The 72,089-nt window shown below is 40.3% G+C and overlaps 2 long non-coding RNA genes across 3 annotated transcripts; one reads left to right on the top strand and one right to left on the bottom strand.

The window, feature by feature from the left end:
* Window positions 1-30,639: 30,639 nt before the first annotated feature.
* On the top strand, window positions 30,640-35,309 carry LOC133823220 (uncharacterized). Of its 2 annotated transcripts, XR_009888191.1 has the most exons (3): window positions 30,640-31,222; window positions 32,658-32,728; window positions 34,820-35,309. It is a non-coding gene; the product is annotated as an uncharacterized LOC133823220 (long non-coding RNA). The 2 variants fall into 2 exon arrangements; XR_009888190.1 differs by lacking the exon at window positions 32,658-32,728.
* A 10,068-nt stretch (window positions 35,310-45,377) lies between these two features.
* LOC133821404 (uncharacterized) lies at window positions 45,378-64,162 on the bottom strand. The gene is made up of 3 exons (XR_009887547.1): window positions 63,773-64,162; window positions 63,603-63,655; window positions 45,378-45,638 (listed from the first exon to the last, which is right to left on the bottom strand). It is a non-coding gene; the product is annotated as an uncharacterized LOC133821404 (long non-coding RNA).
* Between the last annotated feature and the right edge of the window lie 7,927 nt (window positions 64,163-72,089).

Here is a 72,089-nt window from a genome sequence, read left to right as displayed (position 1 = left end):
GTAGGAATATTGAAGCTTACCTGATAAGTCAAAAGTCATAAAAGCACAGATAGGAGTTCATTACTCACTTCAGGATTGAGGTCAAGTCTCAAATGACCATCGATTTATGAAAGTTAAACTTCTATATTTTAACACACATTATCAAAAGTTCTTTCTATCATCGTGTCCCAGTCCAATAATTTCTATATTGTATATTGTACCTCTATCTCTTTGTGTCCCTAGACTTAACAGTCTGGATAACCTACTCTGTCTTAAACAGAAGATAGACCGTACTCATAATCTTTATTTAGCGATTACAGAATATTTTTATATCATTGTCTTGAATTAAATCCTTTTGTATACATATTATTATACATATACTTAATTCAAGACCGCATCAATAATATTGGATCTTCATGATAAATGACATGTATAATATAATACAAATATGAGTGCAAAATATTAACTTTATTTAATTAACAGTAATCGTTCATTCATAATTACACTTTATGGGTACAAATCCCAACAATATCCCCCTTGTCCTAAATTAGATGAGACATGTCGCGTAATCCTAAATCTAAGAAATAACTATCAAAACTCGTAGCACGCAACGTCTTCATAAAGGGATCAGCATGGTTGTTTGCTGATCAATCTTCTGAACGATTACATCCCCTCTGTGAACTATCTCTCTTATGAGGTGGAACTTACGCTCTATATGCTTGGCTCTCTTATGAATTCTTTGTTCTCTTGAGTTGGAAACTGCTCCATTATTATCACAGTAGAATACAATTGGTTTATCCATGTCTGGAACGATTTTCAAATCACCCAAAAACATCCTAAGCCATACAACCTCCTTAGTTGCTTCACTTCCAGCAACGTATTCTGCCTCCATGGTGGACTCACCAATGCAAGCTTGCTTTATACTCCTCCATATAATTGCTCCACCCCAAGTGTGCAAATAGATCCAGATGTAGATTTCCTAGAATCTTTGTCAGATTGGAAGTCAGAATCTGTATATCCGATTGGAATCAAATTCTCTCTGGAACATACTAGCATATAGTCTCTCAATCTCCTAAGATACTTGAGAATGTGTTTGACTGTCGTCTCATTTCCTCTTCCTCTTGGGGTGTCTTAGGAAATTGGTTCTTGGAGAGGTCAATACCATAACGAGATGGGAGGTTTCCCTTCTTGAAGTTCTGCATCGCATCCTTCACAAGTATTTTATCTATATAAGATGCTTGAGATAGTGCCAACAGCTTCTTCTTGCGGTCACGAATTAATCATATCCCAAGAACGTAGCTTGCCTCTCCCAAATCTTTCATTAGGAATTGGTTGGCTAGCTAGACTTTTACGTCAAATAATTTATTCACATCATTCCCAGTGAGTAATATATCATCTACGTATGAAATTGAAAAGACCACTTTGTCCTAGTCAATTTTCTTGTACAGATAAGGCTTATCAACACTTTGATCAAAACTATAAGATTTAACATCTTGGTCAAATCTTATGTTCCATGATCTGGACACTTACTTAAGTCCATAAATGGACCTTTGTAGTTTGCAAACCTTTTGATCTTTGCCTTGTTCTATGAAACCCTCTGGTTGTATCATAAAGATACTTTCATCAAGGTGCCCATTTAGAAAATTCGTTTTAACGTCCATTTGCCAACTCTCATAGTCAAAATGATTGGAAATGGATTAGAGAATTCAGATGGATTTTAGCATGGCCATGGGAGAAAATGTTTCTTCATAATCCACACATTTTTTCTAGGTGTAGCCCTTGGCTACTAGCCTCGCTCTGAAAGTCTCTACTTTCCCATCAACTTCTCTCTTTCTCTTGTATATCCATTTGCACCCCATGGGTTTTACATCTTGAGGCAAATGTACAAGTTCTCAGATTGAGTTGGAGTACATCGACTGCATCTCAAGTTTCATAGCTGCAAGCCATTGTTCCTTATTAGGATCATTCATTGCTTAATAGAAATTCAACGAGTCATCAACATTTTCTTCACATATTGAAACTTGTGCTTCTCCGAATCTAGTGTAACGAATGGGTTGTCTTACAACCCTCTCACTACAACGAACTACTGTAGTATCCTGGTTTGGAAATGTGGTATGTTCTATTCCAACTTCTAAAGTCAGTTGTGGTATGATTTTATCACCAAGTAACTCCTCGAGTACAACCTTACTTCTAGGTTTGAAGTCCCTCATATAGTCTTCTTCCATAAAAGTAGCATATGTCGATACACATATTTTCTTTTCTGCCGAACTATAGAAGTAACCTCCTTTAGTGCCTCAAGGGTATCCAACAAATAAACATACTTCATATCTAGGTTCCAACTTCCCAGTCTTAACTTTTAACACATGTGTTGCACATCTCCATATACGCACATGCCTCAAACTAGGTTTGCGATTTGTCCACAATTCTGAGGGTTTCTTAACTACAGACTTAGATAGAACTAGGTTAAAGATGTATGCATCTATTTGTAAAGAATATCCCCAAAATGATAGGGTCAATGATGAGTAACTGAACATTTATCTCAGCATGTCCAGCAAAGTCTTATTCCTCCTTTCTGCAACACCATTTTGTTGTAGAGTACCTGGTCCGGTGACTTGAGAAACAATTCCATGCTCTATCAAGAAATCTTTGAATTCCTTGTCAAGGTATTCTCTGCCTCGATCTGATCATAGCATTTTATAGGTTTTACCTAACTGATTTTCAACTTCGACTCGAAATTCTTTGAACTTTTCAAAGGTTTCCTATTTCCTTTGCATCAGGTATACGTAACCGTATCTTAAGTAGTCATCAATGAAGGTTACATAATACTCATAACTACCTCGAGCTTGTACATTCATTAGACTGCAAACATCTACGTGAATTAACTTGAGAGATTATTTGGCTCTAACACCTGTAGAGGAAAATTGTATTTTGGTCATTTTTTCTTCTAAACAAGATTTGGAAACCGGTAGAGTTCCAACCTTTAACTTACTTAGAGGCCCATTCTTAACCAGTCTTTGAATCCTATCCATGTTAATATGACCTGGTCTTAGGTGTCAAAGATACGTATCGTCTTGATATAATTTTTGTCGTTTTGGCTTTGGTTGTTCAAATTTGATCATTTCAATATTAAGTGGTGACGACATTTAAGATCTTATCACATATAGACCTTCCTTTAGATTTCTGTTATAAACATGTGAACCATTTCTTGAAATAATAACATAATTATTATTAAAAGAAAGAGAATACCATTGTTCTAAATATTTTGAAATAGAAAGTAAATTCCTTTTAAAATCAAGAATAAAATAGATATCTTTTAGAGATACAAATTTATTTTCAGTAAAATAAATTTTTGCTTCTCCCACTGCTTTGGCTGAAACAAAACCCCTTGTAATGCCCCGAATTCTCCGATGTGGTTTAATGGCGGGATTAGTAGGCCGGGAGGGCCATACTTGCTTAATTATGCCATTAAATGATATTATGCATGTATACGTGAATTATATTATAATATGATGTTAAATGTATGCATGTGGGTCCACGTTTTGAATTACAGGGGTGTGATGGTAATTTGGCCCGTTGAGGGCATAATTGTATATTTGTATGCATGTCGGTGATATATGCTGAGACCACATTATAATGTGGGTTTGTTCGAGCTATTCAGCATGAGACGATCTTGGAATATTGACTAGCTGTCTAGTCACAACAAGTTTAAGTTCGGGGCTCGGGTTGAGTCTCGGGGTGATTTTAATGATTAGAGCGTTACTAAGAATTAATGGATAACGAGATATGAATTATTGGTGTTTGAGATTATCGAGAATAGCGGGAATTGGAGAGCGTTAATTATGATTAAAGAGATAGGTGGAAAATACCATTTTTTCCCTTGGGAGCCTTTAGAAACTTTAAATTGACCTAGGGGTAAAATGGTCATTTCACCCCTAGGATAGATATAACCATTGTTGGCTGAGAAAGAGGTAGAAAAACAAAGTATGTTCAAGAGCCTTCCCGTATCTATTTCTCCTTCAGTTTTCTTTGAGATTTTTGAACCATTCTTGAGGATTCAAGCTTGGGAAGCAAGCCTTGGGAGTTTGGGAGTGTGTTCCACCCTTGAAGATCATCATAAGCTGAGCTTTGGGTAAGTTTTGAACCATAGAATTCCCTGGTTTGCCCTGTTTTAGTTCTATTTTACAGTTGTGATTTCTAGGTTGAGCTCTTGGTTTTGTTGGGAGTTTTGGCTAGGGTTCCTATGGTTGGGATGTTTGGGGTATGTTGAGATGGTTTTTGGGTTCATTTGGCATCAAAAAATAGGTTTTGGAAGCTTTGGAATCAGGTTGGAATCGAAGGAGATGAAAAAGGTCGATTCAGGGGATTCCTGGTCTAGAGGTAGCGCTATAGCACCCACCCTAGGGCACTACAGCGCTACTCAGGGGGCATTTGGGTGTGTTGGAGGTTCTGAGTATAGCGCTGGGGTGCTAGGGGGTCAGCGCTGTAGCGCTACCCTATTCCTTCAAAGTCCTGTTTTGGGTGTTTTTAAGGGTTTTTGACTTGGGGTTTCAATCCTTAAGGCCCGGGATCGAATCTACTCATCGTGTGGGCATGTTTCGAGGTCCTGAGAGTGGTGCTTAGGTCAAGATCCTATCCATGTTGATTCTCATTAATGGGGATTATAATTGGTTGTGATTAGGTAACCGCTAAGGAACCAAAAGATCGATCATTCTCAGGAGTCGTCCTTATAATATTCCTCGCTCGAACTTGAGGTAAGCAAACAGCACCCTGTGTATATATGACATGCGTGATTGTTATTGAGGCATGTTGGTTGATGAATGTGGACATGGATTGCATATTAAATGCTAGTGAATGTTGATTACTTGTATATGGCACTGACTAGTCAGGGACACTGACCTAAGTGTCAGAAACGGCATAAACGTCCTGAACGCAGGGCCGAATGAAGATTAGATCTAATTGATATCAGTGTTGAATGGCTCTATGGCATTAACACTGGACCGACCCTAAGGTCGATGAACTTATAAGCACTTGGCTAGTCTAAGACTAGTTACTGAGAGCCAGGGCATAAGGCCCAGGTGACTGTTTGTCACATGGCTAGGGAACGATGTTCCAGGGTTATGACTCTATGGTCATGAGGAAGGTTACGTTGGTGACCAGTCACCATGCACCTATCCTGTTTAAGCTAATGAAAAGTTTATTTACTTGATAGGCCCCGGTGACCCTATCGTCGCATGGCTGAAGGGAGTTATTCCCTATTTAGTGACTATTGTGACTGTCACCTATTTTGTTTGGACTGATGGTCCTGAATGATTATTATGATCATTGTTGATATTATATCATACTATATTGTGTTTTCTTGCTGGGCCTGGGCTCATGGGTGCTATGTGGTGCAGGTAAAGGGAAAGAAAAGCTCACCCAGCCTTGAGTGGAGAGCTTAGGTGGTGATGTGTACATATGTGGCCGCTTGACCACCACGGCCAAGGAGATCTCAGAGGAACTAAGGAGTTTACCCTATTTTTGCCGCTTAGGTCGGCGGGGTAGTAAATTTTGAAATAGTAGTGGCCATTTTGTATAATGAACAACTTGTAAATGTTTTGAATAGCTCATGAGCAGTTTATATACTTAATAAAATATATCCTTTCCTCTTTATCGTTTTTCACCCTAACCTGTTAATACCACTTAGAACACATTTTTAACCAAAGGACTCGAGTAGCGGGTCAAATTTCTGGTTCACCGATCACCGTAACTGTTTTGGGGTAACCAGGGCGTTACAACTTGGTATCAGAGCATGCCAAGGTTAAGGTTCCTGTAGACTGGCTGGGCATGTACACACATCACTGAAGTCAAGCTCGACTCATGGTTTGGTAACTATTTATGTAGTTATATGTATAACTGCTTAAATATAGTATATATGCTTTACCTGTGTGAATGAGACACCATGTTAAACTTGTGCCCTGAAATATTATATCCTCAGCAACTGTGTGCTTATTAGTACTGGGATTTCTGGAACATACTTATAAGTATGATTGATGGTGAGCTATTATGTGATACATGCTGAGTGCTACATGCCATAAACATGTATCTGTTTGTATAATTGTATGACTGTGGAATGTGATAATTGTCTGTTTGTTCTTGGACCATAAGGCGGCAAGAGGTTTAGTTATTACTACCTGACTGGCCGTATTGATCATTATTTCAGCAAGGTATCAGTGATAGAATTATGAATCCAAGGCAAACAGACACCTCAGCTGGCCAGAGTGATCAGGGCCAGAATAATAATAATAGCCAGGATCAAGAAAATGACCAGTCATAGATTCCACAGCCAGCTCCTGTAAACTGGCAGCAGATAGTCAGTGATCTGCAGGCTGCAATATTAATACAGGGAGAAGAGCTTCGTCTCCTGAAACAACAGCAAATTCCTGCAGTGGATAGTGTGTCAGAGGCACCTCCTGTGTCGGTGCCAGCAGCTGGGCAGCTGCCTGAGGTTAGAAATAAATGGGAGACTCTTTATGAAAGGTTCAGGATGCAACAACCTCTAGTAATTGAGGGCAGTGCAGATCCTGCCAAGGCTGAACAATGGATGAGCATGATTACCACCATCCTTGACTTTATGAGGGTAACTGGTAATGAGAGGGTGGCCTGTGCCACATATATGTTTTGGGAGGATGCCCAGATTTGGTGGGAAGTGATTACCCAGACCAAGAATGTGAATGCCTTGAGTTGGGAAGAGTTTCAGACTCTATTCAATGAGAAACATTATAATGATGCTATTAGAGTGGCGAAGGCTGAACTTATAAGCGCTTGGCTAGTCTAAGACTAGTTACTGAGAGCCAGGGCATAAGGCCCAGGTGACTGTTTGTCACATGGCTAGGGAACGATGTTCCAGGGTTATGACTCTATGGTCATGAGTAAGGTTATGTTGGTGACCAGTCACCATGCACCTATCCTGTTTAAGCTAATGAAAGGTTTATTTACTTGATAGGCCCCGGTGACCCTATCGTCACAAGGCTGAAGGGAGCTATTCCCTATTTAGTGACTATTGCGACTGTCACCTATTTTGTTTGGACTGATGGTCCTGAATGATTATTATGATCATTGTTGATATTATATCATACTATATTGTGTTTTCTTGCTGGGCCTTGGCTCATGGGTGCTATGTGGTGCAGGTAAAGGGAAAGAAAAGCTCACCCAACCTTGAGTGGAGAGCTTAGGTGGTGATGTGTACATATGCAGCCGCTTGACCACCACTGCCAAGGAGTTCTCAAAGGAACTAAGCGGTTTACCCTATTTTTGCTGCTTAGGTTGGCGGGTTATAAATTTTGAAATAGTAGTGGCCATTTTGAGTTGTAAATAACTTGTAAATAGCATAGTGCAGAGGATAGTGCAGCCAGAAAGGAATTCAGGAGGCCAGGTCCTCCATTTGTGGGATCATGTAGGGGTGTCAGCCCTAGTGATCAGAAGAGGAAGGTTCCTAACACCTTCCCAGTTCCAGGTCCTGATAGGCGGCCCCGTGGTATTTCAATGGGTTGTCCAGAAGGTAGTGAAGCCTGGAAGTCTTATCCTGAGTGCCCTAGATGTAAGAGGCATCACTTGGGAGAGTGTAAGGCAAGGGCCTGCTTCTCATGTGGAGCAGTGGGTCATCTTAAAAAGGATTTCCCTAAGGCAAGGAAAGAAGAACCCAGAAAGGCGGACAGCTCGGCCCCAGCTCGAGTGTTCGCATTGACACAAGCAGAAGCAGAGGCTTCTCCCTCAATTGTTACAGGTCACCTTCTTAGTGCTGGAACCCCTTATAATGTGTTGATTGATTCTTGTGCTGCACACTCTTTTGTTGCTAGTAGTGTTATTAATAGACTATGTAGACCTTGTGATTTTTATGCTATGGGGTATTGTACTTTGTTACCCACTGGAGAGTTAGTGGTATCCAGGAGGTGGGTCAGATCTTTGCCAGTGACAGTAGAGGATAGAGAGTTATCAGTGGATTTGATAGAGTTGGTTATGACTGACTTTGATATGATACTGGGTATGGATTGGTTGGCAAAGTATGGGGCAACTATTGATTGCAGAAGGAAGATGGTCACCTTTGAGCCTGAAGGCGAGGATCCTTTTGTGTTTGTTGGTGCTGTGCATGGACCTCGCATTCCTATGATTTATGTGTTGAGGGCTAGGGATTTATTGCAAAGAGGTTGCATTGGATTCTTAGCCAGCGTGGTTGATACTACTCAGGTCATGCCAGTGAGACCAGAAGATACTAGACTTGTTTGTGAATTTCTGGATGTGTTTCCAGAAAATTTGCCAGGGTTGCCACTGCATAGAGAAATTGAGTTCATTATAGAACTGGCACTAGGGATGGAGCCAGTGTCTAGAGCGCCTTACAGAATGGCCCCAGCTGAGTTAAAAGAATTAAAAGTGCAGTTGCAAGAACTGTTGGATTTAGGTTTTATCAGACCTAGTTTCTCACCTTGGGGTGCGCCAGTTCTGTTTGTAAAGAAGAAGAATGGTTCTTTGAGAATGTGTATTGATTACAGGGAACTGAATAAGCTGACAATTAAGAATAAGTATCCTTTACCTAGGATAGATGATCTGTTTGATCAGTTGCAAGGTAAGAAGGTATTCTCAAAGATTGACCTTCGTTCTGGTTATCATCTATTGAGGGTCAAGGAAGAAGATATACTTAAGACTGCTTTTCATACCAGGTATGGGCATTATGAGTTTTTAGTTATGTCATTTGGATTGACTAATGTCCTTGCTACGTTTATGGATCTGAGGAACAGAGTGTTCAAAGATTATTTAGACCAGTTTGTGATCGTCTTCATCGATGATATTCTGGTGTATTCTCAGTCTGAGTCAGAACATGAACAACATCTGAGGTTGGTTCTACAGAGACTGAGGGAGCACAAACTGTTTGCTAAGTTCAAGAAATGTGAGTTCTGGTTATCTCAAGTATCCTTTCTTGGGTACATTGTTAGTAAGGAGGGGATTAAGGTAGATTCAGCGAAGATCGAAGCGGTCAGAGATTTGCCAAGGCCAAAGAATGCTTCTGAGGTTATAAGTTTCCTTGGATTGGCAGGTTATTATAGGCAGTTCGTGGAAGGGTTCTCAAAGATAGCTAGTACTTTGACTGAGCTAACATGCAAGAGCCATAAATTTGTGTGGTCAGATAAATGTGAGAACAGCTTCCAGGAACTGAAGCAGAGATTGATTACAGCTCCGATTCTGAGTCTTCCGATAGACCCGGAGAAGTTTTTGATTTATTGTGATTCTTCTCATCATGGTTTGGGCTGTGTTTTGATGCAATCAGAGAAGGTAATTGCTTATGCATCTCGTCAGTTTACAAAGTATGAAAAGAGATATCCTACTCATGATTTAGAGTTGGCGGCTGTGGTTTTTGCATTGAAGATATAAGCGCTTGGCTAGTCTAAGACTAGTTACTCAGAGCCAGGGCCTAAGGCCCAAGTGACCGCTTGTCACATGGCTAGGGAACGAGGTTCCAGGGTTATGACTCTATGGTTATGAGGAAGGTTATGTTGGTGACCAGTCACCGTGCACCTATCCTGTTTAAACTAATGAAAGGTTTACTTACCTGTTATGCCCCGGTGACCCTATCGTCACAAGGTTGAAGGGAGCTACTCCCAATTTAGTGACTTTTGCGACTGTCACCTATCTGTTTTGGATTGATGGTCCTGAATGATTATTATGATCATTGTTGATATTATATCATGCTATATTGTGTTTTCTTGCTGGGCCTCGGCTCATGGGTGCTATGTGGTGCAGGTAAAGGGAAAGAAAAGCTGACCCAGCCTTGAGTGGAGAGCTTAGGTGATGATGTGTACATATGCGGCCGCTTGACCACCACGGCCAAGGAGTTCTCAGAGGAACTAGGGGGTTTACCCTATTTTGCCGCTTAGGTCGGCGGGTTTGTAAATTTGAAACAGTAGTGATCATTTTGAGTTGTAAATAACTTGTAAATGTGTTTGAATAGCTCATGAGCAGTTACATACTTAATAAAATATATCATTTCCTTTTTATTGTTTTTTCACCTTAACCTGTTAATAACACTTAGAGCACGTTTTTAACCAAAGGACTCGGGTAGCGGGTCAAATTTCCGGTTCACCGTAACTGTCTTGGGGTAACCAGGGCATTACAATAACCTTCTCCCACTCACTATATTAGAAACAAAAAGTTTTTAATTAAATATCTCATAAGTTAATTACTAAGCGATTCATTCCAAAATTTAACTATTAAATCTAAATCACTTATGCAATCCAAATTTTTACTCTTAAAATTCTAAAATTATCAAATTTAGAATAATTACTAACAATTACTAATTAATTCTAAACTATGATTTTCTTAGGTATTAAACTCATTAATAATCCTAAAACATATTAAAGTAATCTAGATATGATATTAATGTAATATTACCCAATTTAACTACATAAATCTAATTTACATTATTTGTATCCATTTATGGTAGAAAAAGAACATACTACTTTTATATCCTAGGAGACATGTTAATTATAAAAATAACTTCATCATAGCATGTCATTTTAATGATGCAATGAGTGAGTGTTCCTATTCTATATGGCGTCAACATGTTACCAATCATAAAATATAATTAAACATTAGGGTATTGACCGGGTTTTCTTTGTTAAAAGAAATTACAAAAATACACCAAGGCATTCCTTGGCCTTCAAAGCTTCTTGTAATCTCCATGGGCTTCATCCTTCGTTGTGGGCATTTCCGGGATTGTGAACCCAAACCCTAACCCTAGGTTCTAAATGAGATGACCTAATTTCCAAACTTAGGATTTATCAAAAATTTATTAAACTTTTTGTTATTAAAATAATACTTTCATAAATTATTAATTAATAACTAATGGATATTGATTACCATTTATCAAATAATAATGTCATAAATTATTAATTAATAAGTATTAGTTTTAGAAAATATTATCAAATTTTGGGAAAAAATAATTCATCATTATTTTTATTTATAATAAATAGTTTCTTAAACTATTATTATAAATATAATTATTAAGATTATAATTACAAAAATTATATTTAATTAATAATTAAATAGTTTCTATAAACTAAATTTTGACTCCAATTAAGGTATTCAAAAAATTTCATTTCTCTAAATGAAAATAAACTATTACTCTTATTAGTGATTTCTTAAACAAATATTTGATTTCAATAAATCATATATTTTTCATAAAAAAAATGAAAAACTAATATTCTTGTTTTATAATTGTCGACGCAGTTTTTCGCCAACAGATAATTATACGAATAAATATGATGGATTAGTGCTGATTGATAAACTGTAATATGAAAATGATAATAATCTAGAATGTGGAAACTAATTACAAAGAAAAGATGGTCACTCCTTTTTTAGGTGGTTCGGAGGTTAAAATCCCCCTAGTCCACTAGTCGATATTATTGATATCTCCTTACTATTTCTTACATAGTATTGGCTTTACGCTAAGAAGCCAACCCCCTGCACCATCCAGGGTTTTGGTATTTATAGGGGGTTGATCTCTGGGTAGGTATCGAGGTCATCCCGTGATCTCTTCATCCATCATGTCATTTATGTGACACCGATGATTAATTCCCTAAACCTTACAGTGAAATGTAGTCTAATTAATAGGAAAAGATGGGTAATGGGCCGCATGGCCCAAATCAGGTGTGGGATGTCTGAACACGCACGTTTATACTGTGTATCCGAGAATTCAGGAATAGAACAGACACGTGATGTCTGGTATATGCACGTTTATATTGACTTTATAAGGATTCGGGGATGCCAGACCTCTGATGCACCACGAGCTTAATGTGGTGCTTGCTCGTGGCTTCTATTATGTCATCACAACGGCTCCACGCACGGAGTAGCTAAATGATCCATCAGCTCGGGCTGGTTGTTTAGGGGTCCATAACAAACAGCTCCAGGTGGACGGTTGACACGTGGCAGATCGATTTAGGCCCTTTTCTAGCTCGCCAAAGTGTGTACAGATATTCAGGGCGTACATTTACCCCCCAAGCCCTTGCTCATGACCTATGACGTCATCTTTGATCTTCACAGTGGGGGCTTTTAAACTTCCCTTTCAACTCTATATATCCTGCCCACCACATGGGTACCGAACACGTGGAATGTTGTGATTGGCGACTGTTCGGATTCCAAGAATTGCATTAAATGGTCTAGCCACCTTTTTGTCGTCATTTCGTCTCTTGAGTTATGACCCTCGTATCTCGCATTAATTTGATCGGAGGGTCCTCATTTCCTTATGCCTCTTACGTATATATAAGGTTGGCAATCTTCAGTACTAGTCACTCTTCATTTGAAATTTTTTCCTTATTTTCTCTCTTTTGAGTTTCAAAAGCTCTTCTTCTTCTTCTGGTCATAATCCCATAAATCCCCACATTCTCGCCACAAGAGCCTTTCAGAAGTCCAGCTTTAAGGATTCCACCAGGACTCCTACTCCTGCACTGCCTGCCACTTTCATTCGGAATATACACTGTAAGTTCCCTATCTGTTGCATGTTTCGATTTCCCCGTTTCTTTTTTTTTTATGCAAATCTACTTCTCATAGTCGTAAACAATAGGTTGTTTTTGGCTGGTTTTTGGGGCATAAGCTCTGATTCTAAGCATATTGAGTATACCTAGAAACATGTTTAGGAATGCGATGTTTCACAACTAGGTAATTTCTGGGCAATTTTCTGGGTAAATTAAGGAAATGCCTATTCGAAAAATGGAAGGTGAGAGGTTTTTTGGGCGTAAAACTGGTTAGCTTATGTGTCACGCTTCCTAGGTGGTTTTCCCCTCAAAACTTCTCCTCCAAGGCAAGCAATAACCTGATGCTCCTATCACAAGGATCCCTGGATATCAGGGATCCGTTGGAAACTCGGGCGTGTGGCTATGGCAGCGCGTGGTATCACACCCCGCGGGCTGAGATTACCTTAGCCCGCATATGAAAGACCCCTCTTCTCACGCTGCTTATATTTTCTTAGCTTTTAGGTCGCCCACTAAGTTTTCTTTTTCTTGTTCTTGTTCGCTAGGCGATTAGATGGGGCCCAAGAAGAATGTGCCCAAGAAAAACGCGGCCAGCTCATCATCCCAGCAATCCAGCAGGGGAAAATAGGTCGCGGTTGAATCCCCCATCCCTCCGTTTGGTCCCATGGTGGCGAGGGAGGTCAAGGTGGGACCTGATGCTTACTTCGAGGCGAAACAGATAGTGTCGAAGATCACAACCCAAGGGAGGGTCAATAAGATTATGTTGTCCCACAACATCGAGATTGGGACTGGCGCTCTTATTGCCCGACCTCCCTTTGAGGGGAAGAGGAGCTGCGCACCTCTTGAGGAGGAATTTGCGGCCTGGAGTGACGAGCACTTGAGGGCCGAGGCCTTCCTCCCCCTCGACCAGTACTTCGCCAACTTCCTCAACTACGTGAAGCTGGCACCATTTCCACTCCCTCGAACTCGTACCGTCTGTTGGCGGGGCTGAGGTATCTTTTCCTGCAATAGATGTGGGAGGTCCCCACCCCTGCGGATATCCTCTATTTCTTCTGCCTCAAGGCCAGCCCGGATCAATGGGGACAAGATGATGGGTTCTACTACTTTACCCACTTCCCGAACTCTCCTCCAGTCATTGAACTGCCCAGCCATCCCAACGACTTCAAAGACCTGTTCTTTATGTCGAATGGGTTTCGCAACTGCGAACACCATTACTTTAACCATCATCGTAAGTTCTCTCTATTTTTTGCTCGCAAAATCATCATATTATTTCATTCCTTCTTTTCGCGTGTATATTGACTTGAGCATCACCGTGCAACCATTTTCATGAGGACAACCAAATCAGTGACCTTTGGGGGTCAATACGATACTTTGGCGGGGCTTCCGCCTAGTGAGAAGGACTACCTCCAGCTCGTGTCTGATGAGACGATGCTGGTGTGTAAGTTAATTTCTACGGGCCAGACTCTGGCCTTGAGGAGGACGCGGGCTAACTACCCAGTATCTCGCGAGCTGGTGCCTATCCCCGAGGGGGATACCACAGATGGCGACGGCGACGAGCAAGACGAAGAAACTAAGGTGTCGCTCGTGCGAAGAAGGCGAGCTCCTGAGGCTGCTCGGGGCCTCGATGTGGATCGGGCTCAATCAAGGGCAGCAGCTGGCCCCTCCAGCCAAGGTAACCTATACCCATTTAGGGATCTAGACAGGGCTCCGCAGACCTTAGGCTGGTTAGGTTTAACCCAAAACAGCTCTCACACCATCACCGAGATGACTCGAGCCATAACATAACCCTGCTCTAGTGTGTAGATCAACTAGTATTATGCCATGATATGGGCCGTCCTAGGGGCACCGTAGTAGTAGACAACACCTTGTCTTTTAGGTCGGCCTTTTTCTGAGAAGTATAGGACCAACCTTAGGTCGTTTCCCTCCCTTCTAGAGGGTGTAGTCGCTCAAGGACTTAGACAATACGTAGAAGAGTTCAGCCCTAAGGTAGATCCGGACCCAGAACCCTCTCTAGTTCGTGAAGTAATAAACTTAGACTCCCCTATACAAGTTCTGAGGCCGGAGATCGTGGCAATAGATTCCTCCTCTAGCTCAGAGGGTAGGACTTTTTCAATAGACCTTTAGATTTCTCTTGTAATAAAACAACCTTACATGTATATTAACATCCTTTTCTTTTTGTTTCAGGCGAGGAGATGGAAAAACCCGGAGATAGCGCCCTGCGATCCATCTTCCAGGGGGGGAACCCTTCCTCTGGACCATCCGGGCCATTGGTCAAGAGACCCCGCCTGACCAAGAAGACTCCTGCCTCCAGGACAACCTCCAAGTCCCCCGCCAACGGGAGAAGTCAGATCCTCGCATCCACAAAGAATATGCCTCCACCTCACCCTCGACCTCCATCCCCAACTCAGGAACAGGAGGCACTAGCTGGAACTCCGTCAGTCCCCGCTCCCATCGTGCGCATCCCGGTTAATGCCCAAGACCTGGAGAAAATCCCAGACACCTTCTGAGGGATGGTCTATGAGACCGCGAGCTACACGGTGGAGCATTATTATAAGGCCAATCCGAGGGACTTGAGGGAGATCGAGGCGAGGAGCCCCGAGAATGTCATAGAGTCTGCACTGGGGATGAACCTCGCAGTAAGCTTACTTAGTTAAATTCCTTTGCTTTCTTCCCAGCACGTGCCTTACTCTCTTTATTTCTTTATAGACGGCATTGGCTCTACACCACAGCATAGCTCGGACCAGGTCCAGGACTGACGAGCTCAGGGGTGAGCTCCAGACTGCTCAGGTCACTCTCGCATCTGCTCAACAACAAGAGCAAAGTACCAAGGTTGCCTTGACAGCTGCCAAAGAAGGCGAAAAGGCTGCGCAGGCTGCCTTGGCCGTTGCGAAGGCCAGGGCTAAGCAGCTGGAGGCCGAGACCGCCACTGTGGCAGAGAGGGCATCCTCCAACTCCTCCATGGAGGCCATGCTCTACCGTTGCTGGGCCTTCAACCAGGATGATGACTTCTCATTCTAGCCCCCGAGGTGTGGGAGCCATTCCTCGAGAAGTTCAAGGCCCGTCTTCAACAGGAGCCGCCTTCTGAGACTGGGGAGACCTCTACTGCCGGTGAGCAAGAAACCGAGGGGGTGACCTCTTCGGAGCATCCTGGGGGGTCCTAATTTGTTATTTTTGTTTAAAGAACCTTTTTCTATTTTTTTTTTGTAACCATTCACCACGAGGTTTTTCTCCTCGAAACAATTTATTGATTTAAGTTACCTCGAGTTTTACTTCAATCTATTTTTCTTTTTAATATGATGTGTTTGGTAAAAACTTAGTTCGTGTTAGTTTATTGACCAATTTTCTTTGAGATAGCAAAGTACTGCTAGTCAATTTTACCCAACTTTTAAGTTTTAGGACCTGGTTGTGTCTAGGATATTAATTTTAAAAACTTAGTTCGCGTTAGTTTTATCGACACCTCATGCTTTTTAGAAAAAACACTGGTTAATCAATTTAACCAACTTCTAAGTTTTAGGGCCTGGTTGTGTCTAGGATATTAATTTTAAAAACATAGTTCACATTAGTTTTATCGACACCTTGTGCTTTTTAGAAAAAACACTGGTTAATCAATTTAACCAACTTCTAAGTTTTAGGACCTGGTTGTGTCCAGGATATTAATTTTAAAAGCTTAGTTTGCGTTAGTTTTATCGACACATCGTGCTTTTTAGAAAAAAAATACTGGTTAATGAATTTGACCAACTTCTAAGTTTTAGGACCTGGTTGTATCCAGGATATTAATTTTAAAAACTTAGTTCACATTAGCTTTATCGACACCTCGTGCTTTTTAGAAAAAAACACTTGTTAATCAATTTAACCGACTTCTAAGTTTTAGGACTTGGTTCTCGGGGTATATGCCCCCCAAGTAATCAGAAAGAGATCTTTCTCGGTTACTTTGAACATGCTCTTTCAAGCCTATACGCACAGAAATATACTTTTCATTTTTTAATAAACAAGGTGGCTTTTATAATCAAGCCTTACAAAAGTATGACTATTGATAATATTTCTTCAGGTGTACAACGTTCCACATACGTACGTGGGACTGTTTCTCCATTAAGCCAAGCTAGTTTAAAGGTCCCTTCGTTCACAACCTCTATTATTTGATAGGGTCCTTCCCAGTTTGGTCCCAAAACTCCGTCCTTGGGATCCTTACTAGCTAAAAAGAGTCTTCAGAGAACTAGGTTGCCTAAGTTAAAGAAGCGTCTCTTGACCCTTGAGTTGAAATAACGAGTGATTTTTTGTTGATAATGCGCGAGCTGCAGCTGTGAAGCTTCTCATTTTTCATCAATTAGGTCGAGGGACGTGCTAAGCAATTTATCGTTCTGTTCTTGGCTGAACGCCTAGACTCTGTGCGAGGCTATCTTTATTTCGACAGGAAGGACGGCTTCACTTCCGAAAGTCAAGGAGAAAGGAGTATGCCCCGTCGAAGTTCAGTGTGAGGTCTGGTATGCCCACAGCACCTGAGGGAGCTGTTCAGGCCAAACTCCCTTAGCTTCGTCTAGCCTCTTCTTAAGGCTCACCTTGAGCGTCTTGTTCACAGCCTCGACCTGTCCATTAGCCTGGGGGTAGGCCACGGAGGAAAAACTTTTAATTATGTCGTGTCTTTCACAGAATTTGGTGAAGAGGTTGCTATCGAACTGGGTCCCGTTATCCGACACAATCTTCTTTGGCAGCCTAAACCGGCAGACAATATTCTTAACCACAAAATCGAGGACTCTCTTTGATGTTATTATCGCCAGGGGCTCCGCTTCTGCCCACTTTGTGAAGTAGTCAATAGCTACTACCACATGGCGAACTCCTCCTTTTCCCATGGGTAGGGCATCAACTAAGTCAACCCCCCAGATCGCAAATGGCCATGGGCTCAGCTCGACTCGTGGAGCTCGGGCGATCGTGGCGAACCGCTGGCACTTGTCGCACCTTTGGACGTAAGAAATCGAGTCCCTTGATAGAGTGGGCCAATAATATCCTTGCCTCAATATTTTCAAGGCCAGGCTTTGCCCCCCAGCGTGATCCCCACAAAAGCCTTCATGCACCTCCTGCAGAATAGTCTTGGCCTCATCTTGCAGAACACATCACAGAAGAGGTAAAGAAATACTACATCGATACAACGTCCCGTCTACGATTGTATACCTCGGTGCTTGGTAAAGTATCCTCCTCATGTCGTTTCGCTCTTCAGGTAACTTTCTCGTTGTAAGGTATTCGACTATGGGAGTCATCCAGGTTGGCCTGGCGTTGATCATCTTGACCTCTCTCATGGTATCCTCTACGCTTGGCCTTTCCAAGAATTCCACCGTTATCAAGCTTAAGGTTTTGGCCTCCCTGGAGGTGGCGAGCTTTGCTAAGGCATCATCATTGGCGTTCTGTTCCCAAGGGATCTGTTTGACTAGGCTGTACTCAAATGCGGACAGCTCCTTCTTTACCTTGGCCAGGTAGGCCGCCATCTTGGTTCCCCACGCTTGGTATTCTCCTGATACCTGGTTAACCACGACCTAGGAATCGCTATAGCACTGGATGGCCCTGGCCTTCAGCTCCCGGGCCACCCTTAGCCCAACCTTCAAAGCTTCATATTCAGCCTCGTTGTTGGACGCTTCGAATCCAAACTTTAACGCGGAGTGGAAACGATGTCCCTCTGGGGATATCAAAATGATTCTAGCTCCGGACCCATTCTCATTAGACGAACCATCCACAAAGACTTTCCACAAGGCCTGCACTGGTTCTTCCATCGGTTCCTCTTGGAATCCAGTGCACTCTGCCACGAAATCAGCCAGATTTTGGCTTTTGATCACAGTTCGCGGTATGTATAGTATCTCGAATTGGCTGAGCTCGATAGCCCACTTCAAAAGATGTCCCGATGCCTCAGGTTTCTGCAGTACCTGCCTTAAAGGATGATTGGTGATGACGTGGATTGAATGGGACTGGAAATACGACCTAAGCTTTCTAGAGGCCGTGATAAGGCAGAATGCCATTTTTTCCATCAACGGATACCGAGATTCAGCTCCGAGGAGCCTTTTGCTAATGTAATAGACTGGCTTCTGAGACCGGTCCTTTTCCCAAACCAGCACGGCACTAGCCGCATCTTCCGTGACAGCTAGGTAAAGAAAAAAAGGCTCTCTTGCTGTTGGTTTAGACAACACGGGTGGCTCGGCTAAATGTGCTTTTAGGTCGAGGAAGGCACGCTCGCACTCATCAGTCCACTCGAACTTTTTATTTCCCCGGAGCAGGTTATAGAATGGTAAACACTTATCGGTTGATTTGGAAATGAACCGATTAAGCGCTGCCACCCTTCGTGTCAGACTTTGGACATCTTTTCACGACCGGGGTGATGGTATTTCGAGTAGCGATCTGATTTTATCGGGGTTCGCCTCTATTCCTCTGGTGTTGACTATGAAACCCAAAACTTTTCCTGACGCAACCGTGAAGGTACATTTTTGGGGATTCAGCCTCATACCATACTTCCTCAAGATCTTAAAACATTCCTTCAGATCGGGAACATGGTTATCGGCAGTTTTTGACTTGACCAACATGTCGTCAACATACACTTCCATGTTTTTCTCGATCTGCTTAGAGAACATTCTGTTGACCAATCTTTGATATGTAGCTCCCGCATTCTTCAGCCCGAAAGGCATGACCTTGTAATAATAAACGTTGGTCGGGGTAATGAAGCTAGTATGCTCCTGGTCCACAGGATTCATAGCGATCTGGTTATAACCCGAGTATGCATCCATGAAAGACATGAGCTCGTGCCCCGCAGTGGCATCCACCAATTGGTCAATTCTCGGCAAGGGGAAGCAATCTTTAGGGCATGCATTGTTTAGATCAGAAAAGTCGATGCAGGTCCACCACTTCCTGTTGGGCTTCAGGACCAAAACAGGATTGGCGACCCAAATCGGGTATTTTGCCTCGCGAATAAAGCCGCATTTTAAAAGTCGAGCTACTTCTTCTTCTAGGGCTTTAGCTCGGGTCGTGCCTAGGTGCCTCTATTTCTGGGACTTTGCAGGCATGTTTTTGTCCAAGTTAAGGGTATGCATGATGACGCTTGGGCTGATTCCTATCATGTCTTCATGAGACCAAGCGAATACGTCTAGATTTTCTTAGAAATTTCCTCTCATTACTAAGGTTTTTACCGAGCCTAACCACCCTTGAAGGGTCTTTAGGATCGATATTCACCTCTTCAAGCTCTTCGATGGCCTGGAGCTCGGATCTATCTTCGCCTATTCTCGGGTCGATATCTATCTTGCTTCCTGAGATTCCTCGCTTCCACCCTGAATGGCCATCGTCTGCTACCTAGGTTGTGATTTTCCCTTCATGGAAATGCTATAGCATTCCCTGGCAGTGAGCTAATCACCTCGAATTGTACATACCCCCGTAGAGGAGGGGAATTTGACTGCGAGGTGGCAGATAGAAGTTATGGCTTCAAATGCCATCAACGTAGGTCGGCCTAGAATTGCGTTGTACGCGGTGGGACAGTCGATAACCATGAACTCGAGGAGTTTGGAGACCGTTCGGGGTCCCTCTCCCAAGGTTATTACTAACTTGATCGTCCATATCGCTGCCGACCCTTCGCCGAAAAACCCATACAACATCACGGAGGTGGCCTTCAGCGTGGACCTGAACAGCAGGTTCACTGAACTCCCATTATCAACTAGTATTCTCCTAACTCTCTGATTTGCGAGCTGGGCAATTATGACTAGAGGATCGTTATGTGGGAACTGGACATGACTAGTGTCCTCTTCGATAAAACTGATTGGTTGCCTCTCCAATCGCTGTTGTTTAGGTAGATGCTGCTCCGGGATAAACTCAACTACATTATGAGACCTCAGCTCATTGACGTACCTCTTCTGGGCACCTCTGCTCGTGCCTGCCAGATGAGGGCCTCCGGAGATGGCGGTTATCTCTCCCCTATTATGGGAGGAGGGGTATCCTGATTCACTCGGGCCCCGGGCTGGTTTATGGGAGCCTCCGGAGCTTGTTGACTGCTAGGGACTCTATTTTGCGCATACTGATTCAAAGGTCTGCCTCTGATGAGTGTCTCGATCTCGTCCTTCAAATTCCTATAATCATTTGTGTTGTGGTCGATGTCATTGTGGAATCAACATAATTTGGAAGGGTCTCTCTTGGCCTTTTGATTTTTCAAGGGCTCTAGCTTTTTCCAGGGAAGGCGTGCAGAATTTGCTAGGAAAATGTGCTCCCTAGTGTTTGTGAGTTCGGTATAGACCGCGTAAACCAGCTTGAACTTTTCCACGGTCTTATTCTTCTTTGGACCGTACTGGCCACCCTCGCCGTTCCCCTTTCTCTTGCCTCCATCCCCTTGGTTATTCTGGGCAATGGTTTGAGTCATTTTCACGATGTCCGTTTCCACTCCAACGAGCTGGTTAAGGATTTGGCTGGTTCCCGCGACCGATGCTCGCGTTTCTTCCAAGTTTATCCATTCCTGGGCCTTGTTTAAGAATTCGTCCACAGTGCTGACACCTCTCCTCTGGATTTCTTTCCACAGTCTGCCCCCAACAAGGATTCCAGTTCTCATAGCCATGAGTTTGGAACTATCGTCTGCGTCCTTAGCTCGAGCCACAACGTTTGCGAACCTGCTTAGATAAGCTTTTAGGGGTTCCCCAGGCTCTTGCTTCACATTCGCCAGCGTGTCTGCTTTGATGCGAGTCGCTTGAGAGGCTCAAAATGCCCTCTTGAAATCGGTAGAGAAATTCTTCCACGAGCTGATCGACTATTTCTTACACTGCTTGAACCACTGCCTAGCTGGCCCGACCAGAGTCGAAGGGAAAATCAGGCATCTCAGCTCGGGGGCGATATTATGGGCCATCATCAGAGTATTGAACATCCCCAAGTGATTCGACAGGTCCCCGTCCCCATCGAATTTGGATAGATGGGGCATCCGAAAACCCGGTGGGTATGTCATGGCTGCTATGTTGGGGGCAAAAAGCTCAAGCTCGTCTCCCGAGTCATATTCTTCTTTTCCCTTTTCTAATAAGAGTTTATTCATTAGCTCCTCCATCTGAGCTAACCTTTCGAGGGTCTGGTCCTTGATCCCCTGGTTGTTTTGGGGCTGTTCAACTGCTCCCGTTCCATTGTACACGTTAGGCGGGTTATTGTCCCTCCAAGCTTGAGCTTAATTTGGTGGGATATTCCCATTATCACGTATTTCAGAAGGACCATCCTCTCGGCGAGTATGAATTTCATTTCTGGTCGGCTCCCCCCTCTGCGAGTTGAGGCGATCTCGAAGGTCGGTCCTTGAGGTGGCCCGAGGACTTTGCGCCGAACTTAGATGATTGCGTAGGTCTCCACCAGATCTGCCACTTCAATGGCTCTCGGCCCAATAGCTCCCATTGGAAAAAATTAGAGCCTGCTGCCGAGGGTGAGGATCCGGGTCATTTCCGCGTGCTCACGGGCGATGGGCAGGAACGGCGGGAGGAGGATTCCTTTTGCTACTCCCGTGCGCAGGAATATCTTGAGCAGGATTAGGAGGAGATGGGTATCTTATCAGTGAAGGGGGATGCCTAACTGGTGAAGCGATCCTAGTCCCATCTGGCCGGATCAAACTAGCTCTTGGTCGTTCTACCCTACCGCCTCCAGCTTCCTGCGCCCGACGGTCTGACCGCAGCACGGGAGGGCTGGCTGGAGCAGGTTGTCTACGCAAGCTTTCCCCAAACCTCCTCTGCAAGTTTCCATGAGCCCTTCCGGGTGCGTTCGATGGTGGAGCCGAACTTGGAGTTGAAGTTCTGACTAATCGGCTGACTTGCTGATTGGCCTTGGGAAACTCCTCAAACATAGTTTCCTGGTTATGGTGCGACATGGGCACAGAACTTAGGGTTGAGGTTCTAACTGACTGACTGGGTCTGGGCCGACTATCCCTGCGGGACTTGTGAGTCCTGCTTTGCCTCTTTCCGACATTAACGTCGGTTGCAAGAGGGGGTAGTCGGGCCAAGACCTCCTCGATTTTCTTATTCGCTTTGGACAGATGACTCCTCAACTACATGTTCTCCATTTCTATCGCCGTCAGGTAACCCAGATTCGGATTTGGCGATAGGGGCGCCGAACTTCCGGTGTCGTCATGGCCCATCATCTGCTTTCCCGATCGCTGCTGGACCTCTGGGTTTGGTTTGTTGGATATGGCGGCATGGTGAGCCTCCTGCCCACTATGTTGATACGCCTCGTTACCATGCCTCGAACGAGTAACCACCATGATCAAGTTTTTGTGATAGCACTAATCTAAACCCTCTCAATGAAACCACCAGACTGTCGACGCAGTTTTTTGCCAACAGATAATTATACGAATAAATAGGATTGATTAGTACTAATTGATAAACCGTAATATGAATATGATAATAATCTAGAATGTGGAAACTAATTGCAAAGAAAAGATGGTCACTCCTTTTTTAGGTGGTTCGGAGGTTAAAATCCCCCTAGTCGACCAATTGATATAATTGATATCTCCTTACTATTTCTTACATAGTATTGGCTTTACGCGAAGAAGCCAACCCCCTGCACCATCCAGGGTTTTGGTATTTATAGGGGGTTGATCTCTGGGTAGGTATCAGGGTCATCCCGTGATCTCTTCATCCATCATGTCATTTATGTGACACCGATGATTAATTCCCTAAACCTTACAGTGAAGTGTGGTCTAATCAATATGTAAAGATGGGTAATGGGCCGCATGGCCAAATCAGGTGTGGGATGTCTGAACACGCACATTTATACTGCGTATCCGAGAATTCAGGAATAGAACAGACACGTGATGTCTAGTATATGCACGTTTATATTGCGTGGTTGACTTTATAAGGATTCGGGGGTGTCATACCTCTAATGCACCACAAGCTTAATGTGGTGCTAGCTTGTGGCTTCTATTATGTCGACACAACGGCTCCACGCATGGTGCAGCTAAATGATCCATCAGCTTGGGCTGGTTGTTTAGGGGTCCGTAACAAACAGCTCCGAGTGGACGGTTGACACGTGACAGATCGATTTAGGCCCTTTTCTAGCTTGCCAAAGTGTGTGCGCGGATATTCAGGGCGTACAATAACAATGACTAATTTAATAGTTAAATGTTCTCAGTAATAAATTAATAAAAGTGAACAATTCACTTTTTTAATTTTGAATTAAGACATAAATGTCTTGTTTCCCAAAATTAACAATTAGCAATTCATTTGGCAATAAAACAACTAATTAAATAATTTAATTAATATAGTTAAATTTTCAAAATTTTGAAATTATTAATTAATAAAATAATTAATCAATTTAAATTTTTGGATAATTCTATGGTAGGGCCTTCAAAAAGAGCCCTACCGTAGGACTCTTTTGTGTTCTCAACCTGTGAATAGTTTTCGGCGCGATTTTTTTTATGACCATATATATTGTAATTATTTAGAGCATCCTGCAAATTTTCAGAAAATTCCGAATAATTTACAGTGCCGAAAACAGATTATTGCACGCGTGGAAAATAACATGTTTGAACTTAGTTTTCGGCACTATAAATTATTTAGAATTTTCTGAAAATTTGCAGGATGCTCTAAATAACTACAATATACACGGTCATAAAAAAAAATCGCGCCGAAAACTGTTCAAAGATTGAGAACACAAAAAAGCCCTACAATAGGGATCTTTTTGAAAGCCCTACCAAAGAAATTTCCTAAATTTTTATTTGGTAACATCACCAACTTCTCACATTTTAAGAATGAGAATTTTCTTTATTTTTTCGTAAACCAAAAAAATTGGGTCATTCAACTAACCACCCAAATATTTCTAATAAATATTATAATATCAAATATTAAAATATATTTAAATTACTTAATTAATCTTATTAATTAAATATTGTAGAAATATAATTCCTTTTGCACAGGTTACTCCCGGCTTCACCATATTTTATCAAAAAGATCAATATATGCCTTATGGCATATATGTACATACATGGCTTAATCAAGTCAACTTGATTAGTTGCACAAAGTGTACATTCATGGATGACTTCTCCAATTTCGTGCTCTAAAGGCAGGCTGGTACACCTATGATCATCAATTGATCAATCCACAATTGATCAATCCACAATTGATCAAAGCTTAATCACTCACGGCACCCATGTGATGTTTGATTGCATATTTAACAGTCAGGTCACTTTTATAATAATTTTTAAAATATATATATATTCAAATGATTACAATAACCAGTAACACAATCAATCCCAAATCAGTTTTTGTGGTATTCAATCCTATTAACATCTCATTCAAGAACATAACACAAACTCAAAGAACATATTCCCAACAAAGAACATATTCCCAACAAAACAATATGGGTGTACATTGATCTAATTCAAAAAATTATGAACAAAATCAAAAACAAAGAGAACCATATAGTTAACGATCAATCTCATTCATCACATACATTCAACATATTCAAAATATAATGAAAATAAGAACCCTTAAGCCCACTCATAAAGAATGTGCTCTATGTGTTCATACAATCAAAATAAACACAGATCAGATTCATGACACATGCTTTCAACCATGGCTCTGGTACCAATTGTTGGTATTTGATCAAGTGATTGACAGTGCAGCGGAAGCATGAGATAATATTTAAATGCAATAATAACAATTATTAAAGCATAAGTATGAATCACTATAGGAACCATAACTAGAATAGGATCTTTCTCATGCGCGTGAATCTGATCAATAAAATAGAAAATTACAAATACCTTCTAGATGTAGAACATGCGCAGATCAAATAAGATGCTATTTTTTGGGCCTTTATCATATTATTTTATGTAGTACACAATTATACCACAAAATTAAATATGATTAAATTAATTTTCAATAAAAATTAATTTCACATATGTAACGACTCGCGTTTAGGGCACCGGGTAAACCCTAGTTCAGGTATTTTAATTCCTTATATTATGTATTATTTTAGGGGAACATTTTATGTTATAAGAAGTTTTAATGTTTGAATGCTATCCAGACTAGGGTAAGTGCTGTTTTTTTTTTAGAAATTGAGACCTTTGGTCGTGGATCGGGTCAAAAACCCTAATTGGGTAAAAAATCTCCGATTAATTAAATAGGAAATACTATGGCATAAAATATTAATTTTTTCTGGCACTGGGACTTTATAGTCAAGCCAATAAGTTTAAGAAAAATTTCTTGAAGTTTGAATTTCAATCAACCGGGCTTAAGAATGAGAATTTCTTACTCGAGCCTCTAAGGACATTTTGGTCAATTCGATAAAATGACCAAAATTATGTGTTATGTGACAAATTTTATTTTTGGGTCACAGTTAATTTAATTATTTAAGCTAAGTGATATTTAAAAAATATAGGGTAAAATTTTAGGGGATTTTAGATAAGTTAAATTACCATAGGGTCCTTGAGTGTCTAAGGAGAGTGGTAAAAAGGAGCAAGGGCATAAAGGTCTTTCCAAGGGAGGAGAGAGAGAAGGGGGGCAGCAAGGTTATGCCTAGGGGTCTCAAGAGCCTAGGACACCTGCCCTAGGAAGTGTAAGAGCCTCACCCACTCATTGGTTTAACCCTAATCATTCCATTCTTACACATCTAATCATTTTTTTTAATTTCCTTTCTCTCAAGAAAACAAAAACACCCTCTTCTATTTCCACACCCCCAAAATTGAACCCTAGCTCCTCTACTCTCCATTGCTGCCATTTTCTCTCCATGAGCCAAAAGCACTCATTCCCCATTGAAGGAGGGAGGAGCTCAAGATCACGCTAAGGAAGGGTAAGTTTCGAACCCTACTCCATTTTTCTACTCTCTTTCTCTTCAAACCCAAAACCCTAAGAGTTTATGTTGCATGCATGTGATCTAATAGCCATGCATGGCTTTGATCTTGAGTTCTATGGTTCAAGAGAGGCTTGTACGGATAGTATCTCAAGGAGTTAGCACTTTGGTCATCTAGTGAAAGCAAAGTAAGAAATCTTGGTAGTTTGCATGTTTTCTTCCTCATCTAAGTTTTCTACCCTAATCCTTTTCTTAAAAATCTACATGTGGAACTTGGGCCTTGGTTTGAGAGTGTAGAGCACAAGGGGGAGTTTGAGGAAGCTAAGGAAAATACATCTCCAAGCTAGAACTATCAAAGATAGAAATTTTTAGTTATTCTTGAGTTTTATGATTTAATGTTGGTAGATATGGTTGTATAGGTTATTTTAATGGTCTTTCGAGTTAATTTTATGCTTAAGGTTGAGGTGGTATAATTTTATGATTTGCATGCATGCATGTGGCTAGGGTTATCCAGAATTGATTATTGTTGTTAGGTTGTATAAAAATGAATGTTGCCAAAATTTTGTGGTCTGGCTTCCAATGGGTCAGATCGCAACCTACTACCTCTCATTGTTAAAATTATTTGTGTAGTTGCACATTTTGTTGTGAGTACTTGATGTTAGGCTTTGGAAAATCCTAAAAAATTATTTTTAAACCAAGTTATGCACGTTTTAGCACTTTGATGTAAATTTGGAAAATTTCTGGGTAGCATGCACTGCCCAGATTGTTTAGACTTTTGAATGGGATTTACTAATCCAAAATCTATAAAATTTGGTAAGGTGTTATGCTAAACATATATAAGGATCATGGTAAAATGTTAGAGCAAAATATGTTAAGGTATAAGAGTTATGAGTTTTCAAAATTTGCCCTAGAATCTAGAAACAAAACTTTTGGGCAGCAAGCACTGTCCAGATGGATTTAAACATTTTGTTAAGTTTTGTTATTCCAAAAATTATGATATTTTTTAGGAAGCTAAATTAGACATGTATAAAGATACATGTAAACTTTTAGAAAGAACTTATGGGCAACAGGCATTGCTCAAATTGCTTTAAAAATTCGAATGAGTTTGCCATCCCAAAAATTATAAAATTTTGAAGGGAATTGTTAAGATTTGTACAAGGAATCCTGTAAAATTTTAGAGAAAATGTGTCACGGTTTAAGTTGATTTCGAACCATAACAAAAAGTTGATTTTACCATTTTATAAGTTAAGAGTCCAATTGCAATTATTTTTTTTAAAAATAACATAAAGAGAGATCCTAGTTTATGGGTAAGAATTTGCAAGAATGAAAGTTTGGTTTTTGTTGAACCTTTAAGAGAATGGGATAACATTGTTAGATATTATTTGAAACGGGTCAATAAGCGATATTTTGGTAAATGATAGAAAATGGTAAACTTTCATAAGAGGACATCAAGTTGGTATTTTATAAAGATATGAGTTGAGTAGAACTCATTTTTCCAAAAACTAAAATACGATTTATCTAATAAGAGAGTTCTTCATTTAAAGAATATTATAATGCACAGCACGGTGAGCGTGTCGTGGCGAGACCGATTTTCTTATGATACCGTTAACACTAAAACGAAATCCAGCCTTATACACTGTGAAGTGTATAAGAGACTATAGTATAGAGTCTCTAAGAATTTATTTCATGTAGCTATCATGGAATATTAACTATAAGAATATGTCATAGTTTAATCTGAGTCACTGTGTGGTTTCACTACAGTGTTATCAAAGCATGAAGGGTCGCTTCTGGATAGAAGATTTCTACAAGCAAGCGTTAAGGAATCCAGGTAAGGCAACTTATGATATGTTTGGCTACAACACGTTAATGACTAGTTTAGATAACTAATTTATAAGCTAATAATTTGAACTAGTCTTAGAAGGTTTACTCAAGACCGTGGTCTTAGAGGGTTCGCATACTCATGACTATGGTAAGTAGTCCGGCCAGCTACCGCGACGACTATGAACTCCGGCTAGATACCGGGAACTAAGTAAGAAACCAGCTCATCACCGGTCACTATTAACTAAGGTCGGTGGAAACCGTAATATGTAAGAAGTCTGGTTTAACGACCGTGACATAAGAGTCCGGTTAAACTCTGGGACATATAAGTAAGTTGATTCCGATTCCAGCTAGCTACTGTGGCAACTATGAACTCCGGCTAGCACCAGGGAACTAAGTAAGAAACTGGTTCACCACCGGTGACTATGTAACTAAGGTCGGTTGGCCACCGCAACATATAAGAAGTCCAGTTTAGCACCTGTGACATAAGAGTCCGGTTAAACCCCATGACACGTAAGTAAGTTAATTCCATAATCAAACCTCTATGACTAAGAAAGTAGGTCGAATTCTTCTAAGATTCTGGGAAACTGGTGTAACTAGTTTACGCCCGTCGACGCTATGGTAAGATATGTTAAGATATACTAAGATATGTTAAGCTATGGTAAGATATGTTAAGTTTTGTTGAAGGTTCGTCCAGAACCCTAAGTAAGTATGTATGTTAAGATATGAATTACTAAGTATGTATGTATGTTAAGATATGAATGACTAAGTATGTATGTAAGTTAAGATATGAATGACTAAGTAAGTATGTATGTTAAGATATGAATCACTAAGTATGTATGTACATTAAGATATGAATGACTAAGTAAGTATGTATGTTAAGATATGAACTAATAAGTAAGTATGTATGTTAAGATATGACTGAGTAAGTAAGTATGTATGTTACCAGTCAAGACTGTATGTATGCTCTAGTATTTTCTGCGTGCAGGTGTACTTTCAGGATATGAATTTTGGTTATAAGGCATGACCATAAGTTTGCCAGGACGTTCGCACGCTCTTATGTTGTATGTTAGGGTTCGGTTTCATCATAATCCTATTCTTGGTTGGTTATCCTGCTAGTTACAGTTAGTTTAAGTCATTGCTTCATTTATGTGGTTATGTTTGTTAAGTTGTTCTTACTAAACGTTTCGCTTACCTAGTTGTTTCGTGTTGTAGGTAAGCTCAAATGCAAAGTGGATCAGTGAGCGCTAGAGTTTATCTGCGAGGATGTACATGTGGACCGACATTTTGGGATTTTATGTTTTGGGGATTAGAATCCATATGATAACTAAGAAATTATTTAGGGCTTGTAGAATTTTTTAAAATTATGACATTGTAATTTACTTTTAAGTATGCACATACTTCCAAACTCTTTCATGTATTGAATTTTTTTTTATAAGGATTTTCAGTTACCTTATTTTTATAAAATGGTTATGTTTTCTGCAAATTATGTTAAGATATTTTACGGGACGTTACAACATAATTATCAATATAATTTTCCATTAAATATTATTTATATGTGAGATTAAAAATAATACTTTATTGTTTTAATTATTTCCATTTAATATCAAAATCCACCTCTGTGTTATCGAGCTAGTACAGGGACAGTATGGATCCGTAGTTCTAAGCTCCAATAATTTAATTAATTTCACTAACTCTTAGTTCCATTAATTAATTTATTAACTATGAATTATTCTACTACAAATTCATAGTTGAACTCTCAAAACTACAGTCTTATACTATTAGAAGCTATAACTATAAAGTAGTCCATTGATTTACTCATTCCATGAGTGACCTTCTACTAGTTGTTCATAATTAAAGTTAGGTCTTAATGTCTGGTAACCTCTCTAATTATGTCTTTATCAATTAGTTCCACTGATCATCTGATGAAAATTATTCTATAAATTTAATTGCAGAATGAAATTTTCGTTCTCTAACAGAAATTGAACGCTCTATGTTCAAGTCTCGAATCAACACTAAAATGAACAATTAATCTGCTTTCATTTTAGTAAGGAGCAGATTCCATATCTGTGAAGTATGTGTAACATCCCGCAAATTCTACCCTGAGAATTTTATGAGAAAAATAATATTTATTTAAAAAAGGGATTATAATTGGAAAATTGTGAAAATTAAATTAAGTATTGATTTAATTATATATATTGGCATAATAAACTAAGTTTTGTGTCCCAAATTACATAATACTCTTCGAATAAATAATAATTTATTTTAAAGTTTAGAAATACAAAATAATTGGGTTTTAAATAGCTTTAGTTTTTTTTTATTTGTATTATTATTATTTATTGGAAATAAATAATAAGAAACCTCTAAATTGATGATGGGATTTATCAAGAATTAAAGATTTATGTTTTAAATTATGAGATTAAAAAATTAAAGAAAATTTGATCACCACATTGGTATATTATTATTGGAAATAAATATCAAGATGTTTTTAATTTAAATAATAAAAATTGTGATAATAAAAAATGAATTAATATATCAGATTTTTTTCATTAAATAAATAAGAAAATTTTAAAATAAAAAGAAAAATCTGAAACCTGAAATCCTTTTCCCTTTCTCTTTCTCTCTCTCGTGTCTCGTCTCTGCTAGGCCTGATGGTCGCCACTCCGAACTCCAACGACGACCGCGCCAACCCAGCTACTCCACCGGCCAACAAAACTTCGACCCCCATGAGCCCAGCCCCTCACACGTGGCTTAAGACCCTCAACGGAGCCTTCGAAGCTTCAACTATTCAATGAACTGTTTTCCTGCGAACTCTGGCGTTGTTCGGGATAATGGTTGGTATTGTTGAGTTAAGGGAGTCAAGACTTAAAAGCCATCAGAGTTTAGGGAAAGGTTCGTCAGAATCCATGGTGATTCTGAACCTTTAAGTGTAGATCCAATCTCGTTTGAGTCGTTCCAAGAGAAACCACCACCACCATGATGTTTCTCGGGCTTTGGGCTTCGAAGCCCAGTCACTGTTTTCCCAAACCACCATCATGGGGTGGTGGCGCCGCCGCCGTCGCCGGAGCTCCGATGGGAGTCTCGGACAATCGCCACTTTTGGTAGTTCCGAGGTTCATCTCGAGCTCCAAACATCACCCTCAAGCTCGTTGCACTATCCCAAGCACTATGGTATAAATTCCTAACTCGGATTTTAATTGTTTTGAGTTTTGAAATTATTTGCGAGTTAGGAAAAATAAATGCAATTGTGTATGTCCATAGTACATTAAGAGTTAATTAGTATAATGAGTTGAACTGTGATTTTATTGGATTGCTCTGGAACTGTTATATGCCTTGTGTGCAGATTTTTAAAATTTGGGGAGTCCTATTTGCAGTCATTATACTGCCCGTTTTTCTAGTAATTTAAGGACACGTGTCGAGTTTAATTTTACAAAAGTCGCTCTTTGTTTTAGAATCGATTAGAATAGCGATTTCTAAATATCAGCAAAATATGAATATGAATTTTAAGTTGTATTCTAGTATTGCTCGAGGCTAGAATAGTACTCTATTAAGAACTATTATAAGCGGCATAATATTTTGAGCCATTGGTGTGACTTTCATGATAGTGTCAAATTGATATCCAAGGCAATTTACAATTTTGAAATCCTTGATATAATTTTAAAGAGAAGTCATAATCTTTATAAAGAGGAAATTTGCAAATTGTAAGTTATAAATCAATTAACGATTAATTCCCAATAAATTGTTGGTTAAGAACTTGAGCACTCTAATAGGAAGTCATCTAGCATTTAAGAGGCAAATTATGAAGAACAATTTTATAATTGAAAATAAAATAGCGTCTAGATGAATTTTTGCGTCCTGGAATTGTGAAAGGAAGTTTTCTATTTTAGTATAATTATTGTTATTAATAATTATATTAGTATGAATTTTTTATGCTTAAATAATATTTTATTATGATATTATTTGTGTGATTTTTATAATAATATTTGAATTATTATAAAAAGGAAAAACGGTTGCCCTATGATTTTAGTTGGATTAAAAAGAAAGAAGCAAGTGGTTTTTAAATTGTTTAATTCCAGTCTTTTCACACTTATGGTCTTGGATCATTTTAATGACAGTAATTACTATAATGAAACCAATGAACAATATTATTATCACTATTTGATTATTCTGACTTTTTTATTAAAAGCAAGAGTTTCTTGTTGAAAGAATAAGTTAATGTTTTCCAAACAAAGCAATTCAAGACTTAGAAGCTTGAAAGTACAGCTATTTGTTCTAACCACTTGAATCTAAGTTAATGAGTTATGGACATAGATAATTTATCCATAACTAAGGACCCTGTTTTTTTATCAGCTATACTTATATCGTTTTGATATATTACGTGAGTTATTTTGTTATTGTTTTATCAATATGAATATTAGTATAATTTGGGTCAGTACTTTAATTATAGGGGCTCTGTGATTGTGTTTGTTAAATGGTTACAACTTTGAATTCATGGTCATTATTAGATTTATTATTTCGTTAATTTTGTCACCCTTAGTATGCACTAGATTTTTTAAGTGCATAATTTGATGAGTGAGTGATTAACTCAATTATGATCCTTGGATAGGATAAAAGACTATGGGAAAAATCTTGGTTGATAATTCTTGCTGAGAAATATTATATATCTAAGAACCTGAGGTAAGTAAATCTCACCATACATTATTTACTTGCTCATATGTTTGATTAAATGAATGTATATAAATTGCATGACTTATGTACTCTTAGATATTATTAAGACGCAGACTCTATGAACGTGTACATGTTTCTTTTATGTGATATGAGGTGTTTCAATAATTGAGAAAGATTGATATGTGAATATAAGTGCATTATTTAGGCAATTTAGAATATAATTGAATTTGTACTTGTACTTGCTTTGTCTGTGTAATGAAGAACGACAAACTTTATGGTTATGCTAGCATGGTTTGATTTTATATCTATGGGCACTTTGTTGATGAATGAGTTTCACGTCTCTGCAATGTTGTACAGTTGGTATGACTAGGGAAAACTTTGTAAATTGCTTTTCTGTAAGTTAATCTTGACTTTGTTGGCTACAAAATGAGACATGCTAGTGTATTGTTTGTTATAGTTCTTTACACTAGATCGATTAAGGGCTGAATTAGAAATGGCTAGGGGGTACTAGTAAGTGTAAAGAATGTTCCAATGAAATCCAGTGATTACTAGATAATACTAGTAATTGAGCTGATGACCGGGGTAAGGGGAAGCACGGTCGATTGGCTATGGACTAATGGTTAGGGTAGAGGGAAGCACTACCGATTGACTATGGGCTGATGACCGGGGAAGGGGGAAGCACAGTCAAATATTTGTTGATTTGTGATTGGGGTAGGGGAAGCACGGTTGATTGACTATGGACTGATGACCGGGGTAGGGGGAAGTATGGTCGAATGTCTGTTGATTTGTGACCAGGGTAGGGGGAAGCAAAGTCAATTGACTTTGGACTAATGACCGGGATAGGGGGAAGCACGGTCTAATGTATGTTTATTTTTAATTGTTCTATTATTTTGAAATCCAGTGTGTGTACTGGGACCGCGCTATTATAAATCCAGTGATTAGTTGGTAATACTGACACTTGAGTTGGTGACCATGGTACGAGGAAGTACGGTCGGCCAATGAAATGTTTAAATAGGTAGTAAGCACCCGGTAAATTTTAGTGGTTGTGATCTAAAAGGTTCCTAAACCCCTCATTATTTTTTTGTAGCCCTTAAGTTATTTTGTAGCCATTGTAGAATGGTGTTACGCATTTATATCTTATAACTGCTTGTTCTTGTATTTTCTACGTGCAGGTTGATAATATTATTGGTTATTATCTCCGTGAGTGGAATGGCCGATGTATTATTAGAATTGTTGCAAGTCATGAACAATTTCAATTAAATACTCGAATTATGTTCAATAGAGTTGATCAGTCAAATGGTGTGATTAGTAAACTTGATTTGGGAAATTGTGTCAAGAAGGACTTGTAAGAGTTTGATCATAGTCCATGACCAGTCTTAACATGCTAAAGAGTACACATAGTTTATCGTTGCCCAGTTTCCTTGTGACCTAATTAGGCATCTCTTTCTCTGGCCTCTGGATTTGTATACAAGGCTAACATTTTGTATGTTGGTTAGAGTGTTGATTCCCGAGCATTTATACAGAATATGTTATATAGAATAGCTAAAGGCTCGTTAAGGGAGATTATAGTCATCTGATAGTCACGAAATTATTATTAGTGGGGTAGGAAGGTAAAAGTTCTCAGTTATGGTTTACGTAAATAGGTGTTCCTGAGATTATCATAAACCATATTGTTGGCTCGGAATAACGTGTTGACCATTGCGGTCTTGAGGGTGTTGTTATCACCATAATTACTAAACTTGCCACCACACCTTAGTGAAGGGTTATAGCTGAACCCTAGTTGAGGGATTTTATTTTCTGTAGTACTGTGATATCGGATGAGCATAAGCATATCCCATTTTTATTTTAGCGGTTAATAATTGTGGGCACTACTTTGTCAAATGTATAATTGATTATTGGAGCATGACTTTATAGTGTTTGAATTAATGGTGACGAAATAGTGCATGACTTTATATTTTTGTCCTATGTATGTTACGCTCATGGCTATGTTATCCTACCATGCATCATCAGGTCACGATATGTGTATATAGGCATACATGCATTACATGGGATTTACTTACTGGGTGTTAGCTCATTATGTAGTTGTTTCCTCCTTTTCAGATGTGGCTTAATACTTGGACCTCTTGTGGACTCCGGACTCGGACTTTTATGAATAGTATTTTCAGAAGTCTTGTGTTATTAAAGTTAAAAAATTATAAATTTTCTGCATTTTTTATAGACTTTGAGATATGGTTTTAGTGTTAGATGCCTGACATATTTGTAGGAATTGTCCTATGAGTGTGCGGAAGACGTGCTCGATGTAGCGGGTCGTTACAGTATGTTCCCAAGCACTTGTAGTTCTATGACTCAAATATATTAGGAATTCGGACATAAGAATATTGAACCTTACCCGATAAGTCAAAAGTCATAAAGCACAAATAGGAGTTCATTACTCACTGCAGGATTGAGGTCAAGTCTCAAACGACCATCGATTGATGAATGTTGACTTCTATATTTTAACAGAGATTATCAGAAGTTCTTTCTTCCATTGTGTCCCAGTCCAATACAATCTATATTGTATACGACACCTCTATTTCTTTGTGTCGCTACACTTAATAGTCTGGATAAACTGCTCTGTCTTAGACAGAAGATACACCGTACTCATAATTATTAAATAAAGCTCCAACTTTATTTAGCGATTATAGAATATTTTTATAGTAATATCCCGAATTGAATTCTCTTTTATATATATCATTATACATATACTTAATTCAAGACCACGTCAATAATATTCGATCTTCATGATAAATGACATGTGTAATATAATACAAATATGAGTGAAAAATATTAACTTTATTTAATTAACAGTAATCGTTCATTCAGAAATACACTTTAAGGGCACAAATCCCAACATATTTTTTATCCCTAGGATTTGAATTTCAAATTAATTTCTTTGTTTAATTATATTTAATTATTATTTTTAAATATGATTTAAATTAAATAATTAAAATAATGTAACAGATTAGTTTTATTTTTTTTTAAAATAAAGATTAATTAAATTAGTTCATTATCTATATGAACCTAAAAGAAGCAAAACTTTCAGATTAAGTTTTGTTGACGCAATTTTTCGCCAACAATGTATTTAGAAATAAAAAGATAGATTAATGCTTAGTATAAACCGTAATGAGAAATGAAATGAATTCACAAGAACACAAATCTTTTACGTGGTTCAGTGGTTAAAATCCACCTAGTCTACGAGTCTATATTATTGTTGTTTCACTCTTTATTTTGGAAGAGTTTTAGTATTACAGAATAATCGGTCCCCTTTTCCTGTCCAATATTCTCATTATATATAGAGAAAATTCATGGATAGGTTTGAGTAACTGCATGAGTCAATCACGCAAATACATATTTGTTATCCAATAAATTAGCATTTGTGACGTGGTAAATAATCTCTTGACACGTGGCTGACACCTGCAGCGTCTGCTAGAGTATCGACCAGGACCGGAAGTCCTCTGGTCGTATAGAACAACTCATCGAACAGCCACAGGGCGTACCCCATTTTCCTTAGCCTATGGGTATGAGGCCATGATACCCGTCGAGATAGATCCCTCCTCACATCGGCGTTTAACGTATGATCAAGAGAAAAACAGCCAGCTAATACTGGAGTCCTTAGACTCAATTGATGAGATACGAGAAAAGTCTCAACTCCGAGTTGCTGCTTATCAACAAAAAGTCGCCCGGTACTTTAACTCCAAAGTTAAAGAAAGAAGATTCAACGTCGGAGACTTGGTGTTACGACGAGTCTTCTTGAATACCCGCGACCCCACTGCTGGCGTGCTCGGACCTAACTGGGAAGGACCTTACCAGATTGAAGAAGTCCTTCACCCAGGCACCTACAAACTTGTACGCTTAAACGGAGATCTCGTTCCACGTTACTGGAATGGAGAACACCTGCGCAAGTATTATCAATAAACAACCCTTCTTAAAGGACTGGCTTGTTCAAATTTTACCATTAATTTTTACAAGTTTTGCAAAGAGGGTTAGCCACGGTGTATGGCTAACTGCTCGTATATGTAAGATTCTGTTTCAGAATCATTCGTAAAGACATGATTAGTCCATTTTTAATACGAAATTATAAGGGACTGTGCTCAGCCAGTCGTTCTTGCCAAACTTTGTGAATTTACATTTACAAGTATTTGTTCATTACGTGTGTTGTTTTGCTGTATTACAAGTATCATTTTTCCGCGCGAACAGTAATGTTCGGACAGGCCATGGTCAAGGCAAGTGACCAAGGACCTAAGAGCTCCTCGATCACTTGGGGGGCATATAAGGCACATCGATAGCAAAGCATACTCTCAAGGTATGTAAACACATGAACAAAATGAGTGAAAGCATGCTTCAAGTACTTAAAGTATTTTTTCAAAATATATGATGCCAAAAGTACTATGCTAAGTTCGGTCATACGGACAAACGTTATAATAAGTAAAAATATTATAACACCAAGAGTCAAGCTTTTACACCGCAAGCATTGCTGCTTGGATGTAATTGTTCAAACAAAAAGACTTACTGCCCGTGCAGCAAAGTTTAAAAAGAAATTATTGTCTTTACATTGCGACCCGTGGGTCGCGTGTTTAAAAAGAAAGAAGAACAGCTAAATAAATTAAGAGGCATGGGGGACAGGAGGATCCTGGGCAACAACCTGGTCAGTCTCTTCCTCGATGGTTTCTTCGTCCAAACCAACGACGCTTGGGGTTGCAGGAGTCGCAGCTCTCGCCTCCTCTTCAGCCAGTTGAGCAGCGCACCGAGCCAACTCCGCAACTCTGACCTCCTCTGAAAGGTAGCTAAAGTCAGCACCCTGATTATGTTTCCAAAAGTTATAGAAACATCGGAGTGTCGCCCTCTTATACTTTTCCAGATTCTTGGAGTTGTCAAGCTCCGACTGCTGCACCTTGCCCTCGAGAGTGGCAATAGTCTCGTCCTTAGACTTGACTACCCCCTCCAGATGCTTGATCTCGCGGAGATGAGTTTTATTGTACGACCGATACTCTTCCCTCAGCTTAACCGCTGCATCTTTAGCAGCTTCAGCCGCGGACAGTTTGGTCACCGCTGCATCCCGCTCTCGGACCACCGTCCCCAACTCCTTAGCATGTTTGGCTTCAGCAGCCGAAAGCTCCTCAGCCGCCTTCACCTGATGTTTCTCGAGAACTTTAGCCTCAATCTGCTCAAAGTAGGCCTGGGCTCGGGTACGAGCAGTAATGGCAGAAAGTAAGGCCTGTAAACGAAAGAAAAAGAAGTCAAGACTTATCACGAGAACTGAAAAAACAAAGACTCGAGAAACAAAGAAATTCTTACGCTGGAGATCTCGTTCAGAGTCCTGTTCAGGATCTGATCGACTGGTAGCTCTACAGCTTGGATCATGGCAGCCCCAACACGCTCACCTCTGCCAATCCGTTCAATTCGATCCTTAGCGGATCGAATGGTATGGCTCACGAGCCTGGCCTCATGAGCCTCTTCGCGAGAAAGATGCTCCCTAGCAGGCGCAGGTGGAGGATTGGACCGAGCAGGGGTGTTTTGCTGTTCAGAAGGAGCTGGAGGAGGGGTAGGAGTTCGCCCAGTTGGCGCAGGACTTTGCCCGGTTGGAGTGCCCTGAGGAAGGTCTTCTGGTCGACTCTTCTTGGCTGAAGGGCCTCGAATGGTTTCACCAGTTCGTTTCTTTGACCTCCGTTGAAGTTGAGGGACTTCCTCTTCCTCTTCGGCCTGGTACATGTCAAAGATATTGGGAGTCGACATATCTGCATGAAAATAAACACAAGAGGTTAATAAGGGAAGAAAAAGGTGGAAAAAAGTAATACAACAGAAAGAAGATAATAAAGTGAATACCCGAGCTACAACTACTGGTCGCTATACTACTGACTCTATTAATCATATACTCATTTTCTGGCATGAAGAAGTTTGGCCCTAGATTTGGAGCATATGTAAAGTTACCATCCCCGTCAAACATGTGACAGGGGATTGGCAGACCATTTAAAAGCGAAATAACGTTACCATTGTCATCAGAAGACTCTTCCAAGTCAACAACTGGTTCTTTGGCCTTTTCTTTCCCCTTGCCTTGGGGAGCAGAAGGCCTTTCTGCAGAAGGGCTGCCCGTGGGTTCCCTGATCATAACTCCTGTTGGCCTCCTCCTTGGAGAGGGCACAGGAAGTTGCTGCTCGGGAACCCCCCCGGCAGTGGGTTCGTCCGTTTCGGACCCTCTATTGTCATGGCGAGGAGCCAGAAGGCCAGACGACCTCAAATTCTTTTCTTGTGTCAAGGTCTTGACACATTTGGTAGCGGCAGACATCTTGGCCAGAGTGTCAGACCTCGACACCATATCTGGTGTTGGGGCCGGGCGCAACCAGGGGCCTGAAAAGCAAGTCGAGTTTGAGAAATGACGAAAGGAAATACTCTATGATAAAGTATCGACCAAGGCAAAGACAAAATTGTACCTCCTCTCGCAAAAGCCAAGTTGTTGCTGGATATATCCGGAGTAAAGAAGTACTCCTTGTTGTAATGTCCCACGTTTGATATGTGGGTGGTGCCACTCAAAAACGTCCGGCCAGTTTCCTGATGGCAGAAGTGAAAAAAGCCCGTCCCGTTGTGTTGAGGATTGGACTTAAGGTCAAAGAGGTAATTAACCTCATGAGGTGAAGGTTCTGGCCATTTGTTAAGTTTGTACAGGACATAGAGTGCAGCCAACATCCTATATCCATTAGGGGTTATTTGAAAGGGAGCGACGCCGAAATAATTGGCCACCCCCACAAAGAAAGGATGAAGAGGGAGATAAGCCCCTGCTTCAATGTGATACCGGGACCAGGCGCTGTTTGCCCCTCCTGGACGGTTAGCCCTCTGCTCCGCAGTAGGACGTGTAATGGTTACCCCCGTTAGGGGGTATTTTCGGAAGCAGTTCGCGACCATCCGAGGAGTCATCGAACTGGCTGGAGGAATGTACCACTCGACATCAGGCGGATTGCGATGACGAGGACGAGCCCTAGTTTGGATATTGGGGTCAGGAGTAAGATTCTCTCGACCACTGGTCGAGGGAGCCCCCGCCTGCGAATCAGGCTGGGCAGAAGGAGAAGGGTTACTTTCAGATTCGGGCCTTTTCTTGCCAGAGGATTTTGAACGGGCCATAGAAGGAGAAGGGTGCGGTCTGGAAGAGGCTCGTGAGAAGGGTATCTGGTGGATGCGATCGGCTAGTTGTTCTTCTCCCTCGAGCAGTTGGGCAAGGAGGTCGTCGTCGATGGGTCTCTCACCTCCCCACAAATCTGGCATTAAAATATGCAAACAGAAGAATGGGGAGGCGAGGTCAGAGGGATCTAGGAGATTCTTAAAGTAACGCTGGTCGAAGTATAAAAGCTAAGCCTTTATATAACAGCATTCTAAATAAGTCTCTCTGCGCAAACAGTTTAAAAAACGGACCAAAAGGGTGAAAGTGAAAAGTTTTCCTGAAAAGCTTTTTCGACTCCCCTCACAACGGGAAGAAATTATTTCCAACTGGATTAAAAAATCGAAATGCTACTTCGATCCTACGTCCTAAAAAGTGCTAATCCTGGGTTTTAAACCTACTCATAAGCCTACGTTGCCTACAAAGACATCTTATCTACAGGCGTTCAAAAAACCAGAAACCAATAGATTCAAACAGTACACCATTTAAAAGCATGCACCACGAAAGGCTAGAAGCATGGAGTTTCAAAGTAGCTTACCAAGGAAAGTGGTCGTGAAGATGGAAGTGAGAGTTTCGGAAGTCAATGAGCCCACCGTCTGATCCTACAGCACAAAGGAAGGTTCGCCGGAGAGAGTAAAGCTCTGGTTTTTAGGGTTTTTCGACAAAGAGATGACGTGCGTAAAAAGGAAAGAAATGGCTCAAGTAACCTTATATAAGTTTGTCTTTGGTATTCAAAAGGCGTGATCATTAGTTTTCCATTTTCGAAGTATGGGGAAGCGTAATGGCCGTCAAAATTGTTTCTGGGAAACTGAAAAGCATTGATTAGACAGGAGTGGTTTGCTTTTTTCAAGAACGCACGAAGGGCTCTGACACGTCAGGAGGGGTTACCGAAGGGTCGTTCGTTCAAAGTTTATTTACTGTTCGTGGTAAATAAACTTTGGGGGGCAAATGTTATCCAATAAATTAGCATTTGTGACGTGGTAAATAATCTCTTGACACGTGGCTGACACCTGGAGCGTCTGCTAGAGTATCGACCAGGAGACACGCCAGAAGCAGGACAGACCTGTTTTTACCACGACCAGACTGGTCGGTGGTTCCGCTGGCAAAGCAACATTTATGGAAAGATCTTATGTATCCCGAATTTATTTCATGCAATCTTCTGAATATCCCATGATTCAGGGGATAATATCTGTAACAATATTGGGCAACCCTCCATGAGCCTATAAAAAGCAGGAGATGGCTCATGGGAAGGGACCTTTTTGGAGCCCGGAAATCATAGAAATATAGAAATTATCTACGAAAACTAGTATTGTTTAGGAGGAGTGTTGAAACTCATTGAGCCCAAGCTCTCTGATCACACTTTTGTTCCCATATCAATATCATTCTAAGTGGACGTAGGTCATTACCAGATTCTGGGGCCGAACCACTATAAATTACTGTGTTTTCTTTACTTTTGTCATTACGTTATTATCTATACATATTCGTCTATATCATTCATATTTTGACTCCGTGTCAGTTGGCTAAATCGAGGGTCAACAATATTTATTACATTTAATACGCACATTCCCCCTTTATAATGGGATATGATTTGATCATACAGTAAATGTTCTCTTAATATCTGGGACATTAAATATGACAGCCTAGTCATAAATAACCTTATAATGGGATTCTGAGTCTCCAGGGATCCTTGAGAATGCAATACATTTGAGTCAGCACGAGCTGAACATCTCCTCCAAGCTCATATTTCAAACGTCGTTTGAATAGTATGAGCTCACACTTCACAACCTTCGTGTCTGTAGCTCGGGTTAAATCCAGGACACCTAACACTACACGTGCCCATGTGAAACTAGAGTTGCTGACGTGGATAATAAGCATATATCATTCCCTTGGTTATTTCTTCGTATATTTATTTTCCAGCTGTACCCAAACTAAGTGAATGACTCGAGCTAAAATTAGGGTACAACATTTGCCCCACAAGCTCCTGCTCGTGTATGACGTCATCATTTTCTGACCTACACAGTAGGGGCTTTTAGTCTTCTGTTACACAAAACCATGCCTGCCCAATACTCAAGTCCTGGACACGTGGTGTACTCAATTGGCGTCTGTTCGGGTTTCAAGGACTGCAATAATTGTCTTGTCACTATTTTGTTGTTGTTATGTCTATTTAACCTTGGCCCTTGGATCTTGAACCAACCCAAACAGATGGCCCAGATTAATTTACACAACTTATGTATAAAAGGAATGGCCAAGTTTTAGAATTCACCACCTTTCATTTAAAAAAATTCCTCTTATGCACTTCCGAAACTTCCTTCTTTCCCAGAAATCCCCAAAACTCGTTCATTGTTCCTAGTTGCTCATAATTTTTCCAAGAACTTCCCTTTGCAAAGTCTACGTCTTACTGTCGAAGAACATACTATAAGTATCTCTTTCTTTTGGTTTGAAGAATTTTTTTTTTTATTTTAGACTTTTGTTCTTCACCATGTTCATCCGTAATATTCACTGTAGTCATTGTTAGGCTATTTCTAAACGTTTTTAGAGAATAGGCTCCGACTTAGGTTCAACAGGTGAGTCCAAAAATATCTTTAGAAGTAAGACATTCATAAAACTGGGAAATTTCTGAGTAAATTTGGGTAATTTCTATGGTGAATTAATTTAAAGAATACCCATTCGAGATAAAGAAGATGAAGGGTTTTTAGGGTTCAAACTAGGTAGGTTAGGGGTTACACTTCGTGGATGGTTTTGCACTAAACCGCCTCCCAAGGAAAGTAGTGGTCTGGCAGTCTGACACACGGATCCCTAAATATTAGGGGTCTGTTAGGAAATTGAGGCGCGTAACTTAGGGTATCGCGTGGCATCACGCGGTGGGGATGAGGCTAACCTTAGCTCATATAACAAAAGTAAACCTTCCCCCCTTCGTACTTCTGCGTCAGTCTTTAAACCCTTTTAGGTTGCCTACTAACTAGGTCATTCTGCTCGTTAGGCGATTTGATGGCTCCTCACAAGAAAACCGCCCCAAGAAGAATGCCTCAAGTTTGTCTGCTCAGCAGAAGAACAAAGGGAAGCAGATCGCCCCAGAGTCTCCCATCCCCCACTTTGGTCTAGTGGTGGAGAAGGAGGTGGTGGTCCACCCCAATGCCTACTTTGAGGCTGAATGCATCGTATCAAAGATCATGACCTAAGGGAGGGTGTCTGAGCCACAACATAGAGGTCGGGACCGAAACTCTCCTTGCCTGACATGCGTTCGAAAGGGAATGGAGTTGCTCCCCTCTCCAAGACGAATTTGCAGCTTGGAGTGATTAGCACTTGAAGGAGGGGGCCTTTGTTCCCCTAGACCAATATTTTGCTGACTTCTTGAACTACGTGAAGTTGGCTCCATTTCAGCTCCCCCCAAATTCTTATAGGCTTTTGGTGGGGTTGAAATACTTGTTTTTGAAGCATGAGTGGGAAGTCCCCACTCCGGCAGAACAGAGGGGGTGATGTGACGGGTTCTATTATCTGACAAGATTTCCCAACTCTGCTCCCGTCATCGAGCTTGCTAGTCACCCCAACGACTACAAAGACCTGTTCTTTATGTCGAATGGGTTACAAAAAAGCGAACACAGATACTTCAACCGTCCTCGTAAGTTCCTTACTTTTGAAACCTCAGCTCGTGACATTTTTTAAACCTTTCAAGGTGTTTCTTTTGTACATGTCCTAACTGAATTTGTTTCTCATGCAGCCATATTTGTAAGGACGGAGAGGTCTGTGACCCTCAGGGGTCAATACGAGAAATTGTTTAGGCTTCCACCCAGTGCGAAAGACTACCGAAAGGTCGTGAATGACGTCACGATGCTAGCATGTAAGTTGATTGGCGAAGGTCAAACGTTGGCCTTAAGGACCCGGGCTACCCTTTCGGTGATCCAAGAACTCCCATCCTCTTAAAATGAGGCCTTGCCAGCCACCGAAGGCGAGGAGGAAGAAGAGGATGGGGTGCCTCTTGTGAGGAAAAGGTAGGCTCCCAAGGCTGCCCGGGAACCTGACTTAGAACGAGTTGCGTCAGGGGCAGCAGCCGCCGGCCCCTCCGGCCAAGGTAACCCATACCTCTATAGGGAATTAGATAGGGCTGTTGCCGATTTTAGGTTAGTTCGATTTAACCCATATCAACTTGTCCATCATCATCCTTATAACCCAGATCGTAATGTAACCCTGCTCCAATGCGTAGACCACCTAGTGGTACGCCATTACAGTAGTTACCCTAAGGGCACAGTAGTTGTTGATAACACTTTAAACTTTAGATCTGCCATGTTTTGAGGAGTATGGAACCAACCGTAGGACTTTGTCCCCTCTGCTCCAGGGTGCCTTTGCCCTTGGATTTAGACAATATGTAGATGAATCCAGCCCTGAGGAAGAGCCTGAGCCTGAGCCCCTTAGGATCCCAGAAATATTAACCATGGATTCTCCCTCTCCTCCATTAGTTCCAAGGCCGGAGGTCGTGATAATATACTCCTCCCCTATCGCAGAGGGTAGGATCTTTGTTTATTTTCTTTCTTTATGTGTATCTCTGACAACCTTATTTGCGAATTAATTCCTTTTTATTCTTTTCAGGCGAAGAGATTGAACAACCCGGAGCTCCTGACCTCCGAACTGCCTTTCAAACAAACAAAATTGGCTTGGGCCCCACCATAAAGAGGCTCAGGATCTCAAAGAAAACCCCCTGTTGCGGGTAACACTTCCAGGTCCCCTGCCAAGGGGAAAGACGCAAGCTCAACCCGGGAATTAGTTCCGGTGAGTACTATTACCGCTAGGGTTCCTACCTCTCCTCCTCCACCTCGATTAGTGCCTCCTCAGGACCAAGTAATACAAGCTGATCCTCCTCCAGTAGATCCCTAGGATCTGGAAAAAATCCTTGAAGCTTTTTGAGGCATCACTTATGAGACAGCAAGCCATATTGTGGGGCACGCCTATAAGGCCAGCTTGAGGGATTTAAGGACCATCGAGGAGCGCAGCTCGAAGAATGTCTTGGAGTCAGCTATGGGGATAAACCTCACTGTAAGTTATCTTTCCTTGGTGAAAAATTCCTTATTATTGTGATCAAGGATATATCTCGGACTTGTTTTGTTATTTTGCAGTCTGTCCTAGCCCAATATTGCAGCATAGCCCGGGCTAGGGCTAGAAATGATGAGCTCCAGGCTGAATTAAACGCCGCCAACACTGCCCAGACAGCTGCTCAAGAAGGCGAGCAGGCCGCGAAAGCTACTTTGGTGGCCGCTCAAAAGAGTGAGCATGATGCTAAGGCTGCTCTCACCTCGTCCCAGGAAAGCGAGCAGGCTGTGAAGACTGTATTGTCTGCCCTCCAGGCTCAAACTGCACAACTTCAGTCTGAGGTTGATGAAGCCGAAACTATAATGACCCAACTATTCTAGCCCTTGGACCATTAATAACTACTATACTAATCTTAAAGAAAACTCACAAGTGAAATAATCATAACTTCATTAAAACTTGTAAAACAAATGTTAAACTACATAAAATTTAAAGTAGGATATGAGATCCCATTGTTTTCAAAATGAAAACATAACATAACTTTAAATAAATGGGTTACAAAAATTAAGTGTGGAAAATACATATAAAGCATAATTTTTAAAAGACTAGGAAGCGACTTCATCCTCGAATCGAATGCTCAATCCACCGATTCCATCCTGCCTCAATACACATTCCCAAGCTGACAAGAATCTTCCCGCCGCCATAGCTATTTTCCTGCACATATTAAACATAAAGGAATGAGCCTAATGCCCAGCAAGGAAAATTTACTACAAGCATAAAACATGTACATACACATAGACTATAAACTATAAACATATATCTATAAAGACATACATCATATAAGACTATACTATTAATGGCCATTAAAACATGTGATAAACCATCTACGTCCCCTTTCTAATATCCAAGGTAGGTTAGATCACATGGTAGGTTTATGATAACCAATCTACGTTCCCTGTCTAATATCTGAGGTAGGGTAAATCATAACCTTGAAACATAAGAAAACATAACATAACATACTATAGCATAACTTATCATAACATATCAACATAACACATAAGCATATAAAACTATCCTATTTTCCTTACCAATAAACCGGGATGATGAGAACAAAGTCGGGATTTTGGAACACTCCTAAATTCCATAATAGATGGGTGAGTATACTAAAGAATAGAGATGAAAATAATAAACTACACCATCGAAATGATACTTACCAACAAGAATCTTACATTCAAGATCATAGATGTCTAACTAAGAATATAGAATTCGAGTTAGGGTTTGAGTAGAAAAACTATAAGAACTTAAAGAAACAATACAGAAATGATCTAGAATTTGGAATACCTTGAATGCTTCTATGACCGAACTACACCTCAAACCAAAATATACTATAAACCTTACTTCCCAAGTGTTTATTAAGCTTATAACCCCAACCCAAGTGTTCAACACTCTAAAGTAATCTTAGCAGCTTGTAGGCTCTGAACTCAACTTGATGAATGAATAAATGGTTGGGTACTAGGTCCTATTTATAGAGTTCAAGAATGAAAAGATCTTCATTTAACTTGAATAAAATAATGGCTTTTTAATTGAAAAACATTTGAATAATCGTTCAGCAGAGGCTAAAGACTCAGTCAGTAAGATTCTGGACTTATCAAGAGGTTAAGGATTAAAATGAACTCGGTTTCAAAATCATTCAAATTTTATGCTCATGGGCTGATATATCGCCCACTATAGGCGATATATCTCCTGGCTTCATATGCTCGAGGCTCTTCGAGGTTGTCGTGCGAAGCTACGTGTTTTTCGTATCCCCGTATGGCGATATATCGCCCCCTAGAGCTGCGATATATAGGCATACGCTGAAATATTATACACGTAATTACACATTTTCAACCTAATTTGAATTGAGTAAACATCCTTGACTAAGTACTTTAATGATTTCAAAGCTGCTGGCAGACCCTAGGATATTCAAATATTACTCTTAATAAACTTATTCCTCAAAATACTTAATTATTCATTAAACCTACACATGACAGGTGTTATTATCTTATTGGGTCTATCTAAACCTTATAGTATAATAAATATCACCTTCATAATCAGTCATATTAATCAAACCTTAGGTTATAATTAATATTCTTAAACTATAGGTTAAAATCTACAAGTGTTACTACGAGTGTTCAACTATGTCCTGACTCGAACCAAAATCGACAGTCATAAAAATACTACAACTATCACTAGCTATTACTATTACTACTACTATCTAACTAGCTAAGTAAAGTTCTTGGACTCTACAGAAACCAAACTGCTCGTGCTCGAGGCCGCAGTTAAAGAAGAAAAGGTGACCTTATTGTCTTTCATGGAAGAGATGTTATACCAGTGCTGGGCCTTCAACCCAGATGGGAACTTTTCTTTCATGGACCCTGGTTTTAGCTCGAGTCATTCAATCAGTTCGGGTACAGCTGGCAAATAAATATACGGAGAAATAACCAAGGGAATGATATCTGCTTATTATCCACGTAAGCAACTCCAGTTTCACATGGGCACGTGTGGTATTAGGCATCCTTGATTTAACTCGAGCTACAGACATGAAGGTTGTGAAGTGTGAGCTCATAATATTCAAACAACGTTTGAAATATGAGCTTGGAGGAGATGTTCAGCTCGTGCTAACTCAAATGTATTGCATTCTCAAGGATCCTTGGAGACTCGGAATCCCGTTATACGGTTATTTATGACAAGGCTGTCATATTTAATGTCCTAGATATTAGGAAAAATTTTACTGTATAATCAAATCATATCCCATTATAAATGAGAAATATGCATATTAAATGTAATAACTATGTATTTTCATGATTGTCTCACGCGGTTACTCAAACCTGCCCATGGAATTTCTCTATAAATACTGAGAATATTGGACAGGAAAAGGGGACCGATTATTCTGTAATACTAAAACTTTGCCAAAATAAAGAGTGAAAGAACAATAATATAGACTCGTGGACTAGGTGGATTTTAACCACTGAACCACGTAAAAGATTTGTGTTCTTGTGAATTCATTTCATTTCTCATTACGGTTTATACTATGCACTAATCTACCTTTTTATTTCTTAATGCACTATTGGCAAAAAACTGTGTCAACAGTTTGGTGCTTTCATTGAGAAGAAAATTAGTGATTCATCAAAATCCTAGTCAAATCTCATCATGGTGCTCATTCGCTCAATGCACGATAATGAGATAGAACAGCCTGGTGGGCAGGAGGTCCATCATACTGCTGTGTCGAACGAGCATGGCCTTAAAGTCTACTAACGTCTGAGACAACCAGCTGGTCATGGCGAAACTGGGAGTTTGGTGTCATTACCACCGAATCCAAACCCAGAATACTTAACTGCCATTGAGTTGGAAAATATGTAGTTAAGAAGCCATCTCGCTAAGGAAAACAGGCAAATTGAGGAGGTTTTGGCTCGGTTACCCCCTCTCGCAACCGACGTTAATGTCGAAAAAAGGAAAAGTGGGTCTCACAAGTCCCACGGGAATAAAAAATCCAAACCAAGTTGATCAGTCAGAACTGCCACCTTAAGTTATGTGCCTACAGGGCGAGACCACCAGAATGCCCATCCCAGTGGCCCTCATAGGGATCATCAGCATATCAGTCGATCGGTTAGAATCGCAGCCCCAATTTTGGTGCCTCCTTCACAAGCACCTATGAATGCCCATGGCAACCCACGAGGAAGGGCTGGGACAGGCTCACAGAGATAGAATGTTCCAGCAAACCCTCCTACGTCACGATCGGATCGTCAGGCGCAAATAGATAGAAATAATGGGACAGAACAAAGGCGGGCTAGTTTAGTTCGCCCTGTTGGGACAAGGATTTCCTTGCCATTTAGGCATCCCTCATCAACCATAAGACATCCGATGCCACCTCGTCCTACATGGGACATTCCTGCTTATGGAGACAGCAAGAGAAATCCTCCTCTGACTGCCCATACCTATGTCCCACAGACACGTGTTGAAAATCTAGATCCTCGACCTCAACCGCGAGCTATAAGCTTTGCAAATGAAAGTTATTGGACTAAAGGTCATCCAATTGGTAGGTCCAAAGGAGATTTGAGAAATCATCTAAGTTTGGCACAAAGCCCTCAATACGATTCACAGCTTGATCTACGTGATCATCTGAATTCACAGAGAAGAAATTAAGCTCGAGATGAGGATGTTAGTTATACTCATCGAGAGGGAGACCCTTCAATAGTACGTGATAATGGGAATGCCCCACAAAACCAAGCTCAAACTTGGAGGGACAATAACCCATCAAATGCGTACGATAGAATGGGACCTATTGAATAGCCCCCAGATAACCTAGGGGCCAGAGACCAAACACTCGAGAGGCTAGCTCAGATGGAAGAGAAAATGAAGAAGCTTTTATCTGGAAAAGATAAAGACGATTGCGACTCACAGGATGAGCTCGAGCCTTTCGCTCCAAGTAATGCAGCGACCAGATATCCGATGGGCTTCAGAATGCCACACTTGTCAAAGTTTGACGGAGACGGAGATCCATCAGATCACCTCGGGATGTTTAACACCATGATGATGGCCCACAATGTTGGACTCGATCTAAGGTGCATTTTATTCCCTTTAACTCTGATTGGGCCAGCTATGAAGTGGTTTAAACATTACAAGAGGCATTCTATAAGCTCATGGACAAAATTTTCTTCTGATTTCAAGAAAGCATTTTGGGCGTTCCACACAGCTCGGGTTAAGGCTGATTCATTAGCCAATGTAAAGTAGCAACCTGGTGAAACATTGAAGGCATTTCTAAGTAGGTTTGCCAATGTCTCTGCACGAGCTAGAGATGCCAATGAGGACGGGAATCCTTGTTGGAGGTGACCTGTGGCAAGAATTACAGAGAAAATGAGTTAATAGCATGGACGAGTTCTTGGCACGAGCTCAAAGATAGATTAACTTGGAAGAGGTGCGAGCTTTCGTTGCAAGAACTAGCCAGATCCCTGTCCAGCCCGTTGGAGCGGTAACAGACATTGCAGCTATGACTCAAACTGTCACCCAGAAAAACCAAGGGGGAGTAAAAAAAGGAAGGGAAATGGTGAGGGTGACCAGAGCGGAATAAAGAAAAATAAATCTAGTGAGAAATTAAAGCCAGTTTATGCCACTTATACCGACCTCACGGATACTAGGCAACGCATCTTCCTAGAAAATTCTACTCGCCTTCCATGGAAAAAGCTAGAACCGTTGAAAAATCAAAGAGTGAAGAGAGATCCTTCAAAGTTCTGCTGATTTCATAGTGATATTGGTCATGACCTTGATGACTGTCGACAGATGAAGGATGAGATCGAAACTCTTATTAGAGCAGGTCCTTTGGCCCAGTATGCCCGAAATCGGGTGGTCCATAATCAACCCGCTGGACCAAATCCTCCGTCAATTCCCGAAGCTCCAGTAAATCAAACTGGAGCTCAACTGAATCAGGACGATCCTCCTCCGATAATAGGAGGAGATATAACCACCATTTTGGGAGGACCTCATCTGGTAGGCACAAGTAGAGGGGCCCAGAAGAGGTATATTAACGAACTGAAATCCCACAATGGAGTGGAATTCGTCCTAGAACAGCAGTTAGCGAAACAACAGTGATTGAAAAATAGCCTGTAATGCCCCACGTCACTATGGCTGCTTCCTGGAATGACGACTGGCCCTACAAACCAACACGAGTATTTCCAGGGTGCTTTTGTCCTCACTCGCACGCTTCCTGGAAAACTTCCCAGGAGGTCACCCATCTTGAGATTACTCTAGGTCAAGCACGCTTAACTTTGGAGTTCTCAAGTGATGGGCTACCGAAAAGAAGATGCATCTTGTTGATATAGATAGTACCCATCAATCCATTTAAGCCCTCTTCAACTGTGTAGTCCCATACCTACACAGTCTTAGAATCATCACACTTGACCTTCCCCAGGCGGTGTGGGATTGCACAGCTTTACCCGGTCTTTCCCCTTATGGATCACGGGATTCTGATTGTCACATAGCCAATCATTTTTACAGAAGAGGATGCTAGCCACATCTAATTCCCGCATAACGATCACTTGGTCATAACCGTTCAGCTTGCCTACCGGTGGGTACGAAGGACACTGGTAGATAACGGGAGCTCTGTGAATCTACTTTTTAGGTTCACCTTGGAAAAAATGGGGTTGTCTGTCATAGAACTGATAGTGACTTCAATGACTCTGTATGGATTTTCTAGCGAAGGGTCAGCAGCCATTGAGACGATCGAATTAGTGGTAGCTTTGGGAGCACGCTCACAAACTGTCTCCAAATTACTTGAGTTCGTTGTGATCGACTGTCCAACTGCATACAATGCAATTTTGGGCCGACTTGCGCTGATGGCATTTGAAGCCATAACTTCTATTCGCCACCTAGTAATAAAATTCCCCTCAGTTGTGGCAATATGCACCGTCAGAGGTGATCAGCTCGCTTCCAGAGAATGCTATAGCATTTCTATGAAGGGAAAATCACAACCCTAGAAGCAAACTATGGCCATAAGTGACGGATGTGAGGAGTCCCAGGGAGTAGAAGGTACTTATGGGACGGAAGAACCTCAGCAAGTAGGGGATAGTGACATCGCCCCACGTGAGAGATTGACCCACGAATGGGCGAAGACAGGTTAGAACTCTAAGCTATTGAGGGGCTCGAGGAAGTAAAAATTGATCCCAAAGAAGCTTCAAGAGTCGTTAAGATTGGAAAAAATCTTGATGATAAAAGGAAGTAGGAGTTGATCAAATTTTTACAAGAGAATCTGGACGTTTTCTCCTGGTCACATGAAGACATGGTGGAAATAAGTCCGAGTGTGATCATGCACACTTTAAATTTGGACAAGAGCATGCCTGCTAAATCCCAAAAACAAAGACGTTTGGAAACAGTCCGAGCTAAAGCACTTGAGGAAGAAGTAGCTCAACTGTTAAAATGCGGATTCATTCGTGAAGCAAAATACCCGATCTGGGTTGCCAATCCCTTGTTGGTCCCAAAGCCAAACGGAAAATGGAGGACCTGCATCAAATTCTCCAACCTAAACAAAGCTTTCCCCAAGGATTGCTTTCCATTACCAAGGATTGATCAGTTGGTAGATGCCACAGCAGGTCACGAGTTCATGTCCTTCATGGATGCGTATTATGGGAATAACCAGATCGTGATGAATCCTACAGACTAGGAACATACTAGCTTTATGACCCCAACGAATGTATATTGTTATAAAGTCATGCCCTTCGGGCTGAAGAATGCCGGAGCTACATATCAGCAGTTAGTCAACAAAATGTTCACTAATTAGATCGGGAGAAATATGGAAGTGTATGTCGATGATATGCTTGTCAAATCCAAGACTGTTGATAACCATGTATCCGATCTGAAAGAATGTTATGAAATTTTAGGGAAGTATGACATGAGGTTGAACCCCCTAAAGTGTACTTTCAGAGTAGTATCGGGAAAATTTCTGGGATTCATAGTCAATACGATGGGGATAGAAGCGAAACCTGATAAAATCAGGTCATTGTTAGAGATGCCTTCACCAAGGTCGCGTAAAGAAGTTCAAAGCCTAACTGAAAAGATGGCAGGTTTGAATCATTTTATTTCAAAATCCACTAACAAGTGCCTGCCATTCTAAAACTTTCTCAGAGGAAACAAAAAATTTGAATGTACTGAGGAATGCGAGCAGGCATTCCTCGACCTAAAAACGCACTTGGCTGAGCCCCCAGTATTGTCTAAGCCTATGTTTGGAGAACCTCTATTCCTTTATTTGGTCGTGACAGAAAATGCATTCAGTGCCGTGTTAGTTCGATAAGAAGATCATGCTCAAAATCCATTGTATTATATAAAAGCAAGAGATTTCTCGGAGCTGAATCACGGTATCCATTGATAGAAAAGCTGGCATTCTATTTGATATTGGCTTCCAGGAAGCTCTGACCATATTTCTAGTCCCATTCAATTAACATCATGGTCGACCAACCTTAAAGGCAGGCGTTGCAAAAACTTGAAACATCGGGATGTCTTTTAAAATGGGCAATCGAACTTAGCCAATTTAAGATATTGTACGTGCCACGGACCTCAATCAAAAGTCAGGCCCTTGCTGATTTTGTGGCTGAATGCACCAGATTTCAAGAGGAGCTTTTAAGGAACCGGTGTAGGAGTTGTGGAAGATATTCATAGATGGATCATCGTAGGAGAACGGATCGGGAGTTGGGCTCATACTAATCTCCCCAGAAGGGCATCGATTCCATACAACTCTAAGATTTGGATTCAAAGCATTTAACAACAAAGCCAAATATGAATTCTTACTAGCTGTACTGAGAGTGGCAAGGGATTTCAAAGTGAAGGTCGTCCAATGCTTTAGTGATTCTTAGCTCGTGGTTAATCAAGTGTTGGGAGAATATCAAGCTCGAGGTACCAAGATGGCGGCCTACCTAGCTAAGGTGAAGGGAGAGCTATCCGAATTTGAGTACAGTGTTATTTAACAGATACCTCACGAGCAGAATTCTAATTTTGACGCTTTGGCAAGGCTTGCCACCACCAAAGAAGCTAAGACCTTGAATGTAGTGTCAGTGGAGTTCTTGGAAAGTCCAAGAGTGATAGAAGGAACTGTAGAGGTCGAAATGATCGACACAAGACCGACCAGGATGACTCCCATATTGGAATACCTCACAACGGGAAGGCTACTTGAGGATAGAAAGGATGCACGAAAAATACTATATCAAGCTCCGAGGTATGTGATAGTGGATGGGACATTGTATCGACATGGTCATTCATTGCCTCTCCTACGATGCGTTCTGCACGAGGAAGCTAAAAACATTGTTCAAGAAGTGCAGGAAGGCTTTTGTGGAGATCATGCTGGGGGCAAAACCTAGCACTAAAAATACTAAAGCATGGATTTTTTTGTGCCACTTTAACAAAAGACTCAATCTCGTATGTTCAGAAGTGCGACAAATGCCAGCGTTTCGCCATAGTTGCATGAGCTTCTCCAGTCGAGCTAACGATGATCTCATCCCCATGGCCATTTGCGGTATGGGGAATCGACCTCATAGGTTCCCTACGTATGGGAAAGGGAGGAGTTCGTTACGTTGTGATGGCGATCGACTATTTCACGAAGTGGGTAGAAGCCTAACCTTTAGCAACCATCATTTCAAAGAGAGTCCTAGAATTTGTGGTGAAAAGTATTATATGTCAGTTTGGGCTTCCTGAAAAGATCATGTCAGATAATGGGACACAGTTTGACAGTGATCTCTTCACTGACTTCTGCAAAAAATACAACATTGTCAAGAGTTTCTCCTCAGTAGCATATCCGCAGACCAATGGATAGGTCGAGGCTATGAATAAAACCCTAAAGGCAAGCCTAAAGAAGAGGTTAGACGAGGCTAAAGGATTATGGCCCGAACAGCTCCCGCAAGTACTTTGGGCATACCGGACTTCTCACAGAACCTCCACGGGACATACCCCTTTTTCCCTAACTTTTGGAAGCGAGGCCGTCCTTCCAGTCAAAGCCATGGTAGCAACTCACAGTCAAAGGAAATTATGCCAAGAACACAAATGATGAACTCCTTAACGCATCTCTCGATCTGATTGAAGAGAAATGAGAGGAATCGTAATTATAGTTCGCCCATTATCAACAAAAAATCACTCGCTATTTCAATTCTAAAGTTAAGGCGCGAAGATTTAGCTTGGGCGACCTGGTTCTCCGAAGGGTCTTTCTGGCAAATAAGGATCCCAATGACGGTGTCTTAGGTCCGAACTAGGAGGGACCATATTAGGTCGTTGAAGTTTTGTGTGAAGGAACTTTCAAGATAGCTCGGTTGAATGGGGAAATAGTCTCGCGGACCTAGAATGCCTTACATTTGAAAAAGTATTTTTAGTAGTACCATCATCCATGTAAGGCTTATCTATAAAATCCATTTGATTAAATTATAGATGGATTATTAAATAATTTTTCTTGTTAAGGTGGTTTTAAATAGTTTTTCTTGTTAAGGTTGTATTAGCTCATGTATTAATGTTTGTAAATGCAACCAAGAAAGTTTCTACAGTCTGGTTACTTGGGGGGCATATAACCCGAGGTTGGCCAGATCGCTAGATAAGTCTAAATTATTTAAAATCCTGGATACAACCAGGTCTGAAACTTAGAAGCTTGAAAAATTGATTATTCGACAACCGTTTAAGAGCTCAAGCTTTCAATAAACCTAGCGCAAACTAAGTAGAAGTCATTTAAAACCCTGGACGCAACCAAGTCTGAAATTTAGAAGCTTGGAAACATTGATTATTCAATGGCATTTTAAAGTTCGAATTTTCAATAAACCTAGCATGGACTAAATTTAAAATCATTTATAACCCTGGATGCAACTAGGTCCGAAACTTGGAAAGTTGGGAAAGTTGTTTAATATCAAGGGCTTTTTAAAAATCGTGTTATCAATAAACCTAGCACGAACTAAGTTTCAATAAATTAAAAATACCGGATATAACCGAGTTCAAGGCCTGATTCTTAACAGGTATGATACAAATCAAACACACAAAACTTGATATAACCGAGCTCAAAATATCTATCCCAGTCTAAAAATCAATTCCTAAAATCTCGAATGTACAAGTCTAAGGATTCACAAACATGAAAGATAGTAAAGGAGAGATAAATGGATCAGAAAATTAGATATATATTGAAACAAAGCATGAATTATCCCGAGGAGAAAAACCTCGAACCAAACCCGAAGGAAATTGTTTAATAAAAAAATTGTTAAACAATTATAGACAAAACGACGGCAAAAAAGTGACAAGACAATTATCGCAGTCCTCGAAACCTGAACAGAAGCCAATTGCAGTACACCACGTGTCCAGGACTCGAGTAGTGGGCAAGCATGGTTTTGTGTAACAAAAGACTAAAATCCCCTACTGTGTAGGTCAGAAAATGATGACGTCATACACGAGCAGGAGCTTGGGGGAAAATGTTGTACCCTAATTTTAGCTCGAGTCATTCACTCAGTTCGGGTACAGTTGGCAAATAAATATACGGAGAAATAACCAAGGGAATGATATCTGCTTATTATCCATGTAAGGAACTCCAGTTTCACATGGGCACATGTGGTGTTAGGCGTCTTGGGTTTAACCCGAGCTACAGAAACGAAGGTTGTGAAGTGTGAGCTCATACTATTCAAACGACGTTTGAAATATGAGCTTGGAGGAGATGTTCAGCTCATGATAACTCAAATGTATTGCATTCTCAAGGATCCCTAGAGACTTGAAATCCCATTATACGGTTATTTATGACCAAGCTATCATATTTAATGTCCCAGATATTAGGAGAACATTTACTGTATGATCAAATCATATCCCATTATAAATGGGAAATATCTGTATTAAATGTAATAAATATGTTTTGTGTGATTGACTCACGCGGTTGCTCAAACCTGACCATGGAATTTCTCTATAAATACTGAGAATATTGGACAGGAAAAGGAGACTGATTATTCTGTAATACTAAAACTCTGCCAAAATAAACAGTGAAACAACAATAATATAGACTCGTGGACTAGGTGGATTTTAACCACTGAACCACGTAAAATATTTGTGTTCTTGTGAATTCATTTCATTTCTCATTACGGTTTATACTAAGCACTAATCTACCTTTTTATTTCTTAATACACTGTTGGCGAAAAACCGTGTCAACAAGTTTAATATGTTCTTTTTGACTATCAGACTCTCTCAAGAAAGAAACGATAGAATTTCCTAAACATGAAATTCTAGAAGTTTATATAGCCTCCTCTTCTCAATCCTCTATAGATCTCATGGGTTGAGTACATCTAGAGAATCTAAATCAATATTTGAATCCTATATGCCCACAAACGTCGTTGTGTGTTTGAGGATGTACTTGGAAGGCTAAGGTGTGACCTTTCAGAAAGAATAGGAAGATCGTTAATTTATACGAAAAGATTCAAGGACACTTGATAGGCTAATAGAGGTAATCTCTATTCCTTTTATGTGTTATTTAATAATTTATATATGTATGATCCTGGTTGGTATTAATAAAATTTTTAAAGATCTTACTCCGCTACGTATTCTTGATTTTTCTCATTTAATACCAACAATATCTAACTGTATTCTTGATTTACTTAACGAAATAATAAAAATAAATTATTCATAATAATTTTAATATTATTATAAAATCAATTAAAATATCTTTTTACAATTTATTATATGTCTCATATTTTCTAGAAAATTGGGCAGCATAACGGCTATAAAATGGACAATCCAAAAATCAAAACCTGTAAAAAAAAAATACAAATATTCCCAGACACCAAGTATAATTATAGAAAATTATTCAATGCATCAAGAATATATAATACAGATACACATAATACCAATTAATCTAATCAATCACAATTAAATCAAAACATATTGGTCAAAGAAATTATGCCACAATGATCAAGGTTTCAAAACGAGTCAAACGATGATTTTTGAAGCTCAAAACAAACTCCGGAATCTTAAAAACTAAGTTTTGACCGTCGGTCAACGGTGGATTGCAGTGGCTCATGGTTGGCTCACCACCCAACCATAGTAAATGTGGGAACAATATATTAGGTTTTGAAGCCCACAACATGAGGAACACGATGGTGGTGACGGATCAGTTAACAGATGCTCGAGGTGGCCGAATCACAACTTTGAAGTCGCATGGTGTAACGTCTCAAATTACCTAATAAGGCTTAGGGTCTTGATTAGGGGGTCAGGATGGCAATATATGGAATTATATGCTTATATGATATATTGTGTATGATTATGTGATTATATGAGTTATATGATAATATAACTAGTTATGCATGTTAAGGATTATTGAATATGCATGTCGGCCTGTTTCTATTAGAAGGGCAATTTTTGTAATTTGGCTCGTTGTGGGCATAATTGTATATATATATATGCATATATGTGAGAAACCACGTTATTATGTGGGTTTATTTGGGTTATTCAGCACGAGGCGATCCTAGTGAGCAAGTTAGTGGGAAAGTCACAACGGGACTCAATACCCGACTCAAGGCGAATCAAGGGGTATTTTGCGTATTTAGCTTAGTATCAGGTTATCGGGAAATGGGAATGAATAATTGAGGATATATTTGGAGTTAGTGAGATTAGGAGGGAATACTGGGGATTTTGACCATTTTTCCCTCAGAGACGGTTTTGGTACCCTGAGCCTTGGGATTAGCTTAAGATTACTTAAGCCTTAAGAAAACAAACAAAACACTCAGTTTCTTCCCTCACCCAACCGACTCTCTCTCTCTTTCTCATTCTCTCTCAACTTCTCTGAGTAAATTCTTTGAGAATTAAGGTGATAATTGGGCTGAAAGCTTGGGAATTGAAGGCTCAAGGTTGGGATTGGATTAGCTACATCTAGGGGAAATTTGTTGCCAGTTGAGGTAAGCTTTGGACCTTGATTTCCATTGATTTTCTGCTTAAGTTTTGTTGTTCTTGAGTTTTGAGACTAAAGGTTGTGAATTTAAGTTTTGGGTGGAGTTTTGAGTGTGTTGAGCTGGGGTTTTGATGCTGGTATTATGCTGATATTGTTATGAGGATTTAATTGTTGTTTAGGGATTGATTTGGGCAGGTTTTGGTCAGTTTTTGGCTGGAGAAAAATTGAGGAATTATGGGTTCGCAGGGTCAGGTCATGACCCTGTTCTTGGGGCGCGCAACCCAACTGAACCCAAGGCCCTTGGGGGCTTCTGTTTGGGGGGCGCAATGCTACCCACAAGGGAAGGTCGCGGTCCGTGTCCAACCCTCAAGGGCAGGTCACGGCCCGCCTGGGCTATTTTGGCCACCGTGGGTTTTAAGAGACGGGAATTTAAACCTAAAGGCTCGGGATCATTTCTACTACCCAATTTAGTGGAATTCGACGTCCTGGAGGCTAGGACTCGGTCCAGATATTGTGTGAGATAAAAACTTCAAGTGTTGTGGCTCATATTTCCATGCAATCAGGTGGATATGATAAGCTCCCTTTTTAATTGAGAGATGTCTATAATAAAGTGGCCAGTTTGAGAAAGCTACAGAAGTTGTCAAGTAACTTAGAGGGTGCATTAGGTTACTTGGACTGCCTCTCTGGGAAGGATCCACATTTATACGTAGAGTGAAAATCGATAAGGATGATCGGTTGTCATACCTTTTTTGGGCAGATGGAAACAGCAGAAGGGACTACATGCTATTCAAAGCGGTTATGGGTTTCGATTCCGCATATACGACTAAGAGGTATAATAAGCCACTGACAATCATTCTCAGCATCAATCAACACTATGAAAGTTGTGTTTTTGGCTTCACATTGTTGCTGGACAAGACAAAAGACTCGTATTGTTGGTTGATGAGGGTGTTCTTAGACTGCATGGGCCAAAAAAAAATTGAAATTAGTCCTTACTGACAATGACCAAAGAATGAGTTTGCGATTAACTATTTCTTGCCATCAGTTTATAACGCCCCTAATTGCCTATTTTCATTAAAATGCTAATTTTAATAATAGCTCAAAAGATTCCATAACTTTGTCTGAAAACACAGTGAGACCTTATTGGAAATACATGTAGAGTTTGGATCCAACGTTCAAAATAAAAGAGAATTGGATGCAGTCTTAAAAATAAATAAGTATATACTGTGGATGCCAAAAATCCACCAAAAAGAAACTCTTTAGTCCCTGGTTGGAGCATAGGGATAAGGGTCGCTTATTCATGCTATTGGGCTCGAGCCTGTAGGCCTTGTTGAATACAGGAGATCATCTCATGAGAAATGTTGATGCTCATAATCCCATCAAGAGAAAGTATGAGGCCGAGGCAAGGCCCTAAGGCCACCGCCGTCTCGGGAAGCCATCGCGCCATCACAACACGAGTCTGGGTTCGTTTCTCGTGGAGTCGATGCCAAGTGGCCCACGTTGGCAAGGCATAGGTGCCAAGGCTCAGTAGCCTCGCGAGGCCCCTCTCGCCCATGCACTTGGCCCCACGGCCTCGCCCCATGGCCTCGCCCATGGCCTCGGCCCCATGGCCTCCTCCATGGCCTCGTCCATGGCCTCCTCCCATGGCCTCGCCCATGGCCTCCTCCATGGCCTCGCCCATGGCCTCCTCCATGGCCTTGGTCCCATGGCCTCCTCCATGGCCTTGGCCCCATGGCCTCCTCCATGGCCTTGGCCCCATGGCCTCCTCCATGGCCTTGGCCCCATGGCCTCCTCCATGGCCTCGCCCATGGCCTCCTCCATGGCCTCGCCCATGGCCTCCTCCATGGCCTCGGCCCCATGGCCTCCTCCATGGCCTCGCCCCATGGCCTCCTCCATGGCCTCCTCCATGGCCTCGCCCATGGCCTCCTCCATGGCCTCCTCCATGGCCTCCTCCATGGCCTCGGCCCCATGGCCTCCTCCATGGCCTTGCCCATGGCCTCCTCCATGGCCTCCTCCATGGTCTCGGCCCCATGGCCTCCTCCATGGTCTCGGCCCCATGGCCTCGCCCATGGCCTCCTCCATGGCCTCGCCCATGGCCTCCTCCATGGCCTTGCCCATGGCCTTGGAGGTGAGAATACTCACAAGGGGCAAGGTACACGCATGAATATGGAATGTACCTACGAACCTAAAGAAGTCAGAGTACGGATATAGTACCCCTACCAGACAAGTAGTGGGAATGCCAGGAGTGGGTATGCAAGGATAGGAGTTATGGTCTGTACGTCTACGGCCATAGGTCAGAGCCGACACCACTACCTCCTGCGCCACTACGCCTGCCACCACGCATCAGACATGGATACAGACAGGTAGTGGAGACATCCTCCTGACACCTGCTCCTGTACGGGGTGTACGACCACAGCCTCTGGAGCCACTCCCCTGACACAGTACGTATGTACCACTTGGTCCCCTGGACCACTATGTACCTAAGGCCATTAGAGCCTACTATAAAATGAACTCTAAAACCACCTGAATGGGGGTTGGAAAATTCATTGTATGCAGAGGCCATTGGGAAATATACATTTTTTCACTCCATTGTTCATCTGTGTTTATCCTTTCATAAGTTAATTCTAAGTTCTTATCTAGAGATCGCCGCATTTACCTTTGAGTTTTCCGACCTAATTTCGTTGACGAGATTTCACCGTCAACATATACCACTAATAAATTAACATAATGAAAGACTCCAAGGAACTATGGTGTTTTGGATCGTTTTCTCGTTCAATGGCTCCCCGCACCATACATACATACTTATGGAAAACTGACTAAGCTCACCATGTGTGCCAAAACAAGTCTATCTATTTTCTAACTGGAAGGGGGAAAAGTAAGGGGTAAGCTAAAAGCTCAGTAAGGAAGTACAAACAAGACATACAAGCATAAGCGACATATTCCATATATTCTTAACATACTTTTCTTATAGAAATCACTATCAACACAAGTCAATTCATAAACATGAGACTATTTGCAACATAAGCAAAATTGTACATTATAAGATCACAGTCATAAACATAAGACCATTTGTAACATAAGAATAACCATTCAACATAAGATCATAAGTATAAGCATCCAACATAAGATCATGGATCCCTTATTGTCCAGTGGTCAGCACATAAGCATACAACATAAGATCATGGCTCCCCTATTTTCTAATGATCAACACATAAATGTACAACATAAGATCATGACTCCCCTATTGTCCAATGATCACATGTGACTCTCCCTTTGGTCACTTCCGTGGAACCTCTATTGTCCATGATTTACTTGGTACCCCTATTGTCCAGAATCTTAGACATGTCTGCCTTTATAATGTTGCAACACTAGATTAAGCAAACACAAATAATTCCATACATATCATCATAACTAGAGTCCATTCAGAAACAAAACATAAATCTTGCTAACTTCTTTGACTCGAGTCCAAGCAAACTAAGAGCGGGAATACTTCACAACGAGCCTAGAATAATAGTCAAAACACTTGTCTTAATATCATGTAAAACACACATGAACGTGTCTAAACATATTCCATGTGTGCATGGGCCATGCACTCGTGACATCTATCTCATAACAGGTTGCACCACTTTCTAGATTCTAGCATAACTCATACACAAAATCATGCTTCCATGTCACACATAGCATCATGAAAAAGAAGGTCGATACACATATCAACCATAAAGTTCTTCAGGAAAGGACCTTAGACTTACTCAATTAACATATAATATGCAAAAAAAAGGCATTTGCATGTAACATGCATACGTGAGACCATTCTTGAAAACTATGCCAAAGTTTATGAAATCATACATATTTCTTAACAATTTTACAAAAATTCAGCAAGCATTTTTAAACTTAAAAATCAATTTCTAATTACTTTCCTATGATTCTTGCTATTATTTGTCCTTTTAAAATCATTCCAATAATATGTATAAAATTTATTTCAAATATCTTATATAACTCACAATAACTGATAACTAAATTTGACAAAGGCATAGACTTGCTTATTAACTAGTAATTTATTTTGGAACTCATATTTCAAAATAAATATTTAACTTTTATTCATGCTTCTCAAATACTAAAAAAACAACATTTTTTTCTTTAACTAAATAAAATGTTACATGTTTTAAATTCTTTTTCTAGAACACATAATTTCATAAAATAACGCTATTTATAATTAATTAAACTTGGTAAAAAGAATCTCATGGCATATACATTATAAATTACCTTTGGCATTCATTATTCTCAAATTCACAAACTTTTAAAATAAAATTTCAGTACATGTTTTACTTAATTGCCTTATCTGTTAAACATACATTCTCATATAAAATCATAAAGTTTCTTAAACATATACGAGAACAACATGTACAAAATTTATCCCTTTTTATTTTTAACATAAATCATGAAATCATAGCATAAAATTACTCTCTTTCAATCATACTTGCCAAACAACATTTTATTCAAATAAAAATCAGCAAACACATAAAATCATAAAAGTGCTTATACAATGCTTATTAATCTTTTGGCAATTTGTCCAAACATGTTTCTACACTTTGAACACCTCAATATCACATTTAAACATGCAAAACTAACAATTAAAATCATGAAACAGCCTTAACCAAAAACAAACACTCATGGTCGAGATACTCTTAGCTACTAACATGAAAATACCACAATTATTAACATGCTCATTACTCAATGTTTTAAAAGAAAAATAAAGAAACACAACACAACTCATAACCCTTTTAAAATACCCTAGGCCGAAACGCTATACGTACTTTTACCAATATAATTTTCCAAAATTTATCATGCATTTTTATCCAACCAAAAATACAATTGAAATAAAAAAAATATATTGACACAACCATAGAACACCACATCTCTTCTTGGTCAAAACCTCTATGTTCCAACAACAACAAATCCTTTGCATGTTTCTAAAAATATAAAAGACAAACAACATCAACATATATCAGTAGACAAAAATCCAATCAACCATATAGTAATAGGATGTCTAACCTATCATCAAGGATCAAATCATAGCTTATATGAGAACAAGACTTTTCATGCTATAAATTTATTAAGATCTCCCATTATCAATAATGGAATTATTTCATAAGCAAATCCACAAAACAAAAATAATTAACCATCATCATATAAACATATTTTCTCTTGAAGACAAAATAAACAAGAATCAAGGTAACAAACACAACAACAATAAGGTTATAGATTCCCATTACCTCTCTTGCTAGAAATAAGGTACACAAAACAATGGTCACCCTCTTTGAACAACCTATGGTTTTTGAAACCCACATCAAGAAAAGAGAAGACAAATCTTAGGATTGAGGGGAAGGAACTTAGACTTAGAGGATCAAAAACAAAGAACCAAAACCAAAATAAGAACACATACCTAGAGATCCTTGAAATCCTTTCCTCTTCTCTCCCTTTCTCTCTTTCTTTCTCTCTTTTTCTTCCTCTTTTTCATCCTCCCCTTTCTCTCTTTCTCTCCAAGTTTTGGCAGCCACCCAAATGGGTCTCCAAGGTTCACATTCTCTTCTATTTATAACCCCTAGTGACCTAACCCTAAGAAAAGAACTCAAGTGTGAAAAGCTCGAATCCTATCCCACAAATTAAGCTAAATCCCGCCATTTCTTCTCCTTACACATCACCCAAACCTTATCTACATGTAAACACAACCCAAAAGATAAGCCTTGTCATCTTATCCCAAAAGATGACAACCCATTTTACTTTCCTTTTTATCTTCTTAATTTAAAAAAATTAAAAATAAAATAAACCCACACACACACACACAATTCGGAACACACACACACACACACACACACACACTCTCTCTCTCTCTCTTAATAAATAAAAATGCAACCTATTCTAATCACATAATGTTCTCACACTTAAAAAAAATGTAACCTTAATAATTAAACAAACATTGCACAATTATTCCAAAAATCAATCAAATCCTAAATTACACAAAACAAACATTTCAATTATTTTCTAAAAGTCAAACAGTTAAACTAAAACATAACAATTAAATAAATAAAAACTGGATCACTACACTGTTCCACATAGATTATGTGCTTGACACTTGGGGACCAATGCAACCAAGAATTTGAAGATCCATGCGTTCAACACATGGTTCTATGACTTAATATGTAACTTTTACATAGAAGAAGAATTTGAAGAAAAGTGGGTTGCTTTGTTGGAAGAGCGTAATCTTCAGGAGAATTCTTGGTGCAAGGAAAAATACAAGACATGTAATCAATGGTGCCATTCGGTAAGGTGTCCTCGATACTGGTTCTGTCCTCGGTGCCAACTCTATGACAAACTCGATCTCCCGGTGTGGTGGCAACCCTAGCAGATCGGCTGGAAATACATCAGGGAACTCACACACTAGCCTAGTCTCTCTCGGTCCAACTGAAACGACCCTAGATGTATCCATTATGTTCGCTAGGAATCCTATGCAACCTTCTTGCAGTATGTCTCTTGCTCTCAATTCAGAGCTCATAGGTACTCATGGTCCACTCACTGTCCCCACAAACACAAAGGGTTCCTCTCCTTCCGTCTCAAAGATTACCATCATTCGCTTGCAGTCTATTGTCACCCCATATTTTGCTAACCCATCCATTCCCAGAATCATACCAAAGTCATCCATCGCCAATTCAATCAAATCCATAGACAACTCCCTTCTGTCTATCTCCACTGGTCATGCTCTAACCCACCTCCTAGAGACTACCAGTTCCCCGGTTGGCAACAAAGTCATAAATCCTCTAGCATACAAATCACAAGGTCTATACAAATGGTCTATCACCCTAGCAAATACAAATGAATGAGGAGCTCCTAAATCAATCAATGCAGTAAATAAAGAACTGGCACTAGAAATCTGACCTGTCATGACCGAGGGACTAGCCTTAGCCTCGGTCTGGGTCAAAGTGAACACTCTGGCTGGGGTGAGGCTGTCACTTCTCTTTGGTTCTTCTTTTCTGGCTTATGGGCAGTCCTTCCTTGGGTGACTGATACTCTCACAGATAAAGCATGCTCTGACTCTACACTCCCCCAAATGTCATCGCCTGCACCATGGATACACTAGGAAGCTTCTCCAGTTCTCTCCTCGGCCCTGATGGCCACCAAAGGCACCCCATGCCCTCCTATCTGGACCTAAAGGAAAAAAAGAATATGGGCCCTTTCTCTTCTACTCACTGGGGCCACTACCTTGGCCAGAACTAGTGAAGGGAGGCACCTTCCTCCGAGCATCACACCTTGCGGCACCTTCTTTCCATAATTGATCTTCGGCACCCTCAACAGTATGGGCTTTTTCCACTATTTGAGCATAAGTGGTAGTCCTCGGATCCAATGTTATCTTGACATCCTGGGCTATCATCACATTTAGCCCTCATACAAAATGATCCCTCCGTGCCATATCAGTAGGCATAAAATTCGGTGCGAACTTACTGATCCACCTTTGCAGTTTGAACTACAACACTGTAATATTTCTCATTAAATTTTCCTGAATTCATCCCAGATCATAACGGTCACATCCCTCCTCTACGACACCACTTCCCACTAGATGCGTGCGTCTTCCCTCAACATGTTACTGGCACAAGCCACCCTCTCATTTCCTTCCTCATGAAATCTAGGATAGAAAAAGTCATGTTCATCCACTTCTCTGCCTGCAATGGGTCTGGGTTGCCCTCAAATGTGGGAGGGTGCTACTTTATGAACCTCTCATACAAAAGCTCCCACATATTTTCCATCACACGTTGGGATGGCACTGGTGCCACAGCCTGTGGGATCTGTAGTCCAACGTCCCGACGAGTAGACTGCTATCTGAGCTCTCAGAGTTCATCTTTAGTTCTCTAAAGTCTAGCTTGCATCTCTGCAAACATTTGTTGTCAGTTCTGTGGGGCAGGTGGAGGGTCCTGACCTTGGTTGTGCTCTTCGGCCATATTGCTGCAGAATCTAATTGATCGCCAAGGCATAACTTCAATATGCGTGCAATCAATGACATCATACATCAGGCACAATAACAACATCCAAAAAAACCACCTCCCAATCCAATCAATCAACAACAAACATTAAATCAACACAATGCACACTATTGATGCGGTTCTTCGCCAACAGGTAATTAAGAAAAGAAAGAGAAAGGGATTAATGCTTATGTTGAACCGAAATAGATGAATGATCTTGGAAATGGAATGGTGACACAAAATATGTTTTTTAGGTGGTTCAAAGGTTAAAATCCTTCTACTCCACCAGTCAGTATTATTGCTATATAGTGGGTATTCTTTTACAGGGTCTTTTTTACATAATAGAATCCAACCCCTTGTAACTCCCAGGGTCTCCATATTTATAGGAGAATGCACCTGGGAGTTGGTAAGAAGGTCATCCCGTGACCTTCTTACCTATCATGTCAACTCTGTGACATTCATGATTAATTCCTAAACCTGACACATAAGTGTGGTCAAATTAGGTAAGGGGATAATGGGCCGCACGGCCCAACCTAGTCGTGGGTGTCTGAATACGCACGTTCATGCTGCGTGTCCGAGAAGTCAGGGATATATCAGACACGTGATGTCTGATATATGCACGTTTACCTTGCGTGGTTGACTTTATAAAGGGTCACAGCTCCACCTCTAGCTCGTACCACGAGCTGGATGCTTTCCTCGACCTACGGCCTTCAAAGTCCAGACTCAGTCCTTAAGCAATCTTGGCGAACCCTTGGGTTACCTCGAGCTAAAGAGGTAGGATCTTATGATGGCAGCTCCAGTCTTGGGGATGCCCACGTGGTAGTCATGATTAGGCCGTATCTCAGCTCGTTAATCAGTCCGTGGGAAAATCAGGGCGTACACACACATAGCATAAACATATAGCAATCAAAGGGGTCGAGCCCTAGAATTATATCACTCATCATGATCCATTCATATTAATCAAGCAACACATGGTAATTCAGACAAGCAATTAAACATGTAAGTCACTTAATACCGACCAACCCTGAGTCGAACTTGTCTCTGGCAGCGAGAGTACATGTTCGGTCAATCTCAAGGAACCATAAACCTTGGCATGCTCTAGTACCAAGTTGTAACACCCTACTTCCCTAGAGTCGTTACCATATCATTTTAAAATGTGGCATTAGCTCGCTAATCGAGGTATTAGACTAAAAAGTGTGATTAAATCAGAATAAAAATTCATTTAATGAAAATTAAGTATAAAAGGGTTGGACATCCATTAAAATTATAAAAGTGATAAATTGGGATTCCAAAACATTGTTATAAAATATATTTACAACTCAAAAGTTAGAGTACAATCGACCTAAGTGACAAAACTAAATGTTTATAACATGTTCCTCTCAACAGTTGGGGTTTTATGCCCTAATTAAAACCCAAATTCTTTGTAATCTCATGTATTATCAATAAACGAATAGAAATCATTTTTTGACTTGGTCAATCACTCTGCTCACATGTTTTATTTTCATGATTATTTGTTTAATATAAACTTCTATTAAATCACGAGCATATAGCTAATCGTATTTATAGTGACGTAATCACAATGGAATATAAATATGATTATATATTCAAAATAAGTTAGTCCTAAGATTAGTCAGTGCATATGATTTACACTAACTTGCCAATCTACGATATTATCTACTTACGAATTGTAGTGTTATGTTTTTTCCAGAACATTAGCAAAGTAGATAAGATCGGATGTATTTGTTACATCGGACTAGACCGATATTGACAGTAGATAGGATAAGTAACATACTGTTATTATCTATTCTAGTCATATCATATAGTTGATCATAGGTCAATTCAATCTCAATTCTAAGTGGTTAGTATTCTAACTGATTGTATTATTTGAGTTCTTTGACTTTTCGTTACCAGCTTACCCTACGGACTAGCCCATACTTACATCTTAGGAACACGGTAGTATAATTGAGTGGGATATGAACATCTATAGCTTCGAATTAAGAAGTAAAATGATGGTTTCCTTTTAGTTTGGTTCAAGGTGCTAAATGATAGAGATCTCATTTTAGTAATTAATATTAGTTTACTGAAATATCATTTACAAGGAACTAAGTGTTTTAATGATAAAATACAATGAGGGGTAAAATGGTATTTTAGTCCCATCTCATTGTAGACCGTCTATAAGGGATTGAGTGATAATTATGGTTGTAACAATGGATAATTAATAACGTATCTATATTGGTTATAGAGCATTCTATGAATTCAAAAGAGCAATTTTGAGTCTTTAGTGGAGTTACGAGGAATTAATAAGTTAGTAAATTTCTTTGTTAAATTTATGATAACTTATTGGAGCTTGATTTCATAGGCTCATGGTCCCCACTGGTCCTTGGATAAAATCATATATATAGTCTCAATTAATTGATTTAATTATCCATTAGAATTATCAAAGTTGACTAGGTCAATTTTGGATAGTTTCACAGAGTTTTACAATTTAGAGAATAAAAGAGATTTTAGGGTAGATTTATTAATTAAGACAAATTGGTGTCTAAATTAATAAATAAGTTTAAATCAAGGTTCAATTTATAATTAATTAATTTGATAAAGGATTTAAATAATTAATTAATTAACTAAATCAATAGAAAACAATACAGGTCTTGATTTTAAGTCCAATGGACTTATAATTAAATGCGAAATTTTATGGGCCTAAAGCCCATGAGAATTTCGACCTAATGGCTTATATTATCTCTTATTTTAATGATTTTTTAATTATAATAAATTACTTAATTGAGCCTACAAAATGAATGCTAAGTGAGAGTTGAAATTAGTTTTTTAAAAGACGATCTGACAGGTGAATTTGAGATGATCAGAATATCTGCTCTTAATGCTCTTGGTTTTAGATTCTCTCTACAGCATAAGTCCTTTTCTAAGCCTTAATATTCTCTTCTATTCTTCTTCTCTTTGTAACTATCTCATGTGTTGAGAATTTCCCACTCTAGTCTAGGTGATTCTAAGGATACTTTGGAAGATTGTGAAGAAAATTAATGATCGGTTCAGTTTCTCGGTGATGCCCTCTGACGGAAAGGATTCAAGGGTTAGAGAAACTGAAGGAAGGACTAATACATTTCGCTGCGTAAATGAAGTGTTCTATCATTATCTTTGTTTAAATTCAATTATAGAAACATGTTCTAGATTGTCTTATATTGATGTGTTTAATATATGATTTACATGAAAATAATTAAGATCTTGTATAAGTTTTCCCAACATAAACAACACCAGTCGTGGCGGCCAGGTAGGCCAAACATGTACGCGCCACTCCATGCCCTCCAACCCATGCTTGGTCAGCCTTTCTGTTTCCTTTACCTACACCATAGAGCACCCGTGAGCCAAGGCCCGGCAAGAAAACTCATGCACATAGCATATAACAATTCATTCCAATAAATACATAACTTTAAACAAATAACAAATTATTCACATAACGGTTTATGCCGACCAAGGTGCTTTACCAGGCACCAGGTTCACGGTCTTCATTGAACGGGTGAATACAACACCCTAGATGGCCATGCCTGGTGGCCAGCATTCAGCATGCTTGTTGTCATTCGGCCTACATTCAACATGCTTGTTGTTGTTCCCGGCATTCGCCGATCAATCATAATCACACTAACATAGCATAACAATTATAAACACTCATACATAGCATTAAACACAGATGGTCAGGCCATGCCCTGCCCTACTGGCACAAAAAGTTTTCTTACCTATGTCCCGAGCTGACTAACTAGTGCAATCTCGAGCACGATCCCCTAAATGCGAGCCTTGGCAGTAAAACCTAGTCATAACGCAATAATGATAAACATCCATCAAACCCTAAACATATTAAAAACTTCAGAATAATATTTTTTCCTTTGGGACATTGAATCCTACTAAACCGAGTAGCAAAATCCTTCCCAAGCCCTTGAATTTGGGTTCCCGAGCTTCAAACCTTGTTTTGGCCTTTTCCCTTAATTTGAGTCACGGCCCAACACCCTAGGGCCGAGGCGCGCTACAAGTGAAAGAGCCCCAAGGCTCTCTTCTGGGGGACACGAGTCACGGTGCACCTTAGCCTGTGCCACGACGCCTAGACAATTTCAGAGGCTCCCATGCCTTCTTGGTTCATGCGGGTCGTGACGCCTGAAGAACAGGGCCGTAGCTCGAACTTCGAAACTCAAAAATACCCCTGCATTTTCTCGAGCCAAAGTCACCAATTCACAACCAAATTAACACCTGAACCCAGAATTTAGTCTATAATTCATATCAAGGAAACCTATTCAGTGTAAACACCCCAAAAACTATCCCATAATCTCACCAACAACCCAAAAACCAGCCTAAAGTTCAAACCCAATGAAAACCCTTAAACCACAGCAGAAACTCAATACAAAATCAAATAGAAACCCTTACCTCAACTGAGAATCCGACCCTGAGCTAAACCCAAACACTTTAAGCTTCAATTCCCTTTAATTCCAAGCTTTCCTCCTTGAATATCAGCAAAAACCCCCTTAGCTAAAGAGAAAGAGTGAGAGTATCGAGAGAGAGAGAGAAAGAGAAAGGCTAAGAGAGTGTTGTATTTTCTGATTAGTTCTAGAGTCCTAACCCTAGTCTAAGTCTATCCTCAGCTTCAAAGTGACCAAAATGTCCCTAGGTTAACCCTTAGCCATTCAATGCCTCCAAGGAAGATCTCGTCATTTGCCACATTCCCGCTAATTCCTCGAGTAGTCATATAGATCCCCAATTATTCCCGACATACCCACAAAAATCACTAAATAGCTACCTACTACCCGGTAACCCCAAACACATACTACGTTCCCAAAATACCCTAGGCTCACCCCAAGCTGGGTATTTGACCCCGTTGTGACTATTCCGCTAATCCACTCCCTAGGACCATCTCAGACCACACATCTCAGTTATATCTCCACAATATTGTGGTCTCAAGCACAACAAACACACATAATCACATTTAAGCCCTCAACCGACCAAAATTACAAATATGCCCTTACTAACACGAACGGGCCCACATGCATATTTATTTCACCTAAACATGTATATCTAGTAACATAATCATTTAATTCAAGTAATCACGTACTGATACACACATATCACAATTAATCACGTAATAATACAATTAAGTCAATTATTGCCCTCCCGGCAGGCTAATCAAGGCATTGAGCCTTATTAGCAAATTTGGGACGTTACAACTATCCCCTCCTTACAGAAACTTCATCCTCAAAATTTACCTAAATAACTCAGGATATCGACCCCACATATCAGACTCAAGCTTCCAAGTTGCCTCTTCCACTTTGTTGTTTCTCCACACCACTTTCACCAAGGCAATGGTCTTGTTTTGCAAGACTTTATCTTTCCGGTCTAGGATCTGAACTGGTTTCTCCTCATAAGAAAAATCTTGATCCAACTCCAGGTTTTCATAAATCAATACATGTGTAGAATCTGATACATACTTCTGGAGCATAGACATGTGGAATACGTTGTGAACCCCTGATAAGGCTGGAGGCATAGCCAATCTATAAGCCACCTATCCAACTCGTTCTAGAATCTCATAGGGGCCAACAAACCTAGGACTTAACTTTCCTTTCACTCCTCTCGAAGGACAAACTCCGAGAAACACATGATCACCGACTTGAAACTCTACACTTCTGCGTTTTAAGTTTGAGTAACTCTTATGTCTACTTTGGGAGGCGAGCATTTGAGCTCTAATCTTCTCAATTT

Source organism: Humulus lupulus, chromosome 3, assembly GCF_963169125.1.
Source record: "Humulus lupulus chromosome 3, drHumLupu1.1, whole genome shotgun sequence".
Classification (NCBI taxonomy): Eukaryota; Viridiplantae; Streptophyta; class Magnoliopsida; order Rosales; family Cannabaceae; genus Humulus; species Humulus lupulus.
The sequence above is the reverse complement of the archived record's forward strand: the minus strand, read 5'-3'. Positions and strand labels throughout refer to the sequence as shown.